Source organism: Hippocampus comes, unplaced genomic scaffold (genome assembly GCF_001891065.2).
Source record: "Hippocampus comes isolate QL1 unplaced genomic scaffold, H_comes_QL1_v1.1 scaffold132, whole genome shotgun sequence".
Classification (NCBI taxonomy): Eukaryota; Metazoa; Chordata; class Actinopteri; order Syngnathiformes; family Syngnathidae; genus Hippocampus; species Hippocampus comes.
In genome coordinates, this window is record NW_017805467.1 from 3,750,408 (window position 1) to 3,821,281 (window position 70,874).

The 70,874-nt window shown below is 41.1% G+C and overlaps 5 protein-coding genes and 2 long non-coding RNA genes across 12 annotated transcripts in view; 3 read left to right on the forward strand and 4 right to left on the reverse strand.

Moving 5' to 3' along the window:
• The window catches only part of rexo1 (REX1, RNA exonuclease 1 homolog), a 15,336-nt gene extending 11,631 nt beyond the window's left edge, over nt 1-3,705 (reverse strand). The window contains exons 1-2 of the mRNA XM_019875438.1: nt 3,308-3,705; nt 1-1,099 (exon numbers count right to left, since the gene is read on the reverse strand). The exon at nt 1-1,099 is cut by the window's left edge and continues 667 nt beyond it. Coding sequence (XP_019730997.1) covers nt 1-1,099; nt 3,308-3,506 — 1,298 coding nt within the window. The 5' untranslated portion in view covers nt 3,507-3,705. The remainder of the gene's footprint in view (nt 1,100-3,307) is intronic.
• A 3,811-nt stretch (nt 3,706-7,516) lies between these two features.
• mknk2b (MAPK interacting serine/threonine kinase 2b) lies at nt 7,517-20,068 on the reverse strand. 2 transcript variants are annotated; one of them, XM_019875326.1, is made up of 14 exons: nt 19,939-20,068; nt 19,205-19,423; nt 18,787-18,877; nt 18,580-18,681; nt 18,392-18,489; nt 14,788-14,867; nt 14,551-14,624; nt 14,309-14,413; nt 14,093-14,148; nt 13,801-13,896; nt 10,646-10,840; nt 10,391-10,555; nt 10,257-10,297; nt 7,517-10,164 (listed from the first exon to the last, which is right to left on the reverse strand). In XM_019875326.1, the coding sequence occupies exons 2-14, from the start codon at nt 19,253-19,255 to the stop codon at nt 9,891-9,893; spliced, it is 1,428 nt and encodes a 475-aa protein (XP_019730885.1). In that variant the 5' UTR covers nt 19,256-19,423; nt 19,939-20,068; the 3' UTR covers nt 7,517-9,890. The 2 variants fall into 2 exon arrangements, with proteins under 2 accessions (XP_019730885.1, XP_019730883.1); XM_019875324.1 differs by having other exon boundaries at nt 18,580-18,696.
• A 19-nt stretch (nt 20,069-20,087) lies between these two features.
• Nucleotides 20,088-22,658, forward strand: LOC109519048 (uncharacterized). The gene is made up of 3 exons (XR_002168870.1): nt 20,088-21,045; nt 21,305-21,377; nt 22,302-22,658. It is a non-coding gene; the product is annotated as an uncharacterized LOC109519048 (long non-coding RNA).
• Nucleotides 22,659-26,814: 4,156 nt separating this feature from the next.
• Nucleotides 26,815-28,381, forward strand: LOC109519049 (uncharacterized). Its single transcript, XR_002168871.1, has 2 exons — nt 26,815-26,881; nt 28,021-28,381. It is a non-coding gene; the product is annotated as an uncharacterized LOC109519049 (long non-coding RNA).
• A 5,965-nt stretch (nt 28,382-34,346) lies between these two features.
• mob3a (MOB kinase activator 3A) lies at nt 34,347-39,552 on the reverse strand. 2 transcript variants are annotated; one of them, XM_019875486.1, is made up of 4 exons: nt 39,343-39,552; nt 36,482-37,041; nt 35,240-35,442; nt 34,347-34,761 (listed from the first exon to the last, which is right to left on the reverse strand). In XM_019875486.1, exons 2-4 carry the CDS (start codon nt 36,897-36,899, stop codon nt 34,732-34,734), a joined length of 651 nt encoding a protein of 216 aa, XP_019731045.1. In that variant the 5' UTR covers nt 36,900-37,041; nt 39,343-39,552; the 3' UTR covers nt 34,347-34,731. The 2 variants fall into 2 exon arrangements, with proteins under 2 accessions (XP_019731045.1, XP_019731046.1); XM_019875487.1 differs by lacking the exon at nt 39,343-39,552 and adding an exon at nt 39,164-39,282.
• Nucleotides 39,553-40,406: 854 nt separating this feature from the next.
• zap70 (zeta chain of T cell receptor associated protein kinase 70) lies at nt 40,407-52,115 on the reverse strand. 4 transcript variants are annotated; one of them, XM_019875502.1, is made up of 13 exons: nt 51,903-52,110; nt 47,338-47,804; nt 46,440-46,600; nt 46,210-46,348; nt 43,537-43,615; nt 43,165-43,187; nt 43,044-43,083; nt 42,709-42,904; nt 42,406-42,612; nt 41,836-42,028; nt 41,209-41,349; nt 41,017-41,129; nt 40,407-40,924 (listed from the first exon to the last, which is right to left on the reverse strand). In XM_019875502.1, exons 2-13 carry the CDS (start codon nt 47,740-47,742, stop codon nt 40,807-40,809), a joined length of 1,815 nt encoding a protein of 604 aa, XP_019731061.1. In that variant the 5' UTR covers nt 47,743-47,804; nt 51,903-52,110; the 3' UTR covers nt 40,407-40,806. The 4 variants fall into 4 exon arrangements, with proteins under 4 accessions (XP_019731061.1, XP_019731063.1, XP_019731064.1 ...); XM_019875504.1 differs by lacking the exon at nt 51,903-52,110 and adding an exon at nt 48,856-48,873; XM_019875505.1 differs by lacking the exon at nt 51,903-52,110 and adding an exon at nt 48,743-48,823.
• Nucleotides 52,116-58,570: 6,455 nt separating this feature from the next.
• adamts10 (ADAM metallopeptidase with thrombospondin type 1 motif, 10) overlaps nt 58,571-70,874 on the forward strand; it is a 46,933-nt gene continuing 34,629 nt past the window's right edge. The window contains exons 1-3 of the mRNA XM_019875334.1: nt 58,571-58,680; nt 65,249-65,641; nt 70,661-70,803. Of these exons, the coding sequence (XP_019730893.1) occupies nt 65,539-65,641; nt 70,661-70,803 (246 nt within the window). The 5' untranslated portion in view covers nt 58,571-58,680; nt 65,249-65,538. The remainder of the gene's footprint in view (nt 58,681-65,248; nt 65,642-70,660; nt 70,804-70,874) is intronic.

Below are 70,874 nucleotides of genomic sequence, written 5' to 3' on the forward strand. Positions count from 1 at the left end.
TCAGCAGTCTGAACTTTAACAGTGTCCTTTCGGCTATCATAGTTCTTCCCATGACTCTTGTTTTCCTTTTTTGTCGGGTCTTTTTGCTGAGACTTATTTAGTGACTCTTTGCCCTTATCCTTGCTACTTTTTTTGATAAGAGATGTGTGGCCTACTTTAGCTTTCTCCGACTTCTCAATTTTTAACTTCTTTTTCTCTGGGCCCATCTTCTGCTCCGAACGTTCCCCTGTCTCCAAGTGCTCCTTATTCCTATGCGCCAATGATTGGAGGGTACCCTTAGCCCCCTCTTTCCTCTCCTTCGCCATACTGTCTCCAACTTTTGTCATGCTGTTGGCTTTTCTCTGCTGAAGACTACTGAGCGAAAGGGGTTTGTACTCGGTTCCAGAACTCTCGCCATCAGATTCAGAAAAAGTGTACTTGTTTGTGTCGACGCTCTGTCGCGGGGTTTCTCTCACATGCGGCACGACATCATCTGATGCGGGGTGTCTATATGTCTTTTTACCCTCCACAGTAATATTGCACGCGCTGCCATTTCTCTTGCGCTTTACTGCGATCCCTGCAGAGTAGTTGGAAAGTGGGTCATATTCCATGTCTGTAGATGGCCTTGAAGTATCTAGAGTGTATTTACAAGAGGAGGAAGATGTCCTGGTTGAGTACTTAGGACTTGGGGGCAGAGAGGTGACTCTGTGTGCATTTGTCCGCGATGGATTCTTTTTTAGCAAAGTGGGAACATACTCCATACAGTTGCTATTGCTTCCCCGACTGTCCGAATCCAGAGTGTACTTGCTGCAACCAGGGGTGGGGTTATATCCTCCTGATGTCATCTGATAACTGCCAGGATCGTACGGCAAGTGTGTAGCTGCTGCTTGACCTTTAACACCATCAGAGGAGGACGCAATTGCTCTTCTACTGGGATTATATGATTCGTCCCCAATTCGAAAGAGCTTCTTCTTCTCCCTCTCCACTTCATTGCGGACCTCCTCGATGGCCTTGTTGACCATCTCCAGAGCACCGGTGAGGTCTCCCGAACGAGGCGAAGTTCCATTCTGATGCTCTTGAGGCCTCACAACTTCAGGTTTGAAAGGGTCATAACCTTGTTCTGCAGTAAGACAGTATGGCACGCTTAGAATCCAACACAAAAGATTATTCATAATGTCCACATGCCACAATAATTGCTTTCTATTACAATTCTCAGATACAGCTTCATAATCAAAATTAGGTTCAGTGAAAACGTTATTTTTTTTTTTTTTTTTAACCAGTGGTGAGCCGTCACCGGCAAAGCCTTCTCTACTGACGCACCGACCTACATTTACAACCTCAATCGAATCTTCGTTCCATGAAATTGAATTGGTTTATTCCCATCAGTCTATTTTCTTCATTTCATAGCATTTCTTTTGGCTGCACTGATTCCAATACCTGTAGGCTATGTGGATGTGAAGTGTTTTTGTCCAATCGGTGCTTCTATGTTAAACCGGGCTGGTCAGCGTCACTTAAACTGTATTAGTCATGGTGTTGTTTGCTTAATTACCATTCAAATTTCAAATACACCTCACAGGGCCAACTAACTGACTCACAGTGACGCAAGAATTTTTCCATCCTCTGATTAGCAAGTCAGAGCAAGCCAAGTTCGACTAGCAGAACATGTGCACACAGTAATACATTTAATTATCACTGTATCTGGTGAGAATGATGCATTTTATTGAAATGTTTCATGTTTTTGTGAAGTTATTGGATATTGATTATGACTATTTCAGATGACGTATGTAGCACATTGTGTGCTTTGATATTATGTTGTATAATATTGACACTTTCTATAACTGTGATGTGATAGTGGTCATATTAGTTTTTCTCAGTTACTTTGGTACGTTTCTCAGATCAGAATTGAAATTTGCAAAACGGTGTAAACAATTTGTACAAAAAACAAAACATTGGGATTCCCCTGCAAAAGCCATTTTTTTCTCAAAATCCATAAACATGACATATCCGTGTCGTTGAACATGTCAGTGCAATCCAAACGACAGGTCTTTGTATGATTGAGTATGGACAAGAGAGTCTATTGGCTTAGTAATGTTGTCAATATAACAGTGTACTCTGGAGGGATGTCGTAATGTAAACTGCCGCTGAAGTTTAGATGACAGTTGCAGTATTCTAAATTGCAAGTTATTCTAATAATATTGAGCGACTGGGCGATATTCACAATTTTGCTTTTATGTTTGCACTGCAATTTGTTGACAAACCATTTCATTGCAATACAGAAAGGAAAAGACACTGCACAGCACAAAGCAAAAAAGTAATTAAAAAACAATAATAGAAATGTGAACACGTGACATTCTCTTTCGGCAAAAGTGTACATGCAACACGGTAGGAATTACAGTGCATTTTCCGACACGTTATGTGCCAGGCCTTGCGGTCACAAATTCTCAACCACATGACAACTATTTTCTTCACTTGCTGTGAGCTATTTCAGAAAACTGATTGATCTTTGGTTGGTATAATGCTTCAAACATTCCCCCTTGTTAGAAATAGTCTGATGGAAATATATCAAAATGCGGTTGACCTTTTATTACGTGTTCAACCATTTTGTGATGAACTTATGCCAAATTGTTGTAGGGTGTCAGACAATTCAATGGAGACCTATTATGACATGACGTAAGCGATTCATAATGTCGGAAATAGCAGAGAATTTCACATAATTATTTGCATGGCTATACCAAAGCATTTACAAAATAAATGAAAAAGTGTTTGTTTTTTTTTTTTATGTGCACACGTGACATGATGTGAGAATTGGACAGTTATTGTTGGAAAATTTAATTCAGATCCGAGAAAGGTACCACAGCGAGGTGGATTAATTTGGGTTTAAAAGAAAAGAGAGTCCCTATTAAAAAAGCCCTGGTATCAAATGCACAACCTGCCCAGGTTAAGAACACAATGCCTTCATTGTTATGGTAGTATTGAACAAAATTTTAAAGTCGAAACGTAGGTTTGTCAAACAGAAGCTCACATTATTTATGATGGACGCGTCTTTTCCAAGACAAGTTGCTGGAAAATGACTGATTGAGACACACGACATGGTGTACAACACAGCTTTGTGTATTGGAACTGAATCATGTGTAACCAATGTCATAATGGGAGCACAATAGCGTTCAAATGCATAATTCACCAGCATGTCGTTCGGTAACAGTTAATGGTTGTAAAAGAGTTTAGGGAAATTGCTAGTACTCTGCGGTTCGTAATACCTCATCCAAACGTGTTCTGAAAGCCGAACGGCTTCCCAGCGGTATCTTGACACATAAGCAAGACAACGTACCGCATTGAAAATCGCCTTTTTGGGCGGCGTCGAGCTTTTTTGTTTCGACAGTAGCCCCCGCGTAGGTCTGCCGTCTCTGCTGGCTGTGCCTGAAGTGACAGTAGGGTCTGTTGCACCCATTGCCGCTGCCTTTGCCCTCAGTGTCTTCTGTGTAAAACGGACAGTCAAGCCCTCGGAAAAAGCCGGTTGATCTCAGCATGATCCCCGGAAATTCCTCTCATGCCTCCGCCAATGTTGTCAGGCCGTTTCCGCTTATTCGTGGGCGATATAACCAAGATTGCACGAATGCTAGGACAATAACATCTCTACGGCGCCATGTTGGATTGGTGGCGGAAATGAGTTCTCGCGTGTTTGCTTGACGTCATGGTCGTCACGCTCTCACTGGCTGACGGGAAAAAAAATCCAAACTTCGTCATGGAAGTTAGGGTAGGATCACGGAAGGTAAATTTTAGAAGAGTGTGGGAAGCCAGCAATCAACTGAACTACATCCGCGTTTTTTTACTTCCCTTTAAAAGTCATAGTGTGTATTATAAAGGCAGAACTTCCGTCTAGATTAATCAAATATGTATCTAACCAAAGAAACAAGTGTAATGTTCATGGTATCACTGACTGTGTGTGTGTGTGTGTGTGTGTGTTTTAAGAGTCCAGGACTTCTTTAACAGATTTATTTCACAGGAGGTGGAAGTCGTCTGCTCATGAAGTCTGGAAGAGAAGCATATACAGTATTTTTAATTAAACAGCACAAAAAAGTGAAGGATACTCCTCTTTTGAGAAAATTTGTTGGATGCCTACTGCCTTTTGTAAATATATTTTGACCTCAGCGCACATCTCGAACAGTTTAACGTTTTAGTACTCGTTGCATAACTTGCAAGAGCAACATAAAAATGCCCCTCCTTTGGACAGCCACTTCCCTTGTCTTTTTGACTCTTTCAGTCTCAGTTGAAACCTGCTGATCACGGCCCCTGCCCTCCAAGAAAAACCTAACAACTGTGACGTACACTTTGTGTTAAATTGGCGCAAAAGCAGGTGAACATCATGAAGAGGACTACCAATTCTCTTCATATTGAGAACTTTTCTGTTCAGCTCATTAAATGACATGCAAAAAAAAAAGGACTAAAACACGCAAGATTTGTACATGTGTATTCAAAAGTTTAAAAGGTCAAAATAAGTTGACCTGTTAAGATTGTAGTGCGATTTGGGGTCACAGTTAAACCGCACCCAAACACTAAATACACGAAACTTTTTGAGAGTGGCGTTTCTTCACATTAAGACATTCAATATGACTTGATAGTTTTGTCAAAGTAACTGCACTTAAATCATGTCTCGCCGGTATTAGATCAATACCCTACGAAATAGTCATCAGAAAGCAACTTACATTGGCAATTCTAAACAGGTTAAATTTAAAAGAAATATTTGTATACAATTGCATCATGAGACATGGATAGAAAAGTTTAAAACTATTGTAAAATACTCTGCAATACCTACCTGCCGCTCATTTTAATAGCTCATGCCAACTCATGAGCGGGTTTTTATGCCTTTTCTTTTCCGACCACAAGTCATCCAATTAGGGACAATTTAATTAGCTCATTCGTCACAAGTGCGTTGGGTGTGTCCTGTGATACAGACTTGCCTTTCCTAGTAAAAGTACAGCGAAAATCTTAGTACCTCACATTTAAATGCATTAATTACACAGTATTATGACGTACAGTACTATATTAGTGTAAGTTGAGGGGTTCGTTGTTTTTCAGCGGATGGCTCTTCTTTACGAATGACAGATGGAGAGATGGAATCCTTTAATGCAGTTTATTAAAAGGAGAAAGAAAAAAAAAACGTCTGCACCTCTGAACGGATGAACGAGAACACACCCCCTTCCCGGTAACAGAAAACACTTCCTGGTTTCCTTAACCAATCAGATAATATCAACATAAGCTTGTTTAAGCAATTATTAAACGGAATATGACCTAGGTAACTGTAACACAAAAGAATATAATGCTCAAATATAAAATGAAAATAATTAATAATTTAACATAAGCTTACATTAGTATGTGATGCACATACCTGTCAACTCATACGGTTTAGCCATAGTTCATACGGATTTTGTGGTGAATCTTACGTATATGGCCATATCGCACAAATCATACGGATTCTGAAAATTTCCGGTTTTTTCTTTTTTTTCCCCCGCTAAGAGGTAGTTCCGTTTGCTTTTGCCCAGAATGGTGCTAGTCTACTCGAATGCTTTCATTTCCGTTAACTTTCCAGTAAATCACGTGGTTCCTAGTTGAAAACAGCAGAGTATTCATTGCATACTTCGGTAGTGTACAAGCAAGTTCTACAAGGAAACAAATATATCATTCATATTTCGTGGGTTTTTTTTCTGCCGTTATTTTGACATATAAAATGCTTTGGTATGTTAGAAGGATTTTTTTGCTCTTTATAAGGATTTTTTGGTAGCTTATACAGGTTGGCGCTCCGAAAAGTTGACAGGTATGGATGCAGTCTTTACACATCCATTTAACCAAAATAAATTACTCAGAGTTTAACCTAAGAATGTCCAGAAGAGGGCAGCAGTGTGTACAATCCCGATTCTTGGCTCTCGGTCACGCCCAATGAAGACTGTACAGTACAATAGTCACATTGCTATTGCATCAGTTAATTCCCTCCTGCCCCGAAACGTTTGCAATGCCAGAAAACATGTTGCGCAATCAAGTGGCTTTCTGAGTTACTAACTGACACAACGTATGGTGTATACATGACTGTTTATTTGAAGGCCCGTTTTTTTCCACTTCTGAAACAGAGTCGAGACTAAAGTCCCCCCAAGTATTATGTAACGTTTCAAATATGCAGTATACTGTACAACCCTTTCATTGGAAATGTCTGTTAATGATAAGGGTCAATATTGTCGACAGAATGAATAGGTGGTATATGTTTGGAAAGGCGTTCTCAACCTTGCCTTTGGCCTTTATGCAGCTCATATTCGGGTTCAAGTTCAAGTCAACTTTATTGTCAAATGTGCGCAACATAGAGCACAGATGAAATTTCTTTCCTCTCAACCACAGGAGAGAGATGAGCCGCTGTGGGTGTCGCGCCGCCATCAACAGAACAGTTAACATAAAATGACAAAAAAATACAACACAACACATAAGACGCGGACAGTCGTGCAATCTTAACCACTTTTTCTCACCAGTGGATCAAAAATGTGCACACGTCTGCTACAAGCTAAAAGTTTGAAAGCAAACAAGAAGCTGTAGCATCCATTAACGAAATAGAGATTGCCTCACATCTCCTGTCCCATGTAAGGCCCATGTAAATCCGCTTCAACTCCAGTTGTTTGCGAGGTGGTAGCCTGGGCAATTTCTTTACGTGCACGGGTGTCAAACTCAAAGCCCGAGGGCCAGATATGAACCGTCATATCATTTTATGTGGCTGGCAACAGCAAATCATGTTTTTTGCTTTCGAACATACATATTTGCCCGAAAGATTTGTACAGCACTATTTAGTTCTGTTCATAATTTACCACACCTTGATTAGGCCCCTGGTTCAAGCTGAAGAAAAACAGCCCCAAAGTATGATTCTGTACCACCAGACTTCATTCATGTACTACTGTAGGTATAGTGTTCTTATTTCACTTTTGGACAGCTGTAACCGCATAACTCAAAAGTCGCAATGTGTAGCCAAGTCGTTTCCTATCCGCACACATGTGGCGATAGCTCTTGCAGCAGGTTGCATCAGTCACGTATGGTGAGGCCCGCCTGTGGAAAGCCCCACAGTGGCATCCTGGATGACTGACACATAAAATCACATGCAAGTCATAGTTCAGAGAGTGAAGGGAAAAGTGTGCTGGTATTAACAGCTAAGGACACGTGACACAGCTCAAATATCAGTGAGTGTGACAGATAAGATAATTTACTGCAATCTGTAGGCCTGGTCTCAGCCTTGGTCAAAAGATAATGTTGGTTAATGTGAAACTGGTGAGAAAGGAGGGCGCACATGCCAAGTATCAGCTTTCCAACTAAGTCCATTAAACTGAACAGGAAATCAATGAGCACAATGATTAATAGACATCACAAACACACGTGAGTTTTTAAAAGCATTTTATTGCTTTTTTTTTTTTTTTTTAGAAAAACAATACAAAATTCTGGAACAACTGTTTTAAGCGTTGCCTTGAGTGAACTGCAATCATTCACATGATACTGTAAAGTGCTTATCTTAAATCAAAATTGGTTTATATTTTAAGGATGTATTTATTCCAAACTTCTTCCCCCCTAAGGGCATTGAGATGGTGCTAATTTCAGGCATTGGCTGCCTCAGCTCAATGCCTGTTTCTTCCGCCACAGGCAGAATTGTTTACCACACACTTGAGTTCAATTAGGAAGGCTTTGAGAAGTATTGCTGGATTTTAAATTCTTTGCCTGTGGACTACATTCAAATTATGGGAAGGGTTGACACTGTCCTCATGAATGAACTGAACACTTTCTTACGTCAAAATGACAAACAAAAAGTGAGAGCCTTAGAATAGAACTTTCTCCCAACAAGACAGTATTAAAACAACTGCCACTTCACAAAAAAAAATAGAAATGATAATGACCAAGAACTCTTATTACACCAGTCAGAATCTTGAGTATGGCCCTTTGTGTGTGCACGTGATTGCAGGTATCAAACCCAGTCCAAAACTTGCGATGCTCACAGGAGATAAGAAAAAAAAAATACTGAACTGTATCAGGCGTTTTAAAACCCCGTAAAGATTGCCTTAATCAAATTTAGCAAAGTAGTTTCCCAAATAGAGAAGAAACAGCTGCATATACAAATTCAAGTCTTATTATAAGACATAAAATCCCATGATGATGCATCTGTCGGTGGTTTCGAAAGCTATTACAGTGTCCCGTTATCAGCAGAGTGGATCCTTTAGCAAAAAGGCAACCATTTCCAGAGTACCATTACTGCAGTGCTGGTAGTGGATTGTCAGCACCTGTCTGCTAGGTTATTCCACATGTTCCATGTGATAGGTCATGACTTGAACCCCCTTTAAGTGAAACAGACCTGGTCACTTTTCACTGTCTATCACAGTCTCAGAATGAACATTTACTTCATTCGAGAAGAAAAGAATTATTGCCAACTTGTGAACATAAAAACAAAACAAAATCACTGTCTGGGCAAGAACGCTCCAGCTCAACTAAAACTTCTGCCGACTTTCACACAACTTAACATACCGTAAACCAACATAGGAAACCAGCCGGTGTTTCACCTGAACTCAACCGCGCCTCCATGACAAATCACCAAGTAGAAAAAAAAAATCCATTCAAAAAAATGAAAGAAAAAAGTGGCACATTCACATGGAGTTTTTAACATGAAAAACATAAGGTAAACATATACAGCTACACATTTGTGGAAGACTTTTTTTGTTTGTTTTTGTGGAATGTTTTTCCTTTTTTTTTGTTTTTTTTCTTTTTTTAGTCTGTGGGGGGCGGGGGGTGACTGTCTTCAATTATGTAAATATTTGGAAATAGATGTCTCATTAAAAATGAGACATCAGCATTAAAAATGCTGATGGTCCAAATAAGTGTATTCAATCGAATGACAAGGTCACATCGGCCAAACTGTGCTTTTCAAACCCTGCATGAGGGAATTCTAACTTTTAGTGCCAAAAATATCAAGGTTAGCGCTGAGGCATACATTGATTTACATATACAAAAAATACAAAACTGAAAAACTGTAAGCACTGGGTGTGGCTGTGGGACATCGTAAATTCTTCAAAAAAAAAAAAAAAAAAATTTTTACTCTTGATTATTATTCAGACATTGTTCAAGATTGCATAGTCATTTACGGGGGCAACCAGATAGTAATAATTTTGACCTGTGATACTCAACAGTATGGCAACTGATCCTTACAGCATTGAGCCAAACTGTATAAATCACTGCACTAATCACATCATGGCTGGCAGTATACAGACATTCTCTGCTCTTGGAGCTTTGATTGCGTAGCCACTGAGACAAATCGATTCCAAAATTATTTGCGTGGAGAACCAAAAAAAAATAAAAATAATAAATAGCTTGAAAGATTCCCCAGCCACACAATAATGGCACCAGGCACAGACAGCATTGGCTTACAGCTCTTCCACCCCCCTATGTACACCTTCATCTTGGCATATTGCATAATCTTGTATGCATGTACAGATTGACCATTCATGCATACACATACAGGCAAAGAGAACATTCCAGACAACTTAATTCACAGTGGATCCAGTTGTAACGTGGGAGCAGCATGAGAGGTTGTCCTTTGGTGTCTGAGCTTAGTTTTAAACATAAGTGTTGAGAGAAGGGGGGTGGGTGGGGCTTATAAAACTAACTCTCTCTTAACCTCCCTCCCCAATAACCTGGACGTGAATCTGCATTTGCAGGCCCTGGGCTGATGTGCTTCAGAAGTGCTGCAGAAGGTCAAAAGGCATTTAGAAGAAGATCTGTGGTCTCCCCATACAGCAAACTCAGAAAGAGCCTGAATGGCCAGGGACCAAGGCCAGCGAGAGTCAAAGACAGGCAAGGAGAGGAGCAGGTCTTCGCAGAAGATCTGGAGCCAACGTTGACAAAATTCAGGCACAGTCCCCTACAATAACAAGAGGGGCCAAGAGCTGACGAAGCTCGGCAGCGGAGACGGGGCCGCCCTTGGGCTGGCTGCTGCGCTGCCTTCGCTTGGCCAGCTTCGAGTTGGAAGGAGGAGAGAGACGCATGGAGGAGCCGGCAGCAGTGACCACAAAGGGGGTCTCCAGCTGATGCTGCTCCTCCATGCCATCCTGTTCAGCCAGCTGCCGGTTCACAGCCATGGCCTTGTCTGCAAAGAATGTCAGATCCCTCGCATTGCTGCTTCTGTGGAACGGGAGAAAGGACATGAGGTTCCCAGGATATAAAAAGGCGAAGTGTTGCGGATCGAAAACTACACGCATGGTCAACTGCCTCACCTCTGATGAAACACCGGTGTAGGCAGAGTGTCAGATGCACCCTAAAAATGAAAGCAAGCCCATTAAAATGTAAAAATGCACTCCTCCATTACTAATGCAAAATGATAGCGGTAGCATGGTGGCTCGATACTCACCCCTTGCACCCAGGGGTGCTGCAGCACCTGGCTAGCGCTAAGGCGATTTTTGGCATCCCGAACCAGTAGTCTGGATATCAGGTCTTTGGCACTTGAGGCGATATGAGCCCAGTCTTTGTCAGGAAACTCATACTTTCCTTCCTGAATACTTTCAAACAGGGTATTCTACAGGAGGGAAAGAGCAGTTTTGTTGAAGTCAAAAATTAGACCAATGAAAAAACATTTTTCAAAATGTCTGACATTCCATAATCCCACCTGGCATCTGTGGCAGGGTTCCCCCAATTCCCAGCCACAGTCACGCCCGCAGTGGCCTACAAAGGGCGCGTAACCACTCAGCATGATGTATAGGATGACTCCCAGGCTCCAGAGGTCACAGCGCTTGTCATAAATGGTGGCCTCCTCGCTGAAGGCCTCGACCACCTCGGGTGCCATGTACTCTGCAGAGCCACACTGATGAGAAGAACACATTGGTTAGCCACAGGCTTGGCTATGAGCAGCATACAAGAAGAGTGAAATGTTTTCTTTAGCTGCTGCTCCTGACATTCCTCAGTACAGCTGACACCTCGTGTTGAAGCTAGAGGCCTAAACGGGGGCGAACTGCGAGAGTCACATGGCTATCTTGGAGGATGGGCCAAGTTTCGAAAAATAAAAAATAAAAAGGCACTGCACAGCTTTTCTCTGTGTGGAAATTCAAAACATGTTGTGCAACATCCCCCGCACAGCATCAAATGGGGCAGGTTAGCAGGAACATTGAGTCACAACTTGGACCAGCCAGCTGCACACAGTACACAGTGGACTGAGGGCAAAGGCAGGCAGGCAGGCTCAGGTCTGACGTTGCCTTGTTATGTATCCAAGACAAGAATTAGGCCAAACACTTAGCCCAGCAAAGAGGATTGGCCATGCCGCAGAACCACAGACTGGGCCGAGCCCTTGCCAGTTACATAACTTTAAAGCACAAAAGCCAAATGATGCCTTCATGGTACAAAAGAGGAGCAGGTGACGAGTTCACAAAAACCTTCCTTCAAAATTTCTATTACGAGCGCGTGACATACATAGACATTCGACAAACCAAGAGTTCAGCAAAATCTCGACTTGATGGGCCTGACAAATGGATCAAAAACCGCTTCTTCAGTCATCGGCCTGCTCAGTGAAACTGCAAGCTTTCAGCTAAAAAAAAAAAAGTAAAAATAAAATAAAATGTGCAGTTTGGCTTGGAAACCCAGGACAGCTCATCTCTCCTTTAATCTGTAGGGGCCATGTTTACATTGAGCAAGACGATTGCACAAGATCCCAGCAGCTCCTCCTCTTCCTCCTCCTCCTCCTACATATTTATGACATGAAATGTGTTGCAAAGGAACCTGAGCTCGGACAAAGCCGCTTCTGTCGCAGGGAAAAATCCCAACCTCCACACTTCAACCATCCACACGTATGGAAAGCTTGCCTCAGCAGATGAAGAATCAAGTTGAAAAAGAACAGAATGCAGGACAAAAATATAATGAAAGAGCAAGAAAAAAAAAGCTTCAAATAGATAATTAAAAAGGGTTAAGCTTGTTTGCTCCACTTCCAACTTCAGCGACAATAAATGCATCATGGCTAACAAGCATCCCATGCCCACTCAAAATTTTCTTCATGCGCTGTTCATTAACGCAAGCGGGAGGCTTTCCCGTGACCATGTGACTAGTCAGCCCATGATGACACCACTCATGTTCCACACCCCTGATACTGGTAAACAAGATTACCTGGCAAGGGTTTAGGGGAACTTGCAAATGGGATAGGAGCCATAACCGCTTCAATTTTGGCACAATGAGGCGGCTTCAAATCTCCCAAATACTGCACATGAAAGCTTTGATATTCGAGCAGCCTTGCTTCGTTTATGTTGGACACTTGTGGAGCTTTCTTGGTAAGCAATATTTAGCATTTTCCAAGAAAGATTCATCCAACATTCATTGTTGTTATTCTCAAACTCTAAATGGCACAAAAACTTTGGAGGAAAAAAAACCTAAATGCTCAATAGCACCGTGGATGAATGCAAAAGATGCAAAAATATAAATGTTGTGTAACAGCAGCTCTACGAATCCAGCATTCATGAGCAGGCCATACCGCCCCCCCTCCACTCGTCTAAGCCAATCAAAGCTCAGTTGCTAGGTATGGGAGGGGGCAAATAAAAACATTGTAGAACAAACCTTGTTGATCTCCTTTGTATAAAGAACATTACAAAAATGTAGGGTTGGGGTCATGGGGCATTAAAAATAAGCAGCGATAGGGTGGATATTTCCGCACTGCCTCACAAGTTTGTGTGTGGTTTGGTAGGCACTCTTTATAAAACACAACATGGCCTTGGAAGTTCCCCTTGTGGTACATTCCAAGGCTGTTACATTGCTTCCGAAAGTCTTTCCACTAGGTCACTTTTTTTTTTTTTAAATTGTCCTGTATTGGGGCTCCATTGTCCTGTACCGGTCTGTGGTTTCTCCGTCGAAAGATGAAGTTACCATCATTGTAATCAGCCCCCCAACACACAACATTCCTGCAGGATTAAGCACCTCCTCCTTCACCTGCTCTCGTCCATCTATCACGTACGCACAGACTACACACAGACTGCCTGTGTCAACACGTAGCAAAAGCCAGAATCGTTACATGGCGTGCATCCCACTTTTCGCGGCGCTTTGCTTTGAGGAATTCGCTTTGGTGTTGTGATGATGGTGCGGGGTCGAACAATCATAACCTCAAACTCTCCGGCCTCAATATTTACAACTGATAAGTAGGACGTGTACCTTAAACTAAGGGATATCTAGCCGGGAACTGCTGATACCATAAAGTGATAAGGTAAAAAGAATGCTGCCAGGCAGGGACAATGAAAAACTGATCAGCAGGCTGAGCATAACACCATCCCGCATGACCAATGGGCAGGCAGCCTCGACTTGATAAAGGCACGTTAAAGCCTGAAAGCACAACGCTTATCTGCATGGAATAGAAAACTCCACAGAGGAAAGGTACAAAACAGTGAATAACTCAAGACGAAACATTAGATTTGTACAATTTAACAACTGGGTCATGTCAAAGTTTTTTTTTAAAGAAATAAACTTTCCATCTGAATAAATTGTCTATCCAATAAATCCACTCAGCAAAGCCAATACCAATTATATACACTAGGTCTCCACTTTCTGCTCTCTTTGCACCTCTGTAGATGCTAAGCTAAACCGTATTTGGTTGCATGATTAGTGGTACTCTGTGCAATGGCAAAGGCAATCTAATCCAACCTTTTCCAGTTATTACAGTATGGTTCAGCCTAATGACTCTCATCAAGTTTTGCTTTGCCACACCCCACTCTATTGCGGCACACTTATTGATCCTTGTAGCACATGACCTCTATAATTTATATCTCGTGAGGAAAAGGTTGATCATGAACTTACGGGTGTGAGGAGTTCAGGGGTGGAGATGGGTGAGCTGTCACTGTTCAGTTTGATACCACTGCCCAGGTCAAAGTCACAGATTTTAACCGGGGAAATCTGAGAGAGGAACATAAAATGAGAATAAAAATCTCATCACACCCACTTGAATCATTCAAGTACAATTATAGAACTCTTTGTACACTATCTTTGCCCGATAAGTAATCACACTGTACGAGAGCAGCTTATCAATCCACTATTCACAACATTAGTTCCCATTAGTTGAAATGGACAAGTAAAGTTTGCACAGACTCACCTTGTCTGCACTTTCACAGAGGATGTTTTCAGGTTTGAGGTCTCTGTGTGCCATTCCTGCAAATTAACAAGACAGTTCACTTCTGGTTAGTCTATCACAGCTAAAACACGACGCAAACATTCAAAATGTGAATATCAAAATGCAAAAACATTCACATGAATATTAAAAATGTCTCCAGATGGGCACACTGTCAAGGATTTGTGAGAGCGTGCTCACCCTTGTTATGCAGGAAATCCAGAGCTCGAGCAATGTCCTGCACGACAACTCGAGCTTCCTGCTCACTGAAGTGCTGCCTCTTGTGAATGTGTGCCAAAATGGACCCTAATGGGAGGGAATGCAAGTATATCAGCTATTGACATTAGGCAGACCAAATCTCCACTCTCCTAAAAGGCATGCCAGGCATTTTACATGGTCAAATAAAATTAACATTGGTGCGAGAGCAACTGCAATTCACCGACCTCCTCTGAGCTTTTCAAACACCAGATAGAATTTGTCTTCCTCTTCAAAGAACTCCACCAATTCCAGGATATTACTATGAGAGAAGATACAGCCGGTCAAACAAACAAAATGCCTTCTTGCCTACATGTACCCTCATTTTAGAACTAAAAATGTGTTGCATTACAAGGTTAAAAAGGTCAGAGTCAAAAGTGATCACGTTGTATTTAGTTTGAGTTAGTGATTAGGAGGATCACTACCTGTGGCCCTGGCACTGGTAGAGCATTTCGACCTCACGAAAGACACGGCTGCGGCTGTGGCCTGGTCTTTTTTCAATTATCTGAAAGAAAAGACACAGGTTAATATGGGGAGCTGGTCATACGCTGTAGTTAAAAATAAAGGACACAATGGTGCGTGTAACTTCGAGGACATGCTGCTCATGCAGCATAAGAGTCGACATGTGTCCACAGAGAGTAGATTACATGTTCCATATGTGGTGCCAAGTTAAGGCCTCGATTTCCCCCGCTTCCCAAAAGTCACCCCACCCTGTGACACACTCGCAAATACACTTCAACCTACTTTCTACGCTGCCAGCCAAACCATGATGATTAACAAAGTCACAGAGCGGCGCTATATTTAGTGCCATGTGTCAGTCTTATTTAAATCTTAAGTGCGTTTAAGTGTTCCTCATTTGAAACATTCCGTGGGGCATTCCCAAACTACTTACGGTTAAAAAAAAAATAAAAAAAAGCCTCAAAAAACAAAAACAACATGCTCTCTAAATATAACTGCTGTGCCATGGGGAGCTTAACCAGCGAGGGGCCACCATCAGTTGAACGTCATGCCAAGAGCATAATATACTGCTGACACCAAATCAAAAGGGCTGAATGTTCCAGTCCTGAACAGTTATTGTTTGCTTGGATGTTGTGCATGTTTCTCTTCCTGGTAGCTGGATTACAGTTGCTTTTGAAGCCCAGTACTGCCATGCGTCAAGGATTAATGCACAGACAAGAGTGGCGTGAGCACTCCAAAGCCCCTTGCACTCATCCAGTCTGAGTCAGCAGCACGAACTAGCACAATAGCTCATAAAACGGGGAAGTCAATTAAGCACCCATACATACTGTATATAATATATACAATACACGTCTATAGCTCCAATCCATCAATCTATCCACACATCTATACAGTATACTAACACACGGACGCACACAATACATAATAGGGTGATGAGATTTATGCTGCTAAGCAAGATAGTCAAACAACCATCTGAGCCAGGGAGGTGTTAAATATGCACAGGCTGCTGCTTGTACTTCATGAAGCTTTGTTCCAGTTGGAACACAAGGAGACCACACTTGCAACTCGCCTGTCGCTGGGGTGTGGGGTCGTTGGGGGCTGGTAGACGGGACATCTGGCAGGAGCAGTCTGAGCCCCCCCCAACAAGCAAATGACCTACTCTACACGCTTCCTCCCCCAGAACGACAAACTCCCATGGAGATCCACCAACGCGTCACAGCGTAAACAACAGCAACAGATCATTGTCATATGATCAAACGCTTGCCTCAAGTCTTCTTAATTATTCATTTCTATGATATGGATATCGTATGTGCTTGGTAGGATTTAAGGATTTTTGCTTGCACAAATGTATACAAAGGCCGTGGATGCAAGCATAATACAGCTTTGGACCTGTGCACTTAGCGTCAAGAACCACACTTTATTACACTTGTGTTCAGAGAAAAATTATGCAATGTTTTTGCTTCCTTTGTGTGAGGCAATGCAGTTCTCAAAGAGGGAAGTTCCTTCATTCAAGGCGGGTCTTTAAAAGTGAAAAAAATATTACTGCAGAGAGTGAAAAGAGGAATAAAACCATGTAAACATCCTGGGTCACAATGTTCAACCAGCGCCACCCACCACCCCTCCTCCTCTATATGAGGGTTTTGTTTTGGCAGCACACAATGTTCTCTCCCTCCCTCTCTCTCTCTCTCTCTCTCTGAGCATCCACTCTCTGGGCAATAGGAGTGGAATGAATGGGAGGGTATATCCCTCCCTGCTCTGTGATTGGATGGCTGCATGTAAAAACAGCAAGGGGAGTGTCTGCTGACTGCAGCTAATTCCAGAGCAGCAGTAACACACAAAGAGAGTCATGTGGCAGCCAATGTAAAGACTTGAGGATCCTGCTTTCGAACAAAAACTTCCTTCAGCAAGAGACTTAAATAATAATCATATTGTACATTTAGACTGAAAGCTGTGCATCTTACCTTGACAGCATACTCTTTGTTGGTTATAAGGTTGATGCATGTTTGCACCCTGGCATAGGCACCCTCTCCCAGTACTTCATCCTGCAGTCTGTATACATCTGTGAGCGGGTGAACGAGTTGAATCTTAAGCATTCTGTTTATGCAGCAGAATTTTACATCAAGCCACAGTCCACTGAAAATTATCTTGCCTTCAAATCGCCCAGAGAAACTGTCTGTTGCCCTGCAACGCTTCTTCTTCTTGCTTCTCTTCTTGGCATCAGGGATGTCTATGGGCTGGCTGGAAGGTATATCTGTCACAATAGACACTACATTATTACAGAGTTTGAGTAATTGTTAAACTGAGGAAGCAACCCCAACAGAATGGGTTACTATACAACTAAAGTGTTAATACCCACCATGCCTTGGGGAGGAATCAAAATCAAATGATGAATCAATGAGATGAGATCCATTTTTGGTGAAGTCATCTGTCTCAAAAGGATTTTGGCCCTGCAAAGTAAGATATTGAAATAAGAAAACAGCCACAACTTCCTCAATTGATCAAATCTCTTGGCTCAGCTGCACCAAGCTAGAATCAAGAGTGCCTATTGGGCTTCTTCCTGACAAAACAATAATACTGTATTGTTGGACCACATCAAACTACCAAATAGTCATAGAACTTAAGCCCTACTTAATGTGGCTTGATAGCCACCCATACATTAGCTGTCATAAATGGGGTGATGAACAATGTGCTGATTGTTTGCAGTTCTCTCACATACACGTGCAACCCCCCCCCCCCCCCCCCCCCCGCCCGCCCTGACAGCACTAGGTAGCTCCTTCAGCCAGACACTGTTACACCCGCGCTGCAAGAAGGAGAGATACCGCCGCTCGTTCCTACCGACTGCTGTCAGGCTGCTGAATAAAAAATAAAATGATGTGGAAAAACAACTGTAAATATCACTGCGACTTTATCCATATCTGTATTTATATTGCACTTAATTTAACGGTGTTTGTTTTTTTTCTTCTTTTTTCTTTCTACTCACAATCTTGCTGCTGTAGACTGTAAATTTCCCCAGTGTGGGACAAATAAAGGATATCTTAATCAGAGAAAAATTATGCAATGTTTTTGCTTCCTTTGTGTGAGGCAATGCAGTTCTCAAAGAGGGAAGTTCCTTCATTCAAGGCGGGTCTTTAAAAGTGAAAAAAATATTACTGCAGAGAGTGAAAAGAGGAATAAAACCATGTAAACATCCTGGGTCACAATGTTCAACCAGCGCCACCCACCACCCCTCCTCCTCTATATGAGGGTTTTGTTTTGGCAGCACACAATGTTCTCTCCCTCCCTCTCTCTCTCTCTCTCTCTCTCTGAGCATCCACTCTCTGGGCAATAGGAGTGGAATGAATGGGAGGGTATATCCCTCCCTGCTCTGTGATTGGATGGCTGCATGTAAAAACAGCAAGGGGAGTGTCTGCTGACTGCAGCTAATTCCAGAGCAGCAGTAACACACAAAGAGAGTCATGTGGCAGCCAATGTAAAGACTTGAGGATCCTGCTTTCGAACAAAAACTTCCTTCAGCAAGAGACTTAAATAATAATCATATTGTACATTTAGACTGAAAGCTGTGCATCTTACCTTGACAGCATACTCTTTGTTGGTTATAAGGTTGATGCATGTTTGCACCCTGGCATAGGCACCCTCTCCCAGTACTTCATCCTGCAGTCTGTATACATCTGTGAGCGGGTGAACGAGTTGAATCTTAAGCATTCTGTTTATGCAGCAGAATTTTACATCAAGCCACAGTCCACTGAAAATTATCTTGCCTTCAAATCGCCCAGAGAAACTGTCTGTTGCCCTGCAACGCTTCTTCTTCTTGCTTCTCTTCTTGGCATCAGGGATGTCTATGGGCTGGCTGGAAGGTATATCTGTCACAATAGACACTACATTATTACAGAGTTTGAGTAATTGTTAAACTGAGGAAGCAACCCCAACAGAATGGGTTACTATACAACTAAAGTGTTAATACCCACCATGCCTTGGGGAGGAATCAAAATCAAATGATGAATCAATGAGATGAGATCCATTTTTGGTGAAGTCATCTGTCTCAAAAGGATTTTGGCCCTGCAAAGTAAGATATTGAAATAAGAAAACAGCCACAACTTCCTCAATTGATCAAATCTCTTGGCTCAGCTGCACCAAGCTAGAATCAAGAGTGCCTATTGGGCTTCTTCCTGACAAAACAATAATACTGTATTGTTGGACCACATCAAACTACCAAATAGTCATAGAACTTAAGCCCTACTTAATGTGGCTTGATAGCCACCCATACATTAGCTGTCATAAATGGGGTGATGAACAATGTGCTGATTGTTTGCAGTTCTCTCACATACACGTGCAACCCCCCCCCCACCCAACCGACGAGCGCACACACGAACGCACTTAACAAACCTTAAATGAGCGGTGGAATCCAGTGACTTCGGTGATCTTATTTTGCACCATTCTGCTTCGATTTGGGCGATTTGTTATTGGAAGGATGAGCGGCGGCTGTGGCAGTGGTGTTTGGCCTATCCGATTGCACTTTCTCCGAAACTGAGGTGTTTCCGAGACAGTTGCAAGAGATCACACTGGTGCGGGCTGGTCAGCTTTCTGCGGCGCTTTACCGGAGCCCTGCGCACAACGCAAACACGAAAACGTACAAGGCCATTACCTCGGAAGCACTGCAAAGTATCGAGATCATATATTCAAAAATATTTAATTATCCGTATGAATGAATCAAGTATCCAAGTATACGAAATAACTTAATCTAAGGCACTTAATTTGCATAAGCAACTCATCATATTTTAGGCACAAAATAATGGGTTTTAAAAATTACGCTGACTTGAGCGCTGCCATGCACAAGCTAACGAGCGCGTGCTAAACTACAAGCTAGCTGCGTAGCGGCTGACGTAAAGTTGGCTTTTGGTTACAGAAGACAAACATCAAGAAAAATTAACCTGGTCGTTTTCTTACATTGCCCGTACATCGTTACACAACATTTAAAGCCAAATAAAGAATTTACAGTGTCTGTGCCACTGGTGGGACACGTACTCCACATTCACCGTAAAAAAAAACAACAACAGAATGGGAAATGTTTTACTTAACAAGATAATTAAAACAGAGAAAGAAGGAAAATATTAACTTACCCAATTGAATAATTTTACAGCTCCAGTGTTAGCGTCGTAATCGGACCCACTGCTTGGACAGCCGCAGAGGACGGTCGTGGGGGAAACAAGCCGATTGAAGGGACATGGAAGGTGGCGGAGTGACAGCAGTTGCAGTCTTTTTATAACCTCATGGTTGACTCCTCCTTGTACACGCCCCGAACGCCTTCACAATTGCGTCAGCAGGCTAGATGAATCACGTGCTTTCTAGAAGCCGAGCCTCAGTGGCCGCGGTCCATTTCGTATTAGCAAGACTCCGTTAATTATTTTACAAAGGCAATAAGTGTAAACAGACAATGTTAACCTTTTAGACTATTTTTATATGGTCACAGGTTTATTCGGAACCCCATTTACAGAGTCATTGCTGAAGTCTGCACACTTGCACTGGTCTTACGAGGAAAGTATAGAGGAGGAGGTAATGTTGATACAGACTAAAAGGTACCGTACCACAGGGTTTCGTTCCAGCGAGGAGCCCAACAACAGCAGCAAGCAGGGAGCACAAACCAGCACGTCATATTATTGTGATGTATCTGCTCGGGGGGAGGAGAGACAGAAGGCTGGTGCAACATGTCGACAGACAAGATCCACCAGTTTAGACAATGCCGGCCTTAATATCACAGGAATGTTTTTGAATGTCATAGATGTGGGTGTCATTTGGCATCGAGAACACGTCTGCTTTATCAACGTGTGCTCTAACTGAGATCTCAGACCCAGTATTGAATGGCCTTGATCAGATGGACATTGAACCACCCTGGTGTAGCGTATATGCGCACATGACCTCAGCTTCCTTGAATTTTTTTTTTTTTCACCACCACCATTGCACACATGCAGACTCTCACGTTTTATTAGAGTACTATTAGAAGCAACCCGATAAATAAGAGCTAATGGCCAGACAGAGGCAATCAGACATTTTGTTGCATCCGGCCTTGATAATTCAACTTCGGAATTTATTCAAATAACAAGTGGTATGGGAAGAGGAAATGTTAGTACGATGAATAATTTTTGCTGAAATGAACATCGAACTTTTCAGTGTTTTATAAAAGGGATGCAGTTTAGAGAATACATCGATCCATTGTACACAAAAGCAGGGTCAGGGTGTGCTTCCTGTTTCTCATTTAGTTGTTCTATATTCATGGCCAAGAAGTATTTTTCATATGAATAATTAACGACTTTGTTGATACTACTTCGTTAGCATAGTCGTTATAGGCTAGCAGCTATGGCTATGTTGCTTTTCATAGGAAGCCAAGGACCCCCTGTATTCTTTGACAGCGCTACTAATAAGTTAAATTATGTCAAAGAAAAAGGTATAGAAAAATGAAATGTACCTTTTTTAGACTTCTATCAACAGGAAATGCTCTGTCATGAGTTACAGTAGATGTGATTTCTACGAAATAATCCTTCCCCGGGAGCTAAACAGTAAGGTGAGAGTTATGGACAGTTCTTACAACCCTCTTGAGTTTTTGAGAGAGTGCACACATGGCACATTTTGGAACTTGGTGATGAGGCCGGGTGGAAACTTACTCTCATGCTTGTGATAATGAAAGAAATCCATGAACCGTAATGATGCAGAAACATGCACTCTCTCGGCACATCCGCTAATTGTGACATGCCAGAGACCTGACATACTCGTGCTGTATTCAGTTATTAAAAGCAAAGTTAATTTGACAAAGTCACGTGTGGGATATTATATTTGTTCGAGTGCATGTGTACTGTGCAAGGGTTCAACAAAAAAATTCTAAAAAAAAAAAACAGACTCAACAGACAAACTAAACTTGGATTTCAAACTGTGTTCATGGGAGACAATGCTTTTCTTTGCCTTATGTTTTGTGTGTGTGTGTGTGTGTGTGTGTGTGTGTGAGATGATTCTGTTTTTGGGTGTTTCCAGCAAGTGGCAGAGGAGGGCCTTCCCTCCAGCATGCACACCTGCTCCCAATGTTAACCTGCCAACTATTTAAGGACTTTTAAGTCGTCATGTCTATCGAATAATTCATCTTGCTCTCCGCTCCGCCACCTAATTCATCGTGCTCACCGCTCCGCCACCAATATTGAATTCTTCTCGGGGTTCTATGTTTCATGCTCTTCGTTTCATGTTTTTTTTTTGTGTGTGTGTGTGTGTGTGTGTGTGTGTGTGTGTGTGTGTGTGTGTGTGTAATTTTGACCCAGACCCATGTTGTATGTTTGCGCTCGCTGTAGACATGTGATATGCCCTTGGAATGAACTTTTGTTCTGACCTGCTGTGTATCATACATTGTATTGTTTACCAAGGGAGTCTCAGCTGAATCAATGTAAGATTTGTTTTCAGTCGTTTGTGACTGGATGCTTCCTGCCTCTCCTCCCTGTTTCAGCTTCAACTCCTCCAACATGCACCCGTTTGGTAGCAAACATTACGCAAGCGTACGGCTGACCGTCCCTCCCATTCTATCTGGCAGCACATGTTGGTGTTTTCAAAGAGACACAAGATCACACACTGGCGCGCAGGGGCTGGCACAGTGTTACTATAGGTCAAAAGGAGCAGAATGGGCAATCAAAAATAGCTTCAGGTGACAACAATGTCAAACCCGATGGCACTCAGGGGATCATAGTTTGGCTTTTAACTCCAAGGGCATGCTTGAAATTTGGCATGGGGAAGGTGTGTCCCTGATGGTATTTTCCAGATATCCTGTCAGTATCGTGATGCTGTATGCGAAGGACTGTTTGCATTTAGCGACGCCAAAATATGAACATATACATGCACGTATATGAGCTAGAAGCTAGCTATCTTACTGTACTAACACACAGTTTTCCTCACAGAAACTATATGAGTCCCAAATTTGGGAGGGGGGGTGGGAGTGTTTGTGCGTGTGTGTCTGTGTGTCAGTCATTCAGAAACAACCAGAATTATTCCTTTTGGTTGACTCTTTCAATGGGTGTTGCTTTTAGATTTTATCAGAGCACTGACCCTGTCTTGGGAGATATAGTGACTACATTCTATATGTGAAGGTTTAAGCATTTGGGGAAAGGAACTATATTTGGTAAACAAACACAAAGTTGAAATAGACATTACATTCATGACTAAAAAACACTGGAGCCATGTGATTCCTCTCTCCAAATAATCCGTCCGTTTTCTATATCGCTCATCCTGTTCAAGGTTGCCATCTATTATCGGGCAAATGGCAGACTACACACTGGAATTGTCACCAGTCAGTCACACTGCACACACAGACACAGACAAGCATTCACACTATCTCTGAACAGGAATTGAACCTACACTGCGGAGCACTCCACCGAGTGACCCGAAAAAAGTCATGAATGATAAGTAGATAGCAAGAGAGAAAAAAATATGTCATTATCAATGCTACAAACATTTTGTAATGCAAATGTTTTTTTGAAAACTAGCTATACTAAATAGGGTAGTGGGGAGCACGTGTGCCTCATAGGTGTGAGGTACAGGGTTCAGCTATGGCCTTTCTGTGTGGAGTCTGCATGTTCTGCTTGTGCTTGTGTTGTTTTTCTGCAGGTACTCCAGCTTCTTTCCACATACCGTTCCTTACGCATGCATATTAGACTCACTGAAAGCCCATAGTCAGGTTAAGAGAGATTCCAGATCACCCGTAAGCTTAATAGTTTTTATTTTTATTTCATTTATTTATTTCACTTCACATTAATCAACACAAGAATAAACAGTATAAATGCACCGCACTTAGCATAAATGCTCGTTTTTAGCCATAGTCCCAAGGCAGGTATCTTTTCATCAACATAACATAAAAGTTAACATAAAATAACAAAATAGTATAACACAACACATAACATAAAACACGGACAGTCATGCAATCTTAAAATAAAGAAAAGCGCTAGAGAAAGTGGATGGGTGGTAGAGAGATGAAACTAAATATAAAATCATGGCGTCAAAAGAGCCCCATGTACATGTGCGAATGCATTCACATGTAGCACATAGCAGGCGAGCCTAATAAAACTGCCAAACATTGGGAAGATGAGCACGCTGCAAGCAGCCAGTAATAATGTATCAAATTAAGCTGCACAGCTTCCTCCAGTAGTTGTAAGGTCACAGTGATTTAAGGCGTGTGTTTTCTTAGAAGCAATCCGTAGAGGAAAATTCTTAGAAATAAGTTCCCAGACAGGAAGGTCTCACCAAAATGTAAATTTAGTTTGAGGTAGTTCCGCTAGAAAACAAACTAGATCACTGTTCTTGACTGCTTACCTTGGTCAGAGGTAAAGCAAATCCCAGTTGACTTTGAAAAAAAGGGGACAACACCTTGCACTTGCCATCGGTGAATTTCAGGGCACATACCATCGAGAGACATACAACCGTTTACACTTGCATTCACATGTCCCTGATTGGGAACTCAACCCACGTTGCTGTCAACAAAGTCAGGCTAGGGAACCACTAAAAAGAACTACATGCTTTCATTGTATAACAAACAATGTTTGTAAACAATATGTTTTGGTCCAACTTGCAAGAAGCCTTAGTTTTTCTTCTCTTTGCTCTTCACTCTTGTTATATAACCACATAAGTGTACAACAAAGCTTTTTCCAAGTGAATTCTGTCCTTAAATTCCTCGAATATCTTTTCCGAAAGGCATCAACACAACTCTGAAACCGTTGGGGCGTGTACATTTTCCACACTTCTGTGCCGAGTCACGAAACCGACCAAAATTTTCTCTTACGTGCAAATACCGACAACATTGTGTTACCAAAACAACAACTGGGAGAGAAACTGAACACTGTTCAGTCTGATTGGTGGCCACAAGTCCTTCCCACTTGTCCATGGCCTCTGGTGAGCACGTCTTGCGAAATTCACAGCTCAGTCAGGGGCGGAACCAACACAACACACGTCTGGCAGGGGGAGGGGACAGTGTGCACCAGACACACAGGCACTCGTCTTGCACGTACCACGTGTAAGCTTACGCATGGAGTCCATTGAATAGAACACAGAGCGGATCAGGTTGCTGCAGACATAGAGATCCCTGGAATGCATGATGTTAGTGTTAGGCGCAATTCCGTCATGTGGATTTTTTCAAATTAAAATCAAGATGCCAATGCTGTACTGTATATTTGTTTAAACCAGGGGTTCACAAACTGGGGCCCACGGAACTCTTTGGGTTCCACAAGCCATAACTTGAGGGACCATAAAATAATTTGGAATTACGTCGTATAATTTAAAAAAATGCATACCTGCATATGAAGGATGGCCTATTTGCAATTCCAAATGAGCAAATTCACCTTTTCATGTATTTTTGTTCGGACAACCTAATCTGTTTTTCAATGATAATACAAATATATATATTTTGGTGCCATCTGGTCAGGGGACTGATGACAAGCACCATGTTGAACTGAGGGGTTGAGTGTCATTTTGTCAGGCCATAGCTTTGTCAAACAGAAAAAAAGGGCTTTGCTACCATCTTGTGGAATCTGCAGGCACTTACAAACTTTTTTTGTGTGGGCATCAACTTCTCATTAGGTTTTCGATATTCATGAGGGCTCTGATGTAGGCATAATTGCGGGTGCGACTTCCTGTAAAACAGTGATTCTTAACCCTGTTAGAAGTAATGAACCCAACCAGCTCATATACACATTCATCGAACCCTTCATTAGTGAAAAAATAAAAATATGATTTTTAAAATGAATTTAACACATAAAAAAAACACATTATTAAAAACTGAAAAAAGTAAATAAAATTTCAAGACATAAGTATATGTTGTTTTTAATTGTGCACAAAATGAACCATGCATAACGTACTATCACAAGTCACACGTTGACTACTGAGCGAACTAAATTTCCCACAGCACTGATTGGACAAGCAATATAATGTGATCATATGCCGCGGGCGGGTCATAACTAATTGACATGTTGAGTCAGGTGTGTCTTAATTTCCATGGCAGAGGCTCCGTCGAACCCCTGAGACCGATTCACCAAACCCCTGGGGTTCGATTGAACCCAGGTTAAGAACCACTGCCGTAAAGACACCGGAAATAGCAGTGAGCTATTTGTTACTGTCATGGAGAACCAGGGAGTACTGAAGAAAATGTATTATCAAAAAAAAACACTTCAAACTAACCCCCCAAAAAAATCAAAGTAACAATCACCCATGACAGTAGCACAAAAAAACACACCACTGTAAACAAAACAATGTGACAGCAACAGAAACAAAAACAACCATGACAGTAACACAAAATGTGACAGCAGCAAAACAATCCAACAAAGACTGACAGAACCCAGGGAAGAGGGAACTAAATACAAGCAAACTGACTACGCAACAAGGAACACCTGGACAAGACACAAAGGGTTGAGAGAGCTGATTGGTTGACACAAGGGACCGGAATGACAAGAACAGGTGGAAACAAAACCAAATGTAATCTAAACAAAAACAGAATTATGACAGTTGCAGTGGCTTTTGTTTCCCAGAATGGTTTATTTGCAGAGTGGCTTGATTTCAAACTGGATTTTTTTTTCTTTGGTGGGGTGAGGGGGTACGCAATTTCAGAGTGAACAACTTAGCATACACAGACAGGTAGGAGCATCTGCATTAGCATCTCTGGTGAATATGATGTCATTTATTTATTTAAAGTCTTCATATTGATAAACTAGTATACTGTATTGTACTGTAGAGTTTTGGAGTTCTTGAGGCGATGCATTGGAAGATAAAGGTAACTGTGTCTTTTTCTTTTCTTATTTGTGAAATGCTGTTCTTTAATGCCACAGGTCAGCCTCTTTGGTGTCAATGCGCGTGGGTGAGAGTGCTTGGGAGGTAGACTCTACAATCATATGTGAATCTGCAAATATATTTTTAGGAAGAGTTTAGTCATGCGCTCTACAGTGTGAACGTAGACATTGTTATATCGTGTTTTTTGTTTTTTTGCGGGGGGTACATATTGTGACGTTATGGCGTTATCAGGAGGTGATCACTAAATACCCACTGAAGGCCCAGGTACAAAAACTCACCGCCCGCCACTGACTGAAAAAATAACGGCTGAAGGCAAAAGAAGCAAAGCGGCGTGTTGCAACTTGCTCGCTGTCAACTGTGTAGAGGAAAAAAGGTGTGGAGACGTTTTAGGATTCAAGGATGTCGTTTTAATATCACTGGGGGAAATGGCAACACAACATGCAAGGTTTTGAAACTAGAGGAGGAGAGCAACGTCGACAGCGTTTTCTGTCATCTGTCTGATACATCTCAGAAAGCTCTGTGAACCAAAGCTGGGTTACCTTGACACTTTAGCCAATCAATTGCTGGTCAAATACTTCATGTCAGTTCTGTATTTGATTGAGAAGCCGATAAAGCGATAGATTAGACACCATGGATACTTTCATCTTCAAACAGCGATGATTATTATATGATTATGAGCAATGATTGTCAAAGATATGAGAACCTGATAAGATGTCCACTGTAGTCACTGCTGTCCCTGAAAGGGTTAATCATAAATATCGATTCATAGAGTACAACATGGATAAATAAAGTCTTTACATACAGTACTTTTCTGATTGCGAGTGTATCCGCCTTTTTTGATGTGACAGCGCCCCTGTAATCTAACAATGTAGTTTTTTAATCTGATGATTATACATGTTTATGCCTATATTCAGCATATTTTCGTATTTGTCACCACATAAACAATGTGACACTGATATAAACGTTAGTATGAAAAAATAACATGCGTTCTTATAATTTAAGTGGAAAAATTGATTTCATAAATTAAGTTGTTTTTCATTTCATTTTAGACATCCAAATGTTCATTCATTTTTTAGACATAATGTACTTTTTGTAGCATAGTCATGAAAAAAAAAATCCAGGGTGTCCCCTAAAAAATGTATACCGTACACACTTTGTAAACTAGGTGTTACATATAATTTGTTTCATGTTTAACATGTAAACCAATTTACAAACATCAATCTTTTTTTTTTTTTGTCTGTTCTCAAACTGATGTTTCTTCTGGTCCAGCCACTGCCGACAATGACGACGGAATAGTGCAAATCATGAAACAATTCATTTGGTATTTATGTGCATTCATGTTCACTGGTTGCTTTCAGTTCAGTGACTGTTGCAGCTCTCATTGCGTACACTTTGTCTTTTAGGAATCCCCATTAAAAGAAGTCTCGTGATGTGAGGTCATGGTGAACGCGGAGGGTATTCAACAAAAATCCGTCCAATCCACATGTTTGGCAAGATCACATAAAGGAAGTATCTAACATTGCGATTTTAGCGTGGGAGTGTCCCATCTTGCTGAAAATACTGGCTGCCATCATTTGGTTCAATGGGTTCAATAGATTCATTTGGGTTCACTGGGTTCAATGGGTTCAATGTGCAAAGACAAAACAAACGATTTGAATTATCAGCTGCTAAAAGCTGTATGCATTTTTTTAGGGGGATACCCTGTATTTTGTTTTTATTTAATCACTCTAACATATGCTGCAACTGAGCAAGATTTTCTTGAAACAAATAATGACTTGACCTGACTTGCTTGAAATTTGGTGGTGACTGTACTTGATTTGCTTGATTTTTATTTTTCCATAGTGACTTGGGACTTGCTTGAGACTTGAAAGGCACATATGTGACTTATTCCCACCTCTGATGCCAAGCAACGGCCCTGGTACTACCTTTGCTTTAAAGTAAATAAGATTGTGTCCATCCTCTTTTAACAAAATGCGACCAACTTAATTATTATGTTGGTACTGATATGCGTTCGACTAGAGCTTTTGAGGTTGCTTGTTGCATCACCGTTTAAAGCGACAGATTTCAGAAAGTAGCTAAACATGTGACTTTACGATATCGTTGGCCACTTTTAATGTCATCCTTCTACCCTGTTATATAAATAGGAAGTGGTCTTATAATTGTTTTTTTTTTTAATTTGCAAAAAAATGTATGTTCCTCCATTGTATAAGTAACTGACCTAGAAAGAGGACTCGAATGAATAGTTAAACAAAATGCAGGTTAATAGCGGAAGTCTCGCCCGTAATTCCTGCAAAGGCTCATGAGGCCTAAGAATAAAGTGGATAAAGAGGCTTCAATAAAAGCTCTGATGACCGTGACGTGACGTTTCACATACATTTGCCATCCCTATGAATCAATCTAGAAATCCAATTTTGGCTTGACAATGGTGTCAAGATTGTGGTTCAATAAAAATCATTTATGTGAGCTTCAAAATGTTACTTCTCAAAAAGAACACCAGGGGTCGCAGTTTTTTCGTTGGGTTCACGAACATTCAAAACACTCATCAAATGAAGTTTCTCCAAAGGTGTTTATTTGAGGTTGTTTTTAAAATCATTATAAAATATGTCCAAGAGTCCATATTTCCCTGAATAAGATGTTTTATATTCGTTAATCGACACTACATACACATTGACTTCCTCGACCTTTGATCGGCAGTTTTCATTTGCATATCAGCTAAATATTTACTTTCACCTGAAAAAAATAGATTCAACATAATACGTTTGGGTGTAACATTTAATATTTGAATTCAACAATTAATGTATCTATAGGCGGCCCGGTAGTCCAGTGGTTAGCGCGTCGACTTCACAGTGCAGAGATACTGGGTTCAATTCCAGCTCCGGCCTCCCTGTGTGGAGTTTGCATGTTCTCCCCGGGCCTGCGTGGGTTTTCTCTGGGTACTCCGGTTTCCTCCCACATTCCAAAACATGCATGGCAGGCTGATTGAACACTCTAAATTGTCCCTAGGTGTGAGCGTGGGCGTGGATGGTTGTTCGTCTCTGTGTGCCCTGCGATTGGCTGGCATCCGATTCAGGGTGTCCCCCGCCTACTGCCCGAAGACAGGTGGGATAGGCTCCAGCACCCCCCGCGACCCTAGTGAGGATAAAGCGGGTCGGACAATGAATTAATGTATCTACATACTGACAAATATTGTTGCAAATGTGTAGAAAAGTGATCCTCAACATTTCCCATCAATTTTTTTAACATTCCTTAGTTTAAGCTAATGTGACAATTTATTCTCAGTACAGGTATTAATTTATTCGCTTGTGGCCAAGATTCCATCTCATTTTTGACGTTATCCGCATCTAAATCGACCCCAAAGCAGCAAAGTTGTCCTTCAGCGTGTTCCCTGAATTGTTGTGTGTGTGGATACACACTGCCCTGGTTATTACGTAAGCCGTTGAGTACAGTAGACTCATTAACCCGAGTCAGGAAACCCCAACCCCTTTGCTTCTTGCCTGCAGTGGATGCCAGCCAGGGTGAGGGATTCAGGACGATTCATCAGTACATCGCTGCGTCTGGTGCCACCTAGCGTCCTCTTGGGGAAAAAACGCGCTCGTCGTCTCGTCTTTGGCAGCAGCTCATGTCATGTGAGGCTCCAGTCTCGTGTAGGAGGAGTTCGGTATGTGTTGCATGCGCCAACAGATCTGACACCTGAGAAACTGCCGGCTGGAGGAAGCCAAACGTGTACAATAACCCTAACCTGATAAGGTTAGAGTCACCTGCCAGCCACGACTGTATTTTTAGTTCTCATTTCAATGTATAAATCCGATAGGATTGCAACATTCTCTCCATGGAAATGAACAGGAATTTATGGTAATAAAAGGAAAGAAACCAGGAATTTACCAAATTGAATGTTTAGGGAAGTAAGCACTAAAAACAAATGGATTTCGATAGTACCTTTTTTTCGAGTTTGAACCATCACTAAATTCACGTGGTTATTCATCACAAAGTTACCTGAAATTTGAAATGGATTCTATTTTTAATGTTTGATGATTATAGTCGGGAGAACACGTTGACCACGTGGTGAGCACGTTTTGCCTCACAATTCTGACAGTGAGGGCTCCAGCCTTCTGGTGCGGTATTTGCATAGTGCTTGCATGAGTTTTCTCCGGGAACTGGCTCTTCCTCCCACATTCCAAAATCATGCTTCAGTTCATTCAAGATTCAAAATTGCAGCGGTTTGGCTGAGCGGTCATCACCTGCAAGGTATTTCTTCCCTGGTGGTTTAAACACAATCAGAAGCTGAACTTCATTAACATCCTAAATTCTAATGTTTGTGTTATGAAATTGTATGAATATATTCCCAGCAACCTGTATCTTCATTAAGCAGTGTTTCTTTGAGCTCTATCGCTTCCAGAATGCGTGGATGTTGAGATTTTATTTTTGTCCAGATTTCAGCCTCAACTATACTGTGTATTTGTTGCCATGCCAACCTAATCTGTCCGGGTTCATCAAAATCAGCAGCGCTTGAGAGACAAAAGCTTGGCAAAGTTGAAGAATGCAAAAAAAAAAAACTCTTTGGAAGTGTGAGGAAATAGTCAGTTTCTAAATGTACAATTGCAAGGAATTTAGGTACAGCGTACGGTATTTCATTATCTACGGTTCATATTATCAGCAAAAGATGCAGAGAATCTGAAGACATTTCTGCACAAAAGCGACAAGGCCGAAACCCAACATTGAATACTCGTGGCCTTCGGTGCCTCAGGCAGGACTGCATTAAAAAAAAATGGCATCCTTTTGTAAAGGATATACAACACAACACTTCAGACAACCAATTCATTGTGTCATCTCTAAATGAAAAGTGAAAACTCTTTCCCATGCAACTCGAAAGCTAGATAAATAAACACCACCCAGGTGGCGCTTCTGGGTGGCTTTTCTGGGCAGGAGCTCATCTGAGATTGATTTGACGCAAAATGGAAAAGTGTGCTGCAGTCTGACGAGTCCACATTTCAGATTGTTTTTGGAAATTGTGGGTGTCGTGGTCTGCAGGCCAAAGAGGAACAGAACCAATCTGGATCGTTATGCACACATTTCAAAAGCCAGCATCTGTGATGGTGTGGGATTATGTTGGTGCCCATGGCATGGGTCATCTCTCTCGCTCATTTTATCTCCTACATCTCTGAAAGCACCATTCACAGTGAAAGGCGCATAGAGGTTTTAGAACGACATGTTGCCAGTAAGCAATGTCTTTTTCAGGGATCTCCTTGCTTCTCTTAGCAAGTCACTGCCAAGACACATTCAGTTTGTGTTACAGCTGCGTGGAATCAGAGTACCTGACTGGTCTGATAACTGGGGTTCACTGCATTGTTTTTATTTACATTTTGCACAACTTACCAACTTCACTGCAATTGGGGTTTGTGGTTTGCATCGGTGAAAAACTAAGTCAAACCATTCTAATATTTTCGGAAACATTTGTTGAACCATGATACGGCCATCGTTGTAGGGTAGAATGGTCGAATACTATTTTGCTCCATTTGCAGATGGGTGTCTGTGAAATGCACACAAGGAGTTAAAGTAACACTAAGAAAATAAAACAAATAGCTTGACTCAGATTATAATCAAGTTAGAACCTTTAATGCAACAAAGTGATCATACAGCTGTACAGTAACAAACCCCACACATTTTCATTTTGGACCAAAAAAAAAAAAAGCGAAAGCATGCCGGAATGATCTGAAATTCAAATAAGAATATCAACATAGTTCTCTTAGTACTTGAAAGAGGACCCGCCAATGCAGCCAGAGTTAAAACCGTTTCCCAGGACCCTGATGGGGGACAGGAGAAGGATCTTCAAGGCAGGCTGGTACCATATCCACCCCTGGCTTGAATATTCTCAACAGATGGACTCGGCGTATTGTTACGCTTGCAGATATTTTAGCCCTCCTAATACTGTTTTTTTCTCATCACTTGATGGGGGACAGGAGAAGGAGCTTCAAGGCAGGCTGGTACCATATACACCCCTGGCTTGAATATTCTCAACAGATGGACTCGGCGTATTGTTACGCTTGCAGATATTTTAGCCCTCCTGATACTGTTTTTTTTCTCATCACTGGAATGTTATGACTACAATGCTTTCAAAGCTTGATGAAATAAAAAGTCAAATAATATTTCGAATCTGTCTTTTTAGCCCTGGGTTGAATGTGCCCCTCCATCAAAACCCCCGGCCCCAGCCCGGCCCCCTCAGTGAAACTGATCTAGAACCGCCACTGCAGCCTTCTGGTGCGGTATTTGCATAGTGCTTGCATGAGTTTTCTCCGGGAACTGGCTCTTCCTCCCACATTCCAAAATCATGCTTCAGTTCATTCAAGATTCAAAATTGCAGCGGTTTGGCTGAGCGGTCATCACCTGCAAGGTATTTCTTCCCTGGTGGTTTAAACACAATCAGAAGCTGAACTTCATTAACATCCTAAATTCTAATGTTTGTGTTATGAAATTGTATGAATATATTCCCAGCAACCTGTATCTTCATTAAGCAGTGTTTCTTTGAGCTCTATCGCTTCCAGAATGCGTGGATGTTGAGATTTTATTTTTGTCCAGATTTCAGCCTCAACTATACTGTGTATTTGTTGCCATGCCAACCTAATCTGTCCGGGTTCATCAAAATCAGCAGCGCTTGAGAGACAAAAGCTTGGCAAAGTTGAAGAATGCAAAAAAAAAAAACTCTTTGGAAGTGTGAGGAAATAGTCAGTTTCTAAATGTACAATTGCAAGGAATTTAGGTACAGCGTACGGTATTTCATTATCTACGGTTCATATTATCAGCAAAAGATGCAGAGAATCTGAAGACATTTCTGCACAAAAGCGACAAGGCCGAAACCCAACATTGAATACTCGTGGCCTTCGGTGCCTCAGGCAGGACTGCATTAAAAAAAAATGGCATCCTTTTGTAAAGGATATACAACACAACACTTCAGACAACCAATTCATTGTGTCATCTCTAAATGAAAAGTGAAAACTCTTTCCCATGCAACTCGAAAGCTAGATAAATAAACACCACCCAGGTGGCGCTTCTGGGTGGCTTTTCTGGGCAGGAGCTCATCTGAGATTGATTTGACGCAAAATGGAAAAGTGTGCTGCAGTCTGACGAGTCCACATTTCAGATTGTTTTTGGAAATTGTGGGTGTCGTGGTCTGCAGGCCAAAGAGGAACAGAACCAATCTGGATCGTTATGCACACATTTCAAAAGCCAGCATCTGTGATGGTGTGGGATTATGTTGGTGCCCATGGCATGGGTCATCTCTCTCGCTCATTTTATCTCCTACATCTCTGAAAGCACCATTCACAGTGAAAGGCGCATAGAGGTTTTAGAACGACATGTTGCCAGTAAGCAATGTCTTTTTCAGGGATCTCCTTGCTTCTCTTAGCAAGTCACTGCCAAGACACATTCAGTTTGTGTTACAGCTGCGTGGAATCAGAGTACCTGACTGGTCTGATAACTGGGGTTCACTGCATTGTTTTTATTTACATTTTGCACAACTTACCAACTTCACTGCAATTGGGGTTTGTGGTTTGCATCGGTGAAAAACTAAGTCAAACCATTCTAATATTTTCGGAAACATTTGTTGAACCATGATACGGCCATCGTTGTAGGGTAGAATGGTCGAATACTATTTTGCTCCATTTGCAGATGGGTGTCTGTGAAATGCACACAAGGAGTTAAAGTAACACTAAGAAAATAAAACAAATAGCTTGACTCAGATTATAATCAAGTTAGAACCTTTAATGCAACAAAGTGATCATACAGCTGTACAGTAACAAACCCCACACATTTTCATTTTGGACCAAAAAAAAAAAAAGCGAAAGCATGCCGGAATGATAGGAAATTCAAATAAGAATATCAACATAGTTCTCTTAGTACTTGCTCTGATAATATTTTCTGTGTTCCACTTACAACTTGAGCTTCTTGTTTCAAAACTACAGTCTGTAGCTAAAATAGATAACAGTACTTAAAATATAAAAATAGACTCTTTATGAATGTATTTCATTTAAAATCTCAACTGCATGTTTTTTTTCTCCGATGGACAGACGTCTTTGTCCGGCATGTGCTTAAACAGATCAGCTTGCCCCGCCCCTGTCCCCTCAGTGGCACATCCGAGAGGTCATCTCTTTCTGTGGAGAGCACACAAAAGCACAGCATAAAATAGGTACGTGACGTCGAACTCAAAGTGATACACAAGCCAAAGCTACATTTCATTTCCTTAGTCAGGCTAGTAAGGTTCACACGGCAGGACATGACATCCAATTCAGATGGGGTTTTTTTGTTTTTTTTGGTCAGAGCCAAACTTTTTATGTACTCGTTCACGTTGCAAAAACAAATGACTTCGAATGTGAATGGAATGCTTTCTTGAAGTGACATATGCATGTGCACAAAACATGACATGTGGCGCAGTGTTTACAGACAGAAACATGGCCTGGTAGGACCTCACCTAATTTCACTATTCACAAGAAAAAAAAAAGTCTCCATTGTATCATTTGAACAGGCATGCAGTCACCGCACTCCACCCTCATAACAGTAATTTTCTCCAGCATAAGCAAGTGTTCATTTCTTTTTGTTGTCATGTGAATTGCTGCTGCCGTTTCAACTCACCAGAGGTTCCAGCTCTTTGTGGTCCGTGAGGTTGAACTCTGTGACAAAGTAATAGAAATGCTTGTAGCAGGTATTGACATGAGCCTCGGCTCCCATCTGGCTCACACGGTCAAAGTGGTGAATGTAGACGTGGACAAACACTCGGAACAGGCGGGATAAAATCTTCTTAGCCACCTGCATGAAGGTCTTAGGGAATGGAGTACCTTGGGGTCAGACACACGGAGATAGGAATCAACAGCATGTGGTTGGGAATATTTGACAAAAGAATACAGGGATCTAGATTTTGTGTGAGCACATTGCTTGTCCGTGTTGAGCCCGGGTCATGCTATGTGCAAAAGCAGAACAATTGGGCCAGAAAGGCGATGTGATTCATTTAGGACGTTCTTTTCTCTCACCCATCCAATAATATCTCTGGAATCTTTTCCAGGGGGCATGAGTGTCAGAGTCCTTTTCCTCCTCATAACTGCGTGCTGTACATTGTGTGACCTACTTTATAAATCCTGTGCTTGCAAAGCCGCAACAATACTCACTTTTCACAAATACGGAATGAGAACGCCATGGCAACAGGACAGTGGCGGCAATGCAATGAATGTAGCCTTGTAGATTTCATCGAACATGTGACTGATCTAGAGTGCAGAACTGCATCTCTCGCTCATCTTATCTTCTCCCATCAATTTCTGCTGAAATATTTTGCAGGTTTGGTAATAAGCATTTACTGAATAATTAGGATAAACATTTGAATTTTACAAGGTTTTGTGGCCAAAATGAGGCATTTGTTATCACATGAACAAGATACACGGAGCTCGTTTATAATTCCAAATGTCAGTATCGTACCTAAGGTGGCACCTCAAAGGTCAAGCACAATCCTGAAGCTGCGATGGGATTTGTTTGGATTTCAAAACAATATTTTGGATGTAACTGTCACCACTACAGAACCTTTAAATCGACAGGCCATATTTTCTGTAACGTTGTAACATGTTTTGAACAGGCTCACAAGTGTAAAAATAAGTTAACAACTGCTACTCAGGTTAAGTGGTGACGCACAAGGTGACAGGCCGTACTTTGAAATCACATCACTACCAATATATCTTTCTTCAAGCACAAGATTATAGATGTCTTTGGGGCATTTTTTTCTCAAAAAAAAAAAGAAAAAAAATAACTCCATATTATTGTTCAGCTTGTTATCGGCACAATCTCTAATTCTGGACTTTAAGACTATCTGCAATTTGTTTCACCACTTACCGACATTAGTAGGGAAGATGTTTTCATTGTTGATTTGTACCTCGATCCAGTCCATGAGCAGGCTCATGTATTTGGGGGCTGAAAGCGCGGTGGGTCTTTTGTATTTGTGCTCGTCCTGCCAGCGGTATTCGTACTTGGGCCCGCCTGACATCACAGGGCAGGTCTGGTCGGTGCAGGAATCACTGATGGTGCCGTAGATGAGGTTGATGCGGTTGAAGAAGTCGACGACATGGACGGCCACCCAGTCGTTGAGGTCCTCCCCGTGTGGGAGCTGCACGGCCTGCTTCAGGTCCAAGCCAGCGTTCAGAGAGGCCTGCGCCTTCTTGTGAAGCTCAAAGCGCTGTGTGCCGGGCTCAAACTTGCGCTTGGGCCGGAATGTCCTGTCTTTGTTAAAAACTTGTTTCAGGGCCATGGACATGGTTGCTTGCTGAGATCCCGGAGAGATTAGCTTTCAACACGTAGGGTGAATTAGTTACGGTTTTGCTGGAAGCAGTCAAAAGATGGAGTACACAAACTGTGCAGTTATTCTAAGACTGTTTGGGGGGGCGTCTGTTTACGTTCTGTAAAGAGAGGAAAGTTAAAGAAAGGGTGGTTGGTTAGCCAAACTATTGTACATCAACGGTTCTCAAAGTGTGCTACACACAATAATCACTAAATTCAATACAAAATAAACCGAAATAAACAGCATCCATTTAACACATAAAATGAACCAATCGAAAGAAAATAGCAGATAGCAAGTTTCCTTGAAAGACTGATATTCATAAAAAAGTTAGCAAGTGCATTTAAAATTGTTTGTCCGTCATCAGTTCAGCTGCAATTAATTTAAGCACAAAGCACTTGCACATAATCTTGAACAAATATTTGTTCTTGACCATGTATTGAGCTTCAATTTTTATTTAACTCAGGTGCACATCTGATTATTAGTGTTAGGTTTTTATTTATTTATAGGTTTATTAAGATTAAACCTTTTTTCCGGGATGAGCATTAAAAAACATCATCCAATCAGGATGCAGAACAATGCACTGTAAAAAAAATAAATGCATATTTATATCAGCCTACTAATTTTGGTCATAATGGTGGTACTTGGAGCACAATGTATTTATGGTGTAAAACGTTTGAGAACTTGAGAAATGTTTTTGATCATTTCCCACACTATGATATTAAAGGGAAAATCATCCATAAAATGAATAAGTACAACAATGTACCAAATCCAAAATGCATTGCTTTTAAGCAGGACACACCAGTCTGATGAAATACACTGACAAACAAATGTTGGTGTATTTAATGTGGGCCTGTTATGCATATACTGTACTGTAATCGTGTCGATCCAAACAACGTGATACGAGAGATCCACAGAAGTGCCGCAAGTATATCTTTGTTAATGCATCTATGCCAGTGACATATAGTGAGAGGCAGAACAATTGAATGCTCACCCATTAGATGTCGAAAGTTAGAGTAAGTTCTTGTATCCACCTGTTGCCTGCCATTCATCCAATGGAATAAAATCATTGCTTCCTTAATTTTGGTCATAATGGTGGTACTTGGAGCACAATGTATTTATGGTGTAAAACGTTTGAGAACTTGAGAAATGTTTTTGATCATTTCCCACACTATGATATTAAAGGGAAAATCATCCATAAAATGAATAAGTACAACAATGTACCAAATCCAAAATGCATTGCTTTTAAGCAGGACACACCAGTCTGATGAAATACACTGACAAACAAATGTTGGTGTATTTAATGTGGGCCTGTTATGCATATACTGTACTGTAATCGTGTCGATCCAAACAACGTGATATGAGAGATCCACAGAAGTGCCGCAAGTATATCTTTGTTCATGCATCTATGCCAGTGACATAAAGTGAGAGGCAGAACAATTGAATGCTCACCCATTAGATGTTGAAAGTTAGAGTGAGTTCTTGTGTCCACCTGTTGCCATTCATCCAATGGAATAAAATCATTGCTTCCTGATAGTATATCATCTTGGTGTTCAATTAAAACGGGCCCACATTTCAACCAGAATAAATAAATGTTTGAGTAAATTGAAACATGAGGATCATTATTTCAGTATTCATACTTTGTTCGTGACATTTATGTTTGGTGGTGTGCCGTGAGATTTGTTGTCGTGTAAAATGGGCGAGTTGTCTCAACAAAGGTTGGCAAACACAAGTGTGGAATAGATTACACAACATCAGCATCTGTGTCCCACTTTTGACACTGACATGCCTAATCTTGCATGCATGTTTAATGGATGCAAACTGTTTTAATCTCGGAATATAAATATCAAATGGAACATCGCAGAAAAAAAAAAAAAAAAATAATGGCGGGGGGAAGAAAACATTTGGATGAACGTTAACACGGTTCTCTAAAAGTAAAAAGTTGAATAGTAAAAGGGAAAGCTTGCGTTTACGACGTTCAACACAATGACTCATTTCCTATTTCAAGTAACTAATCCGGTTGTGAAACTAAAGAATGCTCGGAATGACAATAAAACCACGCTAAACCGCCTCTCGACGATTTAGCGGGACCTGAAACATGTATATCGAATCTTCACAATTGAGGAATGAAATTCATTTGAATACCGAGCCAAAATTTCCATGATCGTTTCCGACGTGAAAGCAGGAGATTAAACAGCGAGGCGTATGACGACTGTACCAACTTTGTAACGAGGCTAGCTAACGCGGTTTGGACTTGTTGCTTCGAAAAGGCCTACGAAATCGACATCTTCAACAAAATACGTTACTTTCCAACCGAGTACATAGTATAGTGTGCATATATTTGAAAGGAAACAGTCGGTTTATCTAAGAGCAGATCAGACGATGACGAAATCGCAGTGGAAAGCTACTTTTCCGAACTTACTTGTTCCGCCTTCCTGTTCCGTCAATTTCCTTCGATGTTTTGTCCACAATTGCGAGCAATCTGTTGCCACCGTTATATCGATAACGTACAAATACTAAAAGGTGTATACATAATTCCATTCATGCTGCAGATTTACTGTAAATCTCACCAACATGACATTTTGGTAAATGTAAGCGGTAAGCGTTAGACTCCTCCCTTTCAAACAAAAAGTAACGTCAAGAAGTTACAGTTGGAGTTCTGTCGACTTCCGGTATTGACATTCAAAGTAATAGCATTTAGATTTCTGCCTTGCCTAACGGCTTGAAAAAAAAACAAGCAATTAAACGCCAAGGGTTTGTGCGTTTTGAACTCCACTGTGTCGGTGTTGCAGGAAACGTATTCTTTTGCGTTTCCCACATACAGTACTTTTTCTTTGTTATATATTTTTACACACACGCACGCGCACACGCACGCACGCACGCTCACGCACACGCGCACAAAATGTAAACGACAGTCAGCGTTCTCTTTGAACTAAGTATATTGTGCTGGTGTCTCATTGAGCGCATTGAGCGTTTACATAAGCCTACCAATGTTTGTTTGTCAAAGTGAATTTGTGAATATGTATGAAAAAAAAATCCATAAAATAAACACAGTCATCCTGGCTATAAAACGGTTCATCTTTAAAGCGGTTTTTTAAAACAGTTTTCTGCATCTTGATTAGCTAAGGGACTGTAGCCTCATGTCAACAGTCTCCACGTGTCATTGCTGTAAAACTTGCCAAATTTTCTCCATGACAAAACCCACGATGTCGACCAAACGTTCTTCACACTATTTCTAAAAACTGTATGTTGTTTGTAAGAAAACTCGGATATTTTTGTTTTTGTTTTAATTCATGGGCCTGGAAAAAAAGGTTTAATCTTTGGTTTCATTCAATACAGTATTGTGTATTGTACAGTATACGTAATAATTGTAAAAAATAAAGCTGACTACTTCACAGAGTTCACTTATCATCATGTGTTCTTTTTGGAATGATAAACGAGGGGTTACTGCACACCAAAGTTACACCAATAAAAATAGTCAAGCTAGAAAATAAGAGGTGGTACTTTATTTGCAGAAGTCTAACCCACGTTTCCCCCTTTCTTGACACACAAATGTTTTACGGCCCAACCAAAAAGCAACTCCAAGGATCTTTTAACAGTACAATATTATAAAGGGGAATAAAAGCAGAAACGGTTTGCTCATCAATGTAAAGATGCAGACATTCAAACTGACAAAAAGATCCTATAGAGTATGTGTATGCAGCTGACACACTCATGTTCCAAATGCTTAATTATCACCACCAAGGCCTGTTTAGCTGTATCACTGCCAGAGTTAAGGCTGGTCAGTGTGGACGGCTCATAAATAGCTCTTTGTTTTGCTTGTTTAATGATCAGATGAATGGACACATTGTGTAGCCATGGCACAGAATGTGCTTTGTTTTTATGTCTACTCGTTAAGCTCTGCAGCAGTGGCAGCATCCGATGGCTTAACCTTTTTTGATAATGAATAATGGTAAGATCTCATGGTCTCTTCCACATTTTTGAAGTCAGGACGATCCTCATGTCTAGTGAGAAAGGACAAAATCACCCAAAACATACTGTGTAAAGTGATGATTTAAAATTAAAACAAAACATAATTTTGATCAAATTATCTTACTTATATCTCCAGCATTCTTGCATCACTGCATACATTCGATCTGGACAATTGGTTGGACACGACAAGCGTTTCCCACTTTCAATGAAATTGCTCACCTCCACTTGTTTCATTTTCTGGACAAATTTGAACAGAACAGGACGAAAGCATTTGATTCAGAATTTCTGTTGTGAGCCACTGCTGCATTTACAGTACCTTGTACGGTTTTCTGCCATATGAGAAGGCTTCCCACATGGTGATGCCAAAGCTCCACACGTCACTTTTACTGGAGAATTTGCGGTAGTTGATACATTCAGGAGCATACCACTTCAGCGGCCATAGTCCTGAAGAACGGGCCTGTTCATGGTTTCATATGCCAAAATTACTGTTTATTACTGTTGAATGGATCGGAAGTAGTTCATTGGTTAAAACCTAGGCTTTGGAATCAGAGGGTCATGGTTTGAGTTTTGCTGTGGACAACAAAATGTCAACTAGCTGTTGGGGAGATGCCATGCAAGCCCCCCAGCCAACCCTGTTTTCCCTCTGACATCACTCCTTGCATGCTTAAATGTGTGTGATTACAATCAATATAATACATTTAAAATACATATACTGGCAAAATTCTTATTTGCCAAAGCAAATTCCAAATATTGTTGAACATTGAATGTTCTTCCTCTCATTCAATGATTTGGTTACCATATGTGATTCACACATTCCTTTCAGATGAGGGTCAGTAAATAAAGGCAAAAGGAAAGAAGTTTAGTATTTACCCTACAAAGATAACACCGTATGGCGATAACCCGTGGGGTGTTAGAATTCCTCATAACAATTGGACCTCTGTACCTTGTAGTACTCGCTGTCTGCTCCCAGGGCCTTGGACAGCCCAAAGTCGCTGATTTTGGCAAACTGTCGGTTGACCAGCAGGACATTTCGAGCTGCTAAGTCCCTGTGCACAAAGTTTTTCTCTTCCAGATATTTCATTCCCATCGACACCTGGTGCATCAGGTTGACAATGTCCTCCGCCGATACTGTATCCCTGTGGTGATTGCAATATTAGAGGGTGAAGTTTAGTTTACTTATTTGCTGCCATCAAAAAACAAAACAAAACATGCATGTCGGGTTAATTAAAAAGTCCTAATTGTCCATAGTTGTGATTTTAAAGGATTTTTTTTTTTGTCTCTGCGGGCCCTGTGATTCATGGCTACTTAGTCATTCGGTAGTCTGTAAAACTAAGGAAATCATGAAAAATCAAAACCTTTTGAGGTACGTCTTGCGGCAAAACCCCACATGCAAGGTTTTCACCATTTCAATTCATTTCAGCAGGAGACACTCAGTCTTCGGCCACCCGGAAGTACGCTGTGATGCCTATTGTATACACACATAATGAAATGGTCAATATGAACTCAAACGTACTTATTGGAGGAGAGAAACTTGTTGAGAGGCCCAGAAGCAGCCATCTCCATGACGAGCATCAGGTTCTCAGCGTTGCATAACCCCAGCATCCGAACAATGAAGGGATTACTCAGATGGTGCATTATCTCTGCCTCCCTCATCATCTCCTCCTTCATTAGCTTCTCATTGTCATTCTTCAGCACTTTGATGGCTACATCTAACTGGGCCCTGATGGAAAACCAAAAGAAATGATTTGGCATGAACAGCTCTTCATCAAAGTTGTTCATCTCAAACTTTGTTAACAATGATCAAACGTTTTCTCACTTTCCAGTATCAAGGACACCCTTCTTGACGCAGCCAAAGTTGCCAGAGCCCAGCTCCACTTCATCAATGAAAAGCTGCTTCCTCTGGATGTTAAACTTCTTAATATCATTGGGGTTGTGATATGGGTTAAAGCCAATGCAGTCCATTGGAAGAGCATTATCTACAGGCTCAGGTGTGACTGTTTTCACAGCCACAGCTATCAAGCAAGAAACACACATAGATTTACATATCCTTTGCAGTTCTTAATAGCTAAGCTACTGAGATGGAAAATCAAATCTGTAGATTATTTCATCAATGGAGAGATTGTTCACAATAGTGCAATGTAGGCGACTGACCTCGAGGTGTTGGTGTGTAGCTATTTAGGCCTTTTCGCCTCTGCAAGCAGGAGAGTAAATAATTACATTACAATAGCCGAAATAGAAGGACTTAAACTCTTTATCATGCACTCATACTCACTGTTGCGGGAAGGCTCGGTGTCTCTGATTTTTGTTTGGAAAGATATTTTATAGGTATAAAACAAAAACAAAAAAAAAAACAAGGGGGGTGGGGGGGACAAAGCCATCAGTCGACAGCGGATTAAACAACACATCCAAAATTAGAGTTTTACTAAGTAGAGCTCTTTTGGCTGAAAGCAAATATTACAACACAAATCATTGATTTGCTGAATCAACCAAGTATCTTGAAGTACTTTTTCAGTATTTTCATTTTCAGCTATCAATTGTATCATTTTGACACTTTATTCCAGTTAATGTACATTTCATATTAAAAAAAATGAAATACTTGCTTTAGATGAATTTACATATAAAGAGATATAAAGATCTACTTTACTTGCAGCAGCATTGTTGACACATGGGTCACTCAGAATTGTCACCAAACCGTCAGGTTTCATCTTCAGGAACTCTACCAGCTGGTAAAATAAATAGAATGAGATCATCCATTCATCCATCCATTCACGACCGATTATCCGGGGTAAGGTTGCGGAGGCAGCAGCTTTAGCAGGGAAGCCCAGTCTTCCCTCTACCCAGCCCTATCTTCCAACTCTTCTAGGCGTTCCTAGGCCAGCTGCCCTGGGTCGTCCCCCGGGCCTCCTGGCAGTGGGACTTGCTTGGAACACCTCACCAGGGAAGTGTCCAGGAGGTATCCTAATCAAAAAAGAGGAACCAATACCCCGGCCTGCCAATCAAGAGACATTGTCCACGATGTCCACGCAATGTTGCGGAACTGTGTCAACCAGCACAGCCCCACAACAACCACAACCTTGAGGAACTCCGGGCAGATTTCATCCACCCCCAACATACAGCTTGCCACCGAAGAGCTTTTTAAGCACTTCGACAGGAGAGACCACCTCAGAGTCACCAGACTCTGCTTCTTCTAAGGAAGGCGTGTTGGTGGAATTGAAGAGGCCTTCAAAGTATTGCGCCCACTAATTCACAACGTCCTGAGTCGAGGTCAGGAGCACCCCATCCCCACTATAAAAAAAGTGTTAATGGTACACTGCTTGCTCCTCCTGAGATGCCAGATGGTGGACTAGAATTTTCTCGAAGCCGTTCTGAAGTTGGTTTCCATGGCCTCGCTGAATTCCTCCCACACCCAAGTTTTTGGCTCGATGACTACCGAAGCTGTGTTCTGCTTGGCCAGCTGGTACCCGTCAGTTGCCTCCGGAGTCCCACAGGCCAAAAAGGCCTGATAGGAGTTCTTCTTCAGCTTGATAGCATCACTTACCGCCGGTGTCCACCAGTGAGTTCAGGGGTTATCGCCACGACAGGCACCGACCACCTTTCAGCCACAACTCTGAACGACCACCATAACAGTAGCGGCACGGAACATGGTTTACTCTGACCCAATGTCCCTCGCCTCCCTTGGGATGTGGGCCAAGCTCTGCCGGAGGTGGGAGTTGAAACTCTTTCTGACAGGGGGTTCTGCCAGATACTTCCAGCACACCCTCACAATATGTTTTGGTCTGCCAGTTCAGACTGTCATTTTCCCCACCATTGGATTAAACCGGGGGTCGGCAGCACGCGGCTCCAGAGCCGCATGCGGCTCTTTAGCGACATCTAGTGGCTCCCTGGAGCTTTATAAAAAATGTTTGAAAATGGAAAAATATTTTGATAGTAGGCTAATATAGCTCAAATAGATATAGATACATGTTGCAGCTTCGAAAAAGGAGAGCTGTGGTGTTGTTTTTTGTAAAACGTACACTTTATGCTTTTAACAGTCTCGACAAACACGGACACGTCTGCGTCCGACTCCGTGCCTTCTCTGTTCTCGTTCAACTCGAGAGGGTTGAAAGACAGCCTCCGAAAAACGGAAATTCGTGATGACTTCACTGACACTAAGAAAAGCGAAAATAATGCACCAAAACAATTGTTTATTTTGTCCTATATGGCTCTTTCAACATTTTGGGTTGCCGACCCCTGGATTAAACTCACAATCAGGTGGTGATCAGTTAACAGCTCCGACCCTCTCTTCACCCGAATGTCCAAAACATGCAGCTGCAAATCCGATGATACGACCACAAAGTCAGTCATCTAACTGCGGCTAAGGGTGTCCGAGTGCTCATTGCACTTATGGACACCGTTATGTTTGAACATGGTGTTCGTTATACAAAATTCGTTATTAGCACAGAAATCCACTATCAGAATACCACTTGAGTTTCGATCGGGGGGGGGGGGCTGTTCCTCCCAATCACGCCCTTCCAGGTCTCACTGTCTCTGCCCATGTGAGCAATGAATTCACTCAGCCGAATGAAATCGTCCCCAGAGGGAGCGCTCTCCAGCACACCCTCTAAGGATTCCAAAAAAGGTGGGTACGCTGAGCTGCTGTTTGGTGCACAGGCACAGACAACAGTCAATCCCCACACCCGAAGGCGGAGGGAGGCTACCCTCTCATTCACTGGGGTGAACCCTGACAAACAGGCATCAGGCCGGCGGGCAATAAGTATGACCACCCCTGCTCGGCGTCTCTCACTTTGGTCAACTCCAGAGTGGAAGGGTGTCCAACCCCTGTCGAGAAGACTGGTACCGGAGCCCAGGCTGTGTGTGGAGGCAAGTCCAAGTCGGAACTTCTCCGCCCCGCATACCAGCTCGGGCTCCTTCTCTGCCAGAGAGGTGCCACTCCACGTCCCTAGAGTCAGCTTCTGTAGCCTGGGATATGACCACCAAGGTCCCTGCTGTTGGCCGCAGCCCAGCTCACAAAGCACCTGACCCCTCAGGTGTGAATTGTGTTTTGTGTGGTCCTTCACCTAGAACCTGTTTGCCAAGGGTGACCCTACCAGGAGCATAAAGCTCCAGACAACTTCGTTCCTAGCATCATTGGAACACTCAAACCCCTCCAACATGGGAAGGTGACGGTTCATGGACGGACGTGATTAACTTACATTACAGTATGACTGAAAAATTAACCCTTTCATGCAACATGATAAGCTGTCCACTGTAGTAACAGCTGTCTCTGAAAGGGTTAATATGTATGACAAAATAAATATGTTTAAAGGTACATATGCACCTGCCAAATAGTGTCAAACTTCAATCCGTCTGGCATGTAATATTTCCCTGACTTATCTTGGAGGATCTGATAGTGATAAATGGATCTTCCATACATAACGGAGAGTGCAAAAGTACCAGACTCCTCTCGGTCACGAATCCTGAAAAACAATTGGGAAAGCAAAGTAGCTTTCGACAAGCTGGAAAGATCTTTTACGCTTCATAAAAAATGCATCACTCTGAGCAACTTACAAAAATTTGCCATCTGGTTGTGTTCCACTGTAGAGCAGTCTCTCACATTCCTGTCGGGAGATTTTGCCGTGATACCACGACATCTTCTCGTGGGCCATAGTGGCGATTAGCTTTTCCAGTTGGGGAGCTTGACTAATGATGGCCTGCTCCATGGCTTCACCCTGAGTGGAAGATAAGCATACTCTATAATCGAGAAAATGTCTGAAGTGGTTAACACTCATTTGGTTATTTCATTAAATAGACAATCTAATGAGATCTAAAACATTATGTCTTACGCAAAATTAATAGAGCTCATTTGATTGTCCTGCTTCGATCGATATTTATTAAAAAAATTAAAATACATTTATTATTTTGGTAGTTATTCACACTGATGTAGAACAAAGTAAAATCCTCACAAAGCAAGACCACCAAATTTCCTTTTTGAGCTGACGTGAAATTAATACAAAAACCTAAAATATGAACCGATGTAGTATGAACCATTGCACACTACAATCAGAATAAAATGCAGTGAATTCAGTTGTGGATAGGGTGTTCCCTATCTCCATAAACCTGCTGAGAATTGAAATAAAAATCTGCAAAGTAATCGAAGGCCAAACCAAAAAAATTGGAATAGCGGATATGTGTCACAAGATGGCAGCAAAACCCTGTTTTCTATCAGCCAAGATTATGACCTGACTAAATGAAGCTCTTACTCCCAGTTCATCATTGTTCTCTAAAGGCCAAAATCTGACACTAAAGTAATAAATCAATATTAGAAATGATTTTGGTCTAAACAGAATACCCCACAAATAGGTAAATTCATGAATGCCGACCTGCAAATGTGCCAGGTTCATTGACATTTACATGAATGACGCATCTCCAATCGTTAGATCATATGAGTCTGTTGGTAGAAACTAACCTCAAGGTTCCAGGTCTGTTTCACATACTCCCTCAGCATGTTTTCTTTCAGGCTGTCAAACACACTGGGCCGGATCGGTGTGTCCGAGGAACGTAAGCAAGGTTTCTTCAGAGCACACAACAGCCCACCAGGGTCCTTGCTGTAAAACTCACAGAGCTCAGCAGGCCCACAGTGAGGTATGCCTCCCGTGATACAATAAGTGTCATTCATCTGTTTCTCGATGGGGTAATGGTGGAACTCCAAGTTGCACACAACAGAGAGGACGTATCCACCCAGACTCCGCAGACACTGTCGTAGCAAGAAGAGGCCGTCGGCCATACCGGCCAGTTTTAAATGCTGCTCAGCTTCTGAGCGACTGATGCTGCCGTAGAAGAAAGGCAATTCTATTGCAGGGTCGGTGGACATGATGAAACTTCAGACAGATGAGTTGATCTTTGGAGGCCTGGAATCAGGAGATACGTGAAGGGCTAACAAACGGAAACAAGAAAATTTAATCGGTTACAACTTAAATACTGTATTTTAGGAATATGCTGATCATCAATTGCAGTGGGAGTCTGTTTTTGCCCTTGAACATTCTTCCACACAGTAATGCAATTTTATGACAAACCATTTTACTTTTAAATAGCACCACACCCATTGAGTGACTCTGAAGGACATGAGTGAGCGACTTGTAATACTTTTTGGAATATTGGTGTTCTCGCATCAGAGTTGCCCAGTTAATTTGAGTGGTTTTTTTTTCTTAGCTCACAGCTGCAACATTTATTATGATATTTCAAACTACTTAACTTTTATAAAACTAACTGAAAGTAACTACCAAGTATAACTTCAGCGAAAATGGCCTTTGTTTCCGTCTTTGTCAGTCTATTCATGCATGAGCTTTCAGGGTTTATTTATTTCGGTATTGCTGTATATATCCTTACAGAAGAAGCTCAAACATTCTTAAGAGAATTTTGTTTGCTTTACTTTATGAAACATTACTTGTGACCTTTTTTTTTAAATCTTGCACATGATAAATACTACAAAAAACTAAAATTCATACTAAAAACATGAGCTAAAATGAAACATTTCCGAAAATAAGAATAAATAAAAGCTAACCCGCTCTAAAAACGAATTGAATTTAAAAAAAGTCAAAACTAAATAAAATCTAACTATAATGAAAAATCAAAAACTATTATTAACCCGGGTGTTTAAGAGAATTTAAGGAGTGTTTGGGAGTGAAAATAACAGTAGTTTTTGTGAGTCCATTTCAGTAATGAGTGGGAGAACATTTCAGTAGTGTCGGGACAAAAGGTAATCCTGAATGAAGTCCGCCATAGTCCCTCCTTGCACACTGTCCAGGCCACCAGTCTTCTCACAAGGAACAAGTAAGCCATATTATACAGGAAATTTTCTTTAGGAAATTCACAAAAGTTGGCCCAGCCTGTGATCTTATTTGTATCTTATTGCTATTCTTATGCTATTTTATTCAGAAATGATGCAATCAAGGTCGCTGATGACGTCGTGGTACACTCTCCTGACTTGTGAGCGTGCAGCCTCTGATCGCTTCCCACTCAGTGACGGTGTGGCTGTGGGTGTAAATGGTTGTTTGTTTCCAATGTGTCCTGTGACTGACTGACGACGAGTTCAGAGTGTAGTCTGCCTTCCGCCCGAAGTCAGCTGGGACAGGCTCCAGCACCCTCCTGCAACCCTGTTCAGGATAAGCGTCGTTGAAAATGGATGGATGGTGTAATCAATTACGAATGTCACTTGGAATACATTTTATGCTTTGAGATTTGGGAAATTAGTTCATATTCCATTTCTTTTTTCAAATGATGTGTATCTTAATTTAGTGTGTGACCTAAATGAGACCCACCTCTGGCTCTACCAACATTAGATTAACACATTCAAAAATTCTGTTTTTTTTTCCGGGAATGGCACTGTTACAAAGACATGTTTGACAAAAAAAAAACACCCACACAGCAAGACTGCATCTAACTCATGACAAGAGCCACAACAGGAAGTTGCGGTCCACTCTCACAGCCTCCTTTCTCGAAATTCAAATTTTTCAGTTGAGCAGGTGCTTTTTGGAGGAAAAAAACCCCCAAAACAAAGTCAAACAATTTGTGTTACACCAAACACATATTGAGAATTATGCTGTGTTACTCAGAGTCACACTGTCATCCCACAAAGCTAGCCGTGACATTTCTGTTTTCAATCCATAAAGGATAAGAGCATATGTGAAAATCATGGTGCATTTGTGCACATTTGTAGAGATAACGTAAAATCTAAAAAAAAAAAACACCCAACATTTTTAGATTTTACCACATACATATACCACTGACTCCATTTGTAGTTAAATATTACTCTGCCCATTTTCCATATTCAAAATAAAATACAATACAATATGCCCATCTTCCATATTCAAAATAAAAGATAGATAACATCCATCTGCACTTACAGTGAAGCAGTGTGATTTTGATGCTCTTTGATATGTTCTCAAAAGTGAAAACCTCAGTTTCCTAGCAACGCACACAAATCTCTACCAACACCCGCAATGGCCAAGTACAAAGTGGCCACAGGAAGGAATGTGCTGTGACCTGAACTTTTTTCACCACAACAAATGTCTTCAGAAGTTGCAACATGGACAAAAGAGAGCGAAGAACGCATGAAAAGTTCAACTCCATTTATAGCACTGAAGTTGACATCGGGTTTTAGAGTGGGGGGGGGGGGGACTTTGAAAACATGAACATTAACGAATGCCTAATCGCAACCACAGGTACGAACTATTGACCGATTCATTGTTACGTCTGTTCTCAGTATATTTTTGGACATTTTGTGAAAAAAAAAAAAGAACCTGAACAGATTCTATCTGAGAATTGGTAACAAATGAACTTCAATCCATTTACAGTGCAGCATTTTTGTATTTCTGAAAAGCAAAGTAGGCTCTACAGTAGCCTTGGTATTTTATTTTATTTTTTTTAATCACGTTCATTTTATTCTACTTATGCACCTGTTAACCCATTAAGCAAAACGATTCACAAAAAAAGGCTGCACAGTTTTATTATTTGTTCTTCCTTTGACTATAGGTGGTTGGCATAGATAAATTAACAAAAACTTTTTTATAAATGATAAAATAAATCATTTTTCATCCAAATAAGTGCTTTTGGATAATTTTCCACGGCACACCTGATGTTCTCTCAAGGCACAATAATGTGCCACAGCACACTGGTTGAGAATCACTGTTCTAAACTATAAAGAAGACTCTTATTGTCTATGCTCTGACTTTCCAAATGTTACAATAATGCTTCTATATTGGTTGCAGCTGGTAAGTCATAGTTCTATGTTACTGGGGTTTGTAAAAAATGAAAATTGCGAACATGGCATTGGTAAAAATAAGAACAATTGTATTTCTTTTTTATTTGAGCAAACAATTATCGGACGCTCTGAAACAAGGTAAACTTTCACATGATCATGACGAATATGAAACCAGCAAAACTTTAGGAACCATCATATTTATAATGAAATGAATAAAAACAAAAAATTGCTAATTCCTACTCTCGGTGAGGCAAGGCCAGGGGAAATAATTCAGAAAAGGCTCTACCCCATCAGAAAAATGTTGTGCTCTTTATTTATGAAACTCATTTAATCAGACAGAGGACTTAGACACATTTTTCACGGCGGTTTAATTTACAGACAAACCCATTTTTCAACGCAGACAAGGAGCTCAATTTTTTGTGCCTTCACATGCGAAGAGCTCAGCACCAAGTTGACTCTGATCTCTTTAATCACAAAAGTTAAAAGTTAAAAAGTTACTTGACAAAATGAAAACATAGTTTTATGTAGAAGTTTGGTAACTTTTGAAAATGATTTATGTGTAATGACAACAAAGACCCAAATAATTCTATGCTGAGATGAGTTAAGTTTCCTGTTAACTTGAAAACCTGAAAAATGCTCTACATTTTTATGATGAGCTCAACACTATTAAGTATGCTGGGCCATTTTTTTTTTTGTGTGTGTGTGTGGTTGTTTTGCTTATCACATCTAGGATACTAACATTTTAACACATTTAGCACCATTGCCTATCATTGGGATGATTTTACATCAATGCACGAGTTGTCAACTGTAACTAATACAGCTAGTTAATAGCAGGAACGATCCAATCATTCCATCCATCATCCATCAATCTATAGATGTATTCTACACTGCTTAACCTGTTCAGACGAGACTTTTGGTTGCCGCGCCATCACGTAGTGACAGGCAACCATTCACGCTCATATTCACAGTCACTGAATAATGACACAATCAGGATCGATTGAACACAAACGTTTAAACGAAAATACAGTAATGTACTTCTTTAAAATTGGTACACTCACTCAATTTAAGTGTATATAAACATCGGGAATGAAATGAAGTGCTGACTGAAAATAAAAAATATGACAGAATATTGCATTGCATAGCCAGTGGATTAATATAATGTCAATTACTATATTATTTGTTAATTTGCATTGTTTGGCATGTTGTTCCTCTCGTTTTGATGCATGATAATAAATCTATTGTGAAAGTAAAAAAATGACAAAGATACTCACTTCTTCTTTCAAAAGTAGACCAAGGCTGTTGCTTCAGAGATAGGATGCATCTGCTAATGCGTGCAGTGTCAGGTGCTGTCACGTCAGTAGGTGAGCGAACGTCAATGTTACAATACTTGCAGACACACACTAGCAGACGCACTAAATCTACATATCGTAATGAGGACATTTGCCTGTTGAATAATTCCCAAATAACCAGTTGAACCTTAGGCCACCACACACAAATGCAGAAAACTACAACACTTCTCAGCTGTGACAAATAATAATAATAAAAAATGGCAAGCATATCTGGAACAGCCAAATTTGAATACTGTAAAAGTTCAGATAAAATATAGGGAGGTCAATATATATACTGTATATATATTTTACACACACACACACACACACACACACACACACACACACACACACACACACACACACACACACATTCGATTGTTCGCATGGCAGGCTTTTGTGATATAAAATTAGACACCAATATGCTAGATCAAAACTATTTCCGCTATTATTGGAACTGTTTTGGTTGGAGTGTAACATTTAGGTGTAGCATACAGTATATGCCAAAACTGTTCAATTTTCAGGTTGTCTCCTGTACACAGCTGACTTCTGATCACACCACAGGCGATCGATGGAGTGTTTCATAATTTTCTGTACCTTGACTATGGCCCCAGTTCCAGCTGAAGAAAAACATCCCCAGAGCACGATGCATTCTCCACCATGCTTCACTGTAGTTGTTGTGTCCTTTTAGTGCTGTTTGAAATTATAACCAAACGTTTTCAGCAGACCAGAACACATTTTTAATGGAGCGTTTCATAATTTCCTCTACCTTGACAATGGCCCCAGTTCCAGCTGAAGAAAAACTTCCCCAGAGCACGATGCATTCACCACCATGCTTCACTGTAGTTGTGGTGTCCTTTTAGTGATGTACAGTATTATTGAGTGATTACATCAAACATGTTGTTTGAAATTATAACCAAACGTTTTCAGCAGACCATACCACATTTTTCCAAATGCATTTGGGAGAGTTCAAGTGAGGTTTTTTTTTTCATTTTATTGGTAACATGAGGCTACCATCTTACCAACCTACCCCATAGCCCAGACAGGAGATTGTTATCACATATAGCCTACTAAACAACCAATAGTTGCTCGAACTTTCTGCAAATCCCTCACTGTTGCTGTCGGTCCCTTGGCAGCCTCCCCGACTAGTTTTGTACTTGTCTTTTCATCAATTTTGGAGGGATGTCCAATTTTTTTGTCCTCTGGTTGCTCCACTTGATGATGACGGTCTTTCCTGTGCTCCATGGTATGTTTAATATCTTGGAAATTCTTTGATCACTGAGCTTCCTCTGGTGCAGTGGAAGCTCTCTCTATAAGATGTAACAACAAAAATAACAAGAAAAGTCTATTAGAACACCTGAAATTTATTTCTGGTTCATCCAAGGCACGTAAAAATGCAGCAGGTCTGTGCTGAATCACATTTTAATGTGACTTTGAACACGATTGGTTAATTCATAGCCATATGACATGAAAGGCAAACCAATACCCAGATCGCAAAAAAACAAAACAACACAGGTGGCTTGTGTCGTGAAAAAAAAAATGCACGAAAAAAAATCATTTGAGTAACTTGCGCCAACCACTGACAGGACAAGCCAAAAGTCACAACAACAACTTAAATTTACAATGCATGATTGGTGAAGAACTTTACAATGTTTCTTTAAAAATATCTGTACGGTTAATACATGTTTGATAAAGGTTATCGCAGATCATTTCAATTATTTATTTATTATTTTGTGTGGGAAAATATTTTTTAAACCTATTTGGGGGTCAAACAGCATCTTCGAAGAGACTCTTCATCGTTGGAGCTTCAGCTCTATACATGGGATGCCAGAAGTTTCCACAGCACGGAAAGCGTTTTTTTTTTTTTTTTGCGTTTCAGACATGCCGGGTGTTATAGGTGGCATACATTGTAGTTTCCATATTTTGCTTTCATTGAAAATTAATACAACATGTAACATTTTCAGATTTTATTTATTTATTTTTGAAAGAGACCATGACAATTTGAACTTTTAAGATGGAGAGCTTTTGTAAACACCTTACAGGAAGTGCCAGAGCTGCGATTCAAACCAATCACCTCTCAACCGCGAGGCCGATGGCTGTCACTTCTAGGCAAGTGTACCGTGAGCTAAAGCACTTCCTGGGTGATTTTATATTAGTTCCAGAAATAGTGAGACGGCTGGTCAAAGCTGCTGTTACAACATTGGGCCTCCTGGTGGCAGAAGCTCCATGCGCCTTCTTTCGTCGGTTAGGTTGTGACCCCAGTGAGGACAAGAGGTGTACTGTACTGTAGTCCTGGAAATAAATGGATATTACATGCCTCCGGAACTGGAGGGTTGTATGTTGAAGACCAGCTTTGAAACCTAAATTTGAAGCTAAGAATTGGTGAGACTTGTGTTTACTTCTCAAACACATTCACAGTGATGACCCATTTTCAATATATTCACACAGATTTAAAGATTGTAAAAACTATTGGAACATTTTTTTGTGATATTGTTAATGTTCAAATCAAATTAAATCAAATTGCAATTTTAAAACTGGCAGCCCTGCAAAAATACATGGTGACAAGAGCAGTTCTCCCGAATGGCTGTGTGCGTCCAAGCATGTTCGTGCGTGCATGCATGCGCTTGTGAACTGGGCACCAAAAAAAAAAAAAAAAAAAATTACTTCTGACTATAGTCTTTATAGGTGGGCTTAATTTGACCTTTTCTAAGCTTTTGAAAGCATGATTCTAACTGTTAATGCTTCAGTACTTGTTGCACATCATGTTATTCTCTAACAAAGAACTGAGTGGTCAAATTCACAACAGGTGTTTTTTAATAATTATTTTTAAAACATTTCCACGGACATTCATTTATGTCTTTCTGTGACGCAGAGGTTGGTCGTACCCAAAGATCTGGTTGATACATGGATCAAACACCAGTGCTGAATTTTGCTGTAAAGGTTATACTGCATAGTAGCTTTTGCATTTTCGATTCTACTGGAAATTTCACATAAACTTTTTGTTTGTAATGTCTATACTGTGCGTAATGTATGTTTTGTACACAGACACACACACACACACACACACACACACACACACACACACACACACACACGTTTTTCATCTACAGTACATGTACATTTCACAGGGCTGACACACTGTGTCACCTCTGACTGCTTTCTTGTCTTTGAAAGGAAGAATTTATGGTAAAACTGTTGCATTTAAACTTGCTGCATTCAACAAGTCAATGTGATGAAGGGGTGGGTGAGTGGCAAAGAATTGGCTGCCCTTTTACAGTTACTACACGCATCGCGTATGGTATTTGATTTATGATTACCGTGTTTTATATCACTTGAATAACAGTAACTATTAAAAAAACTTTCCCCTAACACAGACTCTCCACCCCTCAAAGACAATGTAAGTTATGTAACGTTGAATAAAAGAAAAATAAAGACATTTGTCATGGAGCAGATCCATAAAATGTTCATTGACTTGGCTGCATCAGTGTGCACATCCCTTGACGCAGCTTTTGTTTTCATGACACTATTCAGTCTTACTGGGCAGAAAGCAATATATCTTGACTTGACAATGGTGCTCATTAAAAGGGCTACAAATATGTGAAATCGAGATGACATCAGCCTCTTGAGGTCACCAACAAATTTTAGATTTGAATGACTTTAATCTTGTTGATTTAAATTGATGTTTTGTCATGGTGGTCGACTGGTTAGCGTGTCGCCCTCACAGTGCAGACATGCAGGGTTCGATTTCGGCTGTGGCCTTCCTGTGTGGAGTTTGCATGTTCTCCCCGTGCCTACGTGGGTTTTGACCGGGTACTATGGTTTCCTCCCACATTCCAAAATCTTGCATGACAGGTTAATGGAACACTCTAAATTGTCCCTAGGTGTGACTTTGAGCGTGAATGGTTGTATGTCTGTTGTGTGTGCCCTGCGATTGGCTGGTAACCAGTTCAGGGTTTCCACTGCCGACTATCTGAAGACAGCTGGGATTGGCTCCAGCATGCGCCGCCACCCTTGTGAGGATTAGCAGATCAGAAAATGGATGGATGGATGGATGGATGGATGGATGGATGGATGGATGGATGGATGGATGGATGGATGGATGGATGGATGGGATGTTGTCAGGCTGAAAGGTGAAGTTCTTCAGCACAAATAGAGGAACTCCTCTCTTCCTGTCTGTTGGCTATACTATGTGACGCACAACGGAATAACTTAAAACTTCACTTGTTTTTTTACAGGGTTAGTTTGCTCAACGAAATCTTAGGAATGGCATTAACTTCTGTCATCCTGTTGCATCATCTGCAATGTTTGTGAGATTTCCCATGAGCTTATGCCCTTGAATGACATCAACAAACCACATCTCTTGTTTTGACTGCAAAGGCTCCAAGCTTGACTGCAAAGGCTCCACTGCAAAGGCTCCAAGACCAACTGATGTGGTGGTCATCAAAAGGACCATAGACTAACTACAGCTATCCATTTTCTATAGTGTTTGTCCTTTTCCAAACATAAATGCCTCCCTGCCAGACAGTCAGTGTGCCACATTTAAAAGGAATGAGAGGAGCTGCCTACGCGGTGAATGAAGTCAGCTGTGTTCACGCCCACAACAGCGCAAACTGCCCTTTTTTAATGTGCCAGCTTGCTTGCGTCTGTGAAATTACCAACACCCGGTCCAACCCACCTCCACACAGTTTTGCGACTTGTGCCAAACTTGCGCCAGTCTTGAAAATGCGTCAAAAACTCCATGACCCTCACAGATGTGAAAAGTGTGTACCAAAATACCTGCAAGTCAAACTGTTTAGACTTTACACACATTGAAGAAACTTTTTACAAGCCGCAATTCCAAAGAAGTTGGGACGTAATGTAAAATGTAAATACAAACAGAATCTAAATATTTGCTCATTCTTTTCAATCTCTGTTCAAGACACAAATACAAGATATTAAATGTTCAAACTGCTGAACGTTGTTGTTGTTGTTTTTGCCAATGTTCTCCTACTTTTAAATTAATTGCAGCAATTCACATTCCGAAAACAGGGGCAACAACAGACTGGGAAAGTTGAGGAATGTTTAAAAAAAAAACAAAAAAAAAACACCTGTTTGGAGCATTCAACAGGTGAACAGTTTAATTGGAAACAGGTGAGTCAAGTGTCGTAATTGGGTATAAAAGGAACATCCCTGAACAGTTCAGTCATTCACAAGCAAGGATGGAAGAGGTTCGCTGCTTTGTGACCAACTCCCTGAGGAACATTGTTAAACGGGCCACAGTTCCAAAGAACAGTCATATGCATTTCGGAAATATACTTTTTTTGGTGCAGTTGAAGTTTCGTGTGAAGCTGATTGTGAGGTGTATATCTTCAAGAATGTAAAATAATTAGATACATGTTCATGCTCAGATAAAAGACTCTGCCATTGGATGCATTCGAATGCAATAAACGATTCGACCTTCTTTCTCCTTGCCCGTTCCACGTTTAGTGTGAGCACAACCGTTATGTCATTCACTGATGACAGCTGCTGGTCTGGCTTCTAGAGTGACGTACACAGTCAGTCTTTTTTCATCAAGCTACTTTAAAACAAGAACGAAACGGAACATACTACTCTTCAAAATAAAAGAACTTTAAAGAGTCATTTCTGCCCCCTTATTGCTTCTTTTGTTTGAGATTGACAGACATTTTTGAAGCGACCAAACTCGTCACACACTGTACTCAAATAAAAGACAGGTAAAAGCAGAAGTACTTCTTCAACTCTTGCACTGACAGAGTCTAAAAGGCACATCAGGTCAAGAGTAATTCACACATCTGCAATAACAAATTTGCCGGAATGACGATTAATTTTCTCCACTGTCAGGAGGTCAGTGTATGTTTTTAGAAAACTCTACTATTGGTTAGTCCCCATATGAGTCTGTTTTTCTGTTTCAACATTTATGTCTTATTCTCTTATTCTATTTCTTCCTTTTTTCTTCTTTTTTTAAAATTATTGAACAATCTAAAATGCTGAAAATGGGTTGCTCTTTTTGAAGATACAACATTAATTGTGCAACAAACATGCTGTTTTTTGTTTTCAAAAAAGTGATGGTTTTGAAGGTGTGTGGATTCTAGTAGCAGTGTTATGTAAGTAATCATAAATAATGATATTAAGACACTGATCGACAATACAATAATTATCTCTCATAATGTAACAAAGTTGGAAACATCACTTTATCAAATTGAAATGACAATGTTCCATCACTGCTACAACCGCTACAACTTTTTCTTGTAGATCTTTTCCTGGACAAAAATACGTAGGAAAGATGATTATTAGACATTAATTATTGATTGTTAAAATTAATTTATTTTTATAGGATCAAAGCCTCGACATGGCAAGTACAAGTATGTATTTCATGGGGACTTCATTTTATAACATACTGGTAGGAAAGTATGAACAGCAGTAAAATAAAACACGGTGTTGTGTGTAAAGAAAACATAACGTAGAATACCTTGTAATCCAAGTACATTTACCAGATTACAATGCTATGCATTACTTTCAAAATACATTTTATTTTCTAAATGTAACCGGAAGTTCAAGTGTAACATTATAGCTAACTTCAGGAAGCTCGATGGTTCTGGGCTGACAGAGAAGGAGTCAAGTCCCTTCAGCTCGGCTCAGTCAGCCGCCGGCGCCTCCTTCGCTCTGAGACCGTGCACAGACAGCAGGCAGGCGCAGCGGAAACTTGTGCCGAGGACACGGAGAGGTAAGGTCGCCGAGTCCAGGTACTCTTACTGATGCAATGCTAGACTCAAAACCCGCTCAAATGACACGCTTTTTTGAGGAGCATCCGCCTGATTTCTTGAGTTGCCTAACAGTTTTCTGCATATTGATTTAGCTGTGATGCATTAAAATGTCATTTAGAAGAGTGGCTATGATATATTCAATTCGTGTCTTGTTCTGAAAAAGGGAATAGCTTGGTAAATCCTCGTTGCCGAATGACAGCAGTCAGTGTAGTGTGTGTGTGTGTGTGTGTGTGTGTGTGTGTGTGTGTGTGTGTGAGAGAGAGAGAGAGAGAGAGAGAGAGAGAGAGAGAGAGAGAGAGAGATGGGGGACAGAAGAGGTGACCAACAGCTGACAATTAGGGACACGTGAAGGGGCAACCAGGGTGGTCAGGGAGTTGGAGCTAAATGATTATGGTTGATTGATTAATACGTTGATGTTAGCAAATGAATTAATGAGTCATTTTTATGTGTCTTAAATGATGTGGATCCTTATCTGCATGCAGCATCTTAATTATGTGGATGCAATATTTGCACATATTGTGTTATGCAAATATCGTGTTTAATTAGATGATCAGGTACAGTGGAGAAGTGGTTCATGGGCCTCACAGTTCTGATGATGGGGGTTCAAATCCGGGCTCTCTGTGTGGAATTTGCATGTTCGCATTCACATCCCCAAAACATGTACGTTTGTTTCATTAAAGACTCTATTTTGTCCATTTGTCTGAATGTGTGCATAAATGGCTGTTTAGCTGGATAATATGTGCCCTGCGTTTGACTGGTGTCCGGTCTAGGGTGTACCCCGCCTCTCATTCAAAGTCAGCTCCTCACACCCGCACCCTTAATGAGAATAATCGGTCTTGAAAATGGATGGACTTTCTCTTGTTGAATGGTGGATACACACATTTTCCCCGCAGAAATGCCAGTGCTCTCCACCAGAGGACACTGACAAGCACTTTCCAGGTCAAGGTTTGCCAACTATTGCGGTCTATTGTAGTCGAGTCTGTCCTCCAATACCCTTGGTTCTTTGTGGATGCGACTTAGATGGCAGCATTAAAGAAGATTCACGTTGATGATTTGAATAACATTTGATGGAGAATATGAGCTTCTGCTGTGAGTGTTTGCACTCAGTCAATGTCGAGTCAGCACTCTCTCTCTCTCTCTCTCTCTCTCTCTCTCTCTCCCTCTCTAAATATTGTTTCAGATTTACAAGGCCCATTTTCAGAGTGAGGGGTTCACGTCGGAGGTTCACGGGCCTGTTTATGTTCCCACTTTTCATCTGCACTGTTTATTTGGGGAAATGGAGAGAGGAATGCCTGCTCCTCTTTTCCTCTGTCTTTATACCAGACACAGAGTGAGAGTTTAGTCTGAGATAGAGACCCTCTGCTTTGCATTATGTCCATCACCTGTTCAGGGGTTTCATGTGGAGATCCCTTAGAATATCTGTCTGTTTTTTCAAGACAGCTATGAGGGAATAATTGCTGCTGAAGCGGTCTGAAACGCTGCATCTGACTTGTGACATTCTTACGGGCCATTTGATCCGACAGCCTCAAGGTCTTTTTAGAAGAAGGGAAGCCGCACCGCCTTTTCAACGCAATAATAAACTGAATCTGAAGCAGATTCACGGGCTACACACTGATCAAAGTGCAGACTCTGTTTGCGTGTGTGTGTGTGTGTGTGTGTGTGTGTGTGTGTGTGTGTGTGTGTGTGTGTGTGTGTGTGTGTGAGAGAGAGAGAGAGAGAGAGAGAGAGAGAGAGAGAGAGAGAGAGAGAGGTGAGCGGGTGCTTGACTTGAAGTGAGACTGAGGGACACTTAGCATCTGTTTGCGCCACACAAACTTTACTGAGTCGGTCATATGGTTTAGATTAGTGAGCTAGTTTTGGGATAGCTGCACACTATCTGGCAGCAGTTAAAGACAAGGACAGCATAGTTAACTTAATTTTTTTCATGAACTATAAACTCACTGTACAGCCCATCTCCCACTTAGTGTGCACTGGCTCCCTAAAAAAAGATTTGTCAAATGGCCGCTGCGCCGGCTAGCATCATTACATTGCGAATTTGGTCCAGCCTTTAATTCCCACCCAATTATCCTGAGTGGTCCAACTTTTCTCCCTCTCGTTATAACAACGACCCCTTTCTTCTCTCCTTCTTCTTTCCCCCTTTTTTCTTTTTTTGCAAAATGTGATTGCTCTGAAAACTGTGTGGCCTGTCTGCAACTCGGTCCAATTTTTCTCTTGTCTTGCTTGCTACAGTCTATTCCAAGGCTCGTCAAATGTCTTTATCCAAGCAAGGGGCATGCACTCGTTTGGCCTTGTGATCAACTTATTTCTTTTGCCTCAGAGGGTCCGCGCAAGACATCGCCACCATATGCAAGAAGTCTTTTTATGACTTGATCTCTCACTGAGGGAGAGTTAATGAAATAGTGCATGCATGTTGTTGTGTGTCCGCCGATTGTTTGAAGAAGCCTGACATGAAAGGCAACTGCATTGGGGAGGTCTAGTTTCCCCCTCTCGGTCTGAAAAAAAAAAAAAATAACAAGATGAGAGTTGAAGTAATGAAAAGCATTTGATATCAAGCTGCAAGTTGAATAAACCCCTCCATAAATCGAGAGTGGGAGCAGAGGTAATGAAACGTAGTGGACTTGGGCCTGTGCAGGAAATGGCTGTGAGAAAGCCTGAGGGAGGGGAAGAGAGAAACTTTCACTTGTTCCACAAAGTGGAGAAGGCAAGCAGTAACAGTACAAAGAGTGCTCAGTGTTTTACCGAAACGCTCCTATACCGTACCATCCCACTGCTGCTTAAAATTTACCATAAGACAATAATGTACACGCTGCCATTCCTTCATGCTGCATTCAGCCAGGGAACACTGAATGGCTCGCTCAGCCCGCCCTGAGCAGCTCGCTCTCTGCTGTCTCTCCCTCATTCCCCGGGGCTTTACATCCCCCACCCTCCCCCCCTCCCACCCACTCGTTTTCACGAGGAAACTTGCTCCCCTGCTCTCGTCACCAAAAGGTTTCCCATCTGCTTCCGATTACCTTTGGCTGCAGTTGGTGAGCTGCCAGCCATCTGGGCCCGTGTGGCGTCTCCGTTTGCTCTTCTCTTCCCCAGACGGCTTTGAGGGAAGTAGGAAAGGGAGGGAGGGGCAGACTTTTCGAGCAGTGAGAAGTGTAGGAGTTTAGCTGACACTGCAATGTCGAGTCGGAAAAATGAGAGTCCAGTCAAAGAAAGGGATCCCTATGAAAATGAGACTCCTGATCCTGGTTCTTATCTGACTTGTTTTCCCTTATTCTTGTAACTGGCGGAAGATAGGAGAAATAATGTATGTATTTATTTATTTATTATGAATCACTTTCATAGTAGAAGAAAAGAGCATGGAAATGAGAGTTCAATTATCTCACAGAGCCATGGATTTCTGCATATTTTTGGTTGAAATTAATCCGGTTGTTTAAAAAAAACAATACATCACAATAATGCCAAGAGTGGATCAGATCATTTGAAACCTGACCTTGCATAACACGACACAGCCACATTCACCGAACCCTTCATTAGTGAAAAAAACAAAACACACACCATAATTTCTGGACTATAGACCGCACCTGATTATAAACCGCACCACTACATTTTTAAAGGAAAAAAATATTTTGTACACACATAAGCCGCACCTGTGTATAAGCTGCAGGTGCCCATATTGTAACATGAGATATTTACAAAGAAAGACGGTACACAGGCGGCCGTTAGAAAAGTCTTTATGTAAGCCGCTTCATGAAATAAGCCGCAGAGTTGAAAGCGTGTGACAAAAGTCATGGCTTATAGTCCGTAAATTACGGTATATATATATATATATATATATAGATATTTATGTTTCGTTTTGTTTTCCATTTATTAAAAACAAAAAAAAAAGTAAATAAAATTTCAAGAGATAAGTATACTTTTTTTTTTTAAAGTTGTACGCTGTACTATCACGACAGTCACACTTTGACTACTAGGTAAACTAAATTTTCCACAGCACTGATTGGACAAGCAATGTCATGTGATCATCTGCAGCCAGTGATGGCCAAGCGGGCGGGTCAACACGAAAATCGACATGTTGAGTCGCGTGTGTCTTACCCTCCATGGCAGAGGCTCCGTCGAACCCCTGAGACCGATTCACCGAACCCCTAGGGTTTGATTGAACCCAGGTTAAGAACCACTGTGCTAAACATTGCCTAAGTCTAGTTGCTATTGCTGAAAGGGAGCTCTGTGGCCCTTCATATCCTGCAATTGAAAAAATCCGAGCTGTACATCATTATAATTACCCATGTGACATTTATACATGCACCATTGCTTTTAATCTTTAACTTCTTGCCATATATTTAAAACCACTGTGGATTCCATAATCAACGGGGTATAACTCAGATCGCACCATCATCGACTGTGAACTGTTTGTTGTCACCACAGGAACAGGCTGTGGAAATAGGCTTTCTTCCATACTAATCTTTTATGTACTGTATGTCAAATTTGATTATAATGCAATGCATATATGATAGGTCTGAACGATTTTAGGAAATTATATTTATTCTTCTCTCTCCTTTTTTCATTTGAATTGTGCATTTTCATGTCAACAGCTTTTACGTTCATGTAATTAAATCACTTCAAGAAATAAAAAGGAGAGGTCCATTAGCAAAGAGAAGTTATTTAAAAAAATATACTGAGAGTAATTTTGAGAACCTATTGTGTAGATCTCAGGAGCTGATTGGTTACTGCAACAGTAGGATACTCCGCTTCTTTGAGAGTAGATCTTGCCTGTTTTAGATCTCTCTCTGCTTCAGCACACCTGATTCAAACGATCAGCTCATCAGCAAGCTCCGTAGAAGCCTGAAACAATCATGATCAATTGAATCAGGTGTGTAGGCGTAGGAAGAGATCTAAAACAGGCAGGATATGGCTCTTGAGCAACCGGAGTTTCCCCATCCCTGGGTTAGTGTGACCTGTCCACAAGTAGCATGATGCTTCTCATTGGTGAGCTTTGAATTCTTTAAACAAAGGAAAATTTTAAAAAAGGAACACAATCACTAAATTGCCTTGGGTGAGATCACGTTTTTGATCCCAAAAAAGCCCCAGCACATGGTCAAAATTGAGTTCCGACGAGGAAATATTTGAGTGAGAGTCACAAATGCACCGAATGATGTGGGCAATTTATGATTAGAAGGACCTTGGTTTGATATTGCTGAAACTGTATCTTACACTCCTGTATGTGTTCTTTCATCCATTTTCTTTTTGGAATGCATTGGACATTTTGAAAGCTGTCAGATGGGCTACATTTTGGTCTGCCGTGACCTTGCTTTTGTAGTTCCCAAATTATACAGGAATTATTGTTTTGTTCGCCATTTGTTGGCTGGCATGTAAGGTCCGCTGTATATCGAGTGATGCAGCAGAACATGACTAAACTGTCGCGCATGGGTGCAGTCAGAGAATGGCATGGCATTTCAGTATCAAAATGTATCTTCTCTCAACATTTATCTCATCTGTTCCTTCTCTTTGTTGCAAGCCACTTCCATGTTTTTCGGTTCAATTAAAAAAATGGTAAAGTATATTGGATGTGGAGATTCTACACCCGATACAGGGTTGAAGTTTTTCCATTGCAGCGTGTCAGTAGATTTAAGGCGCTCAAATGCAATGTGAAGGGGCCTTAGTTTTTTGGACAGAATTTTAGCAAGACTGCACAATTAATATAAAACCTTTGTAGAGGCATGGTATATTGGTGAAGGAAGAACTCATAAAGTGTAAAAATGTATTTTTAAAAATTAAACAGCCTCTTGGTAATTTACGTGATCTTCTGAGAGGTGGCCTGCTTACTGACGATACATATGCCAACGAACATACGTCTAACACGGTGCTCCACGAATCTTTGTTCACTTTGGTAAGAATTCAGACTCGGTGGTGGTATGCACTCTTCTGAATGCTAATCAAGTTAGCATTGTGATTGATGAATAGTAACTCTTATCTTATCGGCTCCCTTAACGTTTCCGCTGAGTCTCAAATGGACCCGACTGTAGTAGCAGTTGACTTGCCAGAATGTTAGCCGATTATAAGCTGCACAGTCAAGCGTTCAGCCTGCAACTCACTCGGCCATGCAACCAACAGCACAGCCAGCCAGCATAGCGGTGATGGCAACCTGCTGCTCCTCTCAAATTGGCTCATTTTACCCCTAGATCTCTGACATAATACCCACCTAAGTCCCTGTTTGGGCATTAAGCACAGCTTTTAACAGCGTCAATGCTTTCTTTGTGTTTGAACTCTTTCCGGTGGGCAGGCAGCTTAAAGACTGAGGCCCAGGGGGCCTCAGGTTTGAACTTGCCGTTGTCTTTGACCATCAGAGTGAAAGATAGGGTGTTTGGCCTTTGCCAAAGCCAGGATTGATTAGCTTTGAGACGTGCAATACTCGGAGCTCAAGACCCTGACCCTTCTGGGTTTACATATTGTAAAACAGCTTTATTTTTCACAAAGCCTGCATTTGCCTTGTTTCATCTCTTTCTTCAAATTCCCTCATGTTGTTAAACTTTCCCTTTGCAGGGCTGCGACGAAGAGTTTGCTCATACAGTTGCCTTCAAACTGGTTTCTTCGTGGGTCTGTCGGTTCACATCTGGAGACCTCCTCCTGGATCCATCATTACTTGCTGAGAGAGACGCTCGAGAGAAGCTGCCATGTCTGACTCCACACCTCCTCAAGCCATGGCTAATCAGACTCTTGAGCTGTCCCACTGCTAGGCGAGGGGGCGCCAGAGAGGGCAGGAGACATGTTGGGACCGAAGCCCGGGAATCACTGCACTGAATTCTGTTACTATAGCTACTTCTGTAGTGATCATGGAAATGCTATGGAGGACTGCACTGATCTGCACTGTCGTTGTCGTCATGGGTGCCGCAGAGGTCGCAGGAGGTCGCAGAGATGAGTTTGCACAATCACAAGGTGAGAGGAGACGGTTACGACTTAGCAGCTATCTGTAAACCCAAACATTAATCCTGCCAGGGAAGTTACATCCAGTAGTATCATCCACAGTACCTGTGTCCATTCATATTCGAACAAAGCTTAAAAAAAAAAAAACCTTGCAAAATATTAAGTGGACGGACAAAACTTGATTTTGAAAAAGAAAAAAACAAACAAACAAGCAAACAACAAAACAGCTATTGCTTATGCGATCTCCTGAAATCATGGATTTGGAAAGTGACATTGTAAAGTTAACCTCAGAAAGTCATCCACACAACATCTGTAATCATTCATTCTGAATCATTTTTAGACACTACAGTTGCTTTGTACATAATACTGTATTGTGCACCTGATGGAATTCAGCTTTATAGAGGTAAAAAGATTTAATTAGATATCCATCCATTTTCGATACTGCTTTTCCTCAGTAGGGTTGCGGGTGTGTTGTAACCCATCCCAACTGACTTTGGGCGAGAGGCGGGGTGTGCCCTGGAATGATTGCTAGAGGGTGATATGGGAGTAGCCATCCCACTTCCACAGAAAAATATCCCGTCTCATCCCAGTGCCGGACCATAAAAAAAACGGTCCTGTCCAATTCCTGATCAAAACAACTCCTACTTCCGTCCTGCTCCCATTTTGGAGATACACTAAAAATGGTTGTGCATCTGTCCAAACGTTTTTTTGTTGTTTTACTAGATAATCCCACTTCCAACTGCTCCCGTGACCTTTTTATCCTATCCTGTCCCAATCCAGTGTTTTCAGGTGAAGGGATTCCCGGAAAAAAATGTCCACCTCTAATTGTCGCCAGGCAATCACAGGGCACTTTATATGATATATAAAAATGTTTTATTAATAATGTTGAATTATTTTGTGGTTTGGACACCTTGTCAAAATGCTTGACATTGTGATGGGGGTCTGACCACCTTTAAAGTTCATATGGCTCATGCACACCAAAGATCGACATTAAATTGAATTCCCCGCCCCCCCTGCATTTCCTGGCTCCATTGATGGCTCATGCACACCAAAGATCGACATAACTTGAATTCCCCGCCCCCCCTGCATTTCCTGGCTCCAGCCCACCCTCCTCACAAATCTAACATTTGTTGCACAGACGCGTGGCTGCCCACCTCACATTTCGTGAAACAGATCCAGGTCTCTCAGTGTGACCCCATCCCCCACATACACTTGAGTCTCGAATTACCAAAATCCCCCAAAGGGAAAGAGTGTACATGTCTAGTCACCCTGAACAAAGATGTAATTGTATATTTCCTCAACATGACATCTGACCCCATCACAGCCAGTTGTCTTAAACGTTTGCCATGCTGCTTTTTTTAGGAACCACACTTTTCAAGCTATAGTTTTTCTTTTGCAGGAGGTTTCAGTTTGAGGTCACATATTTAGTATTTCTCAATGCAATAAACAGTATCAGCTTAGAAGGAATACTAAATTATTTATCCTGGGACAATAATGTAATCATCTGCAAACTCACTGTACAGGCTCATTGCAATTTACATATAAATAGAGAGCTGTTTGCTAACATGCACCGAGAGTAAACTTCTGAAATTCACTTGGGATCCGTTTACAGAAAGTTTGTGGTGGCCACAGCAGCCTCGTTTCAGGCCACTGTGGAGAGAATAGGATGGTCGTGGGTCGTGAGACGATGCAGGTGGATGGGATGGACAAACTTGACAATCTGTGATGGCTGTGGTTGCCTGGTGAGATTTTTAATTGCCATGTCAGTCAAGGTGCGTTTGAGAAACCTAGTCAGCTACATTAATCTAGCGTCTCAAAATTTGGGGATGGTTTATCGGGCAGTGGGAAGCTTATATATGCTACTGGCATCCCACACTTGCCGCCTAAAACTCTTTAAAGCTAAGTCATGCGTTTATTTACCTACAATACCCACTGTGGGTACCGGTGTAGAACGATTAATGTCGAACGTGTGACGCACGCACGCACGCAGACAGACAGACAGACAGACAGACAGACATGCACGCAGACAGACAGACAGACAGACAGAGAGAGAGAGAGAGAGATGGAAAAACATACTAAAATTTATGGCAACACTACTAGTGCAACAATGCAAGCAAGTTCTTTTTAGTTATATTTTTGAGTTTGCGTTCAATAATTGGCAGAATCGTTCTGTAAACTCTTATTTCTTTGTTGTGAAATGCAGAAAAGCCAATTCTCATAACAACAAAATATTTTGTTGAATTGTCCAACTTTAAATGTCATGAGTCTTCAGAAATCACATTTTATTTATTATTTTTTTTCGCTACTTTCTCATAAAGTATGCCTACTCATATTTGAAAACCACTCCACTGTAAAAAACACAACTTGTATTTTTGGGGGGCTAAAACAGTATTTTAAGTATGTTAAAATATGAATTATTGACGTTTATGGTAACAGTGTTAACAAAACAAAGCAAGCGAGTTTTTTGCCCCAAAATAGCTTCTTGAGGTTGTTTGTTTTTTTTTTTACTTTTCTTTAAGTCAGGTGATAATACAATGGACAATTAATTCTGTAAACTCGTTATTCATTCTTGAAAATGGAGCAAAGCCACTTGTCATATTCGCAAAACATTAAATATTTTGGGGGAAATGGCCAATTTAATGGTGTATTTTGAGTTCACTCAACTTTTATTTTTTTTACAGTGTAGTTTTATTATCTATTTATGTTACAAGAAGTAAATCTATATTCAAAAATGAAAGCCCGTTAAAGGCCGGGTACCAGTGATGTTTTTATCTGTGGTAGGTTTAAGTCACATTGCATAGTGTACTTAATATTAAAAACACACATAAATGGGGTCTGCTTTTCAGTGACTCACAGAAAATTATGATGATGCAATTTGGCTTCTCCAATGAAACATATATCGGTTAACCAAGTTCCCCTCCTCACGAGAGAAACACACTGACACTGCACAAGAGGCATTATTGGAGGGCCCATTCTCCAACTGTTGCAACCGGAATAAACGGCTAAAACAGTTTGATGCTAAACAACAGATAAATAGGATTGCCTGAAAATAAGAACAAATCTTATTACAGATAATGACTGACATATTGCATTTCTTACAATAATGATTCGTTACAGTGTTCTGGTATTCCATTGTCATCCTTTGTATGAGTGCTATCTTTTTACAAATATTCCGCTACCACTACTTTGAAAGTCTGTTAGTGTAATGTAATATGCAGAAAACTCCCTCCACTCTTATTGGAGTTTGAAGTATATCACTGTAGATTACTGCTCTTGTGACTATTGTTTCAAAAAGAGGCTTTTTGCTCTGAGCGTCTGTTGACCTCATGCCCCGTGTGGAGGGAGGACCATTTTCCATCCAGAGTATTTCCTTCCACTGCTGATAAGCGAAACAAGGGTGATGCCCTGCTCGTAGATGTTTGGGAGCATTTATGAGATGGCCTAAATTTAGCATGTTCACACATTTCTATTCTCATGAGTCATGATGTATGAAAAGATTAAATCTGCGGTAAAAAGCATTCTAGTTTATCAACTTTGGCAGATAGAAATAGATGCACAACTCATATTTTGAGGTTCACATCTTAATCATTCAATCGGAGGTGAGGTGAGAGCCAAAAGTTCTCTCTGATCATCTGCATATTATGGATGCAGAAAGGGAAAGACATGCTATAAATTTTTTTTTTTTTAAATCTTATAAAAAAAAAAAGACAAAATAATTTCAATAATTTTTCTAACAATCAGTAGAATTAAATGACTCATCTTTTTTCGGTGATTTAGAACTTGACAAGTTAAAAAAAAAAACATTCCTAGGTCTGATAAAGCGAGTGCAAAAGCAAAACTGCTTCTCCAGAAAACATCATAGAACGTGTTTTAAAACAGATGTCACATTTTTTTTTTTTAGATGTGAAGTCAAGAGGTGTGTCTCCGCATGCCTTTGGAATCATCTGTAGTCAATCGATATATAAACACGAGAACTGTCATCACCATCTAACCATGCATGTAAATGTCTCCCCTCTAATTGATTGAATGTGGTTAAGACACGGTGTTGTTGTTCCGTTAAAATACCCAAACAGCACTGCACTGCAACATGTGTTTCATATTTATTGTTGTGACTTGAAGCAACTCTAAAAGCAGCACCAACACAATCATTACCCATTTAATCACTTTATTTTTTATTTCCAGCGGTATTTCATGAGGATCTTTTTGAAATAACGTGAATTGAATTAAATTAATGTGTGTAGGTGGCTTTCATTGTTGCCTTGTTTGTGAGTGACAAATACGTTTTGTAGTTTGTGAGGTCTCATGAACTGTCGTCCGTGGAGGGTAACAATACTGACAACTAATTAACACCCTGCCATTTATTGTCAGAATTGTCAGGACAATAGCACCTGTCTCATTGTTTGTGAGAAGAGGAAATGCTTATTTTTTTATGAGAAATTCTTGAACAGTGCGGCAGCTGCTGCTCTCCAGAGGCCATACGTTGGATGTAATTAACACTGAGTATTTGGTGCTCTGTATTGTTTTTATTTTTTTTACTGTAAATCTCTTCCACCAGACCCTGGTTCAGATTGGGACAGACTGAAGTACTGTATATAGTTTGAGAGTAATCATGAGACATCCCTTTGCGTCTTGCTGAAGACGTAGCCAGAGTGAAAGTGCCAGCAACAATCTAAAAATAGTTTCCCGAACATTGTTTCATTGGCCGCTTGAATCAGTTTCTTTAAGAAATATTAAAACTATCCATTTTCTATATGCTAATCCTGCTATTGCGGATCTTGACCCTATCCCGGCCAAAAGGTGGACTACACCTTGGACTGGTCGTCAATCAGTCGCAGGACACATATAGAGACAGACAAAGATTCATTCTCACATAGTGGCTGTGTGGGAACTGAACCCTGTTTACCTGCACTGAAATCTGGCAAATGTACCAATACACCACCAGTGACTCAATATTAAAAGTAATGCGTGATCAATCTGAAGCCTTTCTGAATTTATTTTTGTTTTATGCCTTCATTTTGTTTCCTTCCATAGCTACCTTCCTGTCCAGTCTTGGCCACTATGAGATTGCAATTCCAGTGCGCGTAGGACCCAATGGAGAGACTCTGCACACAAAAGCCTCTCATTACCACAGAAGAAGACGCAGTACAGAAGAAACAACATCGATTGACACCTCTGTATAATTGCCTTTTAAATTGCATTATCATAAAGTAGTTATAAAATGTTGCTTTATGTTCAACTCTAACTT

Coding starts and splice junctions, on each gene's coding strand:
- mknk2b (XM_019875324.1), bottom strand. CDS start 19,255: ATGGTGCAAAATAAGATCACCGAAGTCACTGGATTCCACCGCTCATTT. Junction 14,625..14,787: donor TACCAGTGCCAGGGCCACAG/GTAGTGATCCTC, acceptor CTTCTCTCATAG/TAATATCCTGGAATTGGTGG. Junction 10,841..13,800: donor CCCCTGAACTCCTCACACCC/GTAAGTTCATGA, acceptor TCTTCTCATCAG/TGTGGCTCTGCAGAGTACAT.
- mob3a (XM_019875486.1), bottom strand. CDS start 36,899: ATGTCCATGGCCCTGAAACAAGTTTTTAACAAAGACAGGACATTCCGG. Junction 35,443..36,481: donor CATCTTCCCTACTAATGTCG/GTAAGTGGTGAA, acceptor TCTGACCCCAAG/GTACTCCATTCCCTAAGACC. Junction 34,762..35,239: donor ACAAAGAGCTGGAACCTCTG/GTGAGTTGAAAC, acceptor TGCTCTCCACAG/AAAGAGATGACCTCTCGGAT.
- zap70 (XM_019875502.1), bottom strand. CDS start 47,742: ATGTCCACCGACCCTGCAATAGAATTGCCTTTCTTCTACGGCAGCATC. Junction 42,029..42,405: donor AAGTTTCTCTCCTCCAATAA/GTACGTTTGAGT, acceptor CAATCACCACAG/GGATACAGTATCGGCGGAGG. Junction 40,925..41,016: donor CAAGAATGCTGGAGATATAA/GTAAGATAATTT, acceptor CTTTCTCACTAG/ACATGAGGATCGTCCTGACT.